Below are 68,653 nucleotides of genomic sequence, written 5' to 3' on the forward strand. Positions count from 1 at the left end.
TCATCCCTAAAGGGTAGATAAAGCTTACACCTGCCTTGCAGTTGGCTTATCCAGTGGGAAGTATTTAAGTTTAGCTCTTTGCTTGTGCCATGTAATGAAATAATGTTGGTAAGTCGACCTGACCTGACCCACAGTCAATGAGTTGCTTTATAAGTGGTGGTGGTGTTGAGTATTGATGATCCAGCAGTGTCCTGAGGGGACCTGGCCCACCTGGGAGGCCATGACTGTTGCTTTTGCAAGTAGAAACCCCAAGGGAGCAGTAGTTCTGTTAACGTTCATTTATGACCTTTGTCCCTTTGGGAGGCCTGTGAGGAGTTGGAGCAGGGGTCTGTCAGTAGGTGAGGAACCAAATTGAGGGCAGAGGTTTGACTTAACAAGAAAACATCCCCAGGCCTAGGACTGATGGAAGTGGAGCTGGTCTGGAGTCAAGAAGCCTGGTGCAGGGGAAGGCCTTGTCTACAGCCGAGGCTCTCCCTGTCATTGCCGAGTCGAGCTGGTTAAACCTGAGAGAGCCATTTCCTGGTCCAGGAGCAGTTTGGCAGAGTTTGTCCCGGGTCCCTCCTGTCTCCCTTGGCACCGACTTTCATTTGTTGATCTGTGGACCTTGGTGTCTTCTCCTGGGTCCCCCTTTGCCTTCTCTGTTTTGGGGAGTTCTGCCTCAGCTTTGCCAACACTAGAAGGTGCTGGTGGGGACAGATCCTGGCCTTGTTCCAGGGTGCTACACATAGTCTATTGCCTCATTGGACTGTGAGCTCTTTGAGGGCAGGGGCCAGATCCGAATCGCCTCTTGGCTCCCACATCCAGCATGGAGTCTGTGTCCTTGGCCCCTGACCAGAGGATCCAGCCTCTCCTGGCCTCAGTCATTGGGCTTGCCAAGAAGGAGCAGGCTGAGTTGGGCCTTCTCCCTCACAGGTGGCACGGGTGCTGAATCGGAATACATGGCTCCTTGTGTCCAGCTTCCTCTTCCCGACTGGCCCAAGGCTTGGGAACAGTGGCTGTCTTTCTGGGGCAGCCAGGGCCCCTGGCCAGAGTATGCTCTGTCGGCCCTGTCAGCTCTTCAGCGAGCCCAGGTCCTACTCTTAACCTAGAGAAAGCCCTGGGTTATTGGTGTTGTTCTTGGCGGACCACCGGGCCCCTCAGCAAACAGGGAGGCGAGTGTGCACCCGGCCTGGGCCTGTTTGTGTTGGCCTCGCAGGCGGGGGATTAGCTCAGCTGGGCTGCTAATTGCCTCCGAAGTGCCGGCCGGGATGCTGACAACGGCTGGGCCTCTAGTCCCCTCCTCCCCCAGCAGGCACTGGGCCAGCCCTGGGGGCCTGGCCCAGAAGGCCCCTTCTCTCCCCTGTCAGCGCCTGCTTTGCCTAGACCCTTGAGATGCGGGCAGGGGGTCACCAGGACTGGCGGCTCAGGAAGGAATGGGGGGAGATGTCTATGAAATCATCGCCTGGGCTGGGCCAGGCACGCTCCACAGCCGCCCCCACATCCTTAGACACCCTCACCCGCTCTGCCTCAGATGCCTCTCCTGAAGCCCAGCACTTGGTCTTACTAGTGGTCTTACTAGTGGTGGGCTCTTCACCTCAGCCACTCCCGTGGGTCCCTCCTTCTGCTCCTCATGTCTGCCCACCCATCCTCTGCCTTTTCTTACTCAGTTTCTAGCCTTTCTTAGCCCTCGTGGTTGCCCTGTGCTACCCTGTTGTCCTGTGTTCTTGCCCTTGCTGGGCACTGGCTGACCTTGGCACTGCTGTGGTCCCCCATTGTTCTCAGGAGGAGGTAGAGTAGGGGGTCCACTTTGTCCCTGCATCTTCACAACTCTCCAGAGATCTTCTAGATCTGAGCTCCGAGCACAGTGACGCAGGACGGAGTCTGGACATAGCCTTGCCACCAGCCTGCCCAGCCCGGGGACCGAAGGCCTTCCATCCTACGGTGGAGCCCTCAGGACCCACCACACACCATCCTGCAGCTCTGACCCTCCCACCTCCACTTCTGATGCTGCTCCTTGGCCTTGCCCACTTCTTGCCCACAGTGGGACCTCAGCTCATCCCATGCAGCTGGTGTCTAGGGCAGCTTTGCCCTGACCTTGCTCACTGCTATTTGGGTATCCTGGCCTCTGGGGGTCTCTGCTCTCCTACCTGGGACTCTCCACCCTGGGAGACCAATCTGCTTCTGATCTCTGGGATGGGGCCAAAGTCAGGACGCCTGCCTCAACTCCTAACCTGTTCTACATTGTTCCTGTTTTCTCCCTTTTCCAGCCCCCTTCATCTTATAACTACCTCCTATGTTTCTGGGAAAAGAGGATAATATTTATAATAAGAATTGCCATTTGTCGAGCTTGATATCTGTTAGCTTGTTCAACATTATCCCCAAGAGACAGGTTCTGTTATGTAACTCCATTTAAAGTGTGCGTGTGGAAGGAAGCTCTACGTTGCAGATGAGAAAACGAGGCCCACAGAGGACAGCGAATTATCCGAGGTTTCCCGTAGTGAAGAACTAGCAGTTCTGGGATTCAAACCTGGGCCTGTCTGACCTCAAGGCCTGTAACCTTTTCATAATTCTAGAAAATGCGAGGGCGTGGATACCGTTACCTCATTTCACCATCCTCAACCCTCTGCATTCTAGTCCTTCCCACCTTTGACTGATGTGAGAGGACGAAATGTCCTTTTCTGTCCACGTCTACCCGAGACCCTCTCCTCCTAGTCCTTCACAAATCGTGCGTACCTCTGCTGTCCTGAGAACACTTCCTTCAGCCAGACTTGACCTCACCAAGCATTTGGAAAGCCTAGCATGCAGCCTAGCTAGTCCCAGGCTGGTGTGGATTTGCTTCCGTGGATGTGAGGGACAAGCTGTGGGCTCCTTTGGTAAGGATGAGGACCTCACCAGCTGGAAGTCGGGGGTGGGTCCTGGGGAGCCACCCTGGGTCTCTAAGCAGCAGGGAATCCCCTGGGCTAAGGCCCAGAGTTACAAGTTCTCAGGGCTGGGGAGATAGCTCAGTTGGTAGAGTGCCTGCCTTGCACGCACAAGGCCCTGGGTTCGATCCCCAGCACCGCAAAAAAAAAAAAAAAAAAAGTTGTTCTCCATCCCAATCCTGACGTTTACCTCTAGCCTCGGACCTCGGATTCCTTTGTCCCTCAACAGGGACTAAGTTCTTTTCTGTCCTCCCCCGTGTCCTGTGTCAGCACCCTCTTCACACGTCTACATCATGAAAGGCCAAGATCTGACTGGCTGGTCATGGCTTGGTGAAGTGCACATAGAGCCACTGTGTGTTATGGGATGTAGGAGGCTCCCCAAACCAGTTCTTAAGAAGAATTTAGGCAAATGGGGTCTCATATCTAGAATTTGCTATTATGTATTGCTTTGCCCCTGGCCTTTGCCAAGTCCTCCTCCTCCCAGCTGTGTTAAAAGAAAGAGTCACTGCCACAGTTGCCAGATAAAGAAATAGTCATTTTATCGTGCATTAGACTATGTCATGGGGATGTCACAGTGGCAAGGAGCCTCGTATAAAAACTGAAGGAAGGGGTGGGCAGCAGAGTGGGGAAGCAGCATCCAGAGCTGGGCTTTGTCCAGCCCTAGGCCTCAGAGGACGTTGCTTTCGCCTGGTATAAGGATGGTGGCGAGTGGTTCGGGCGGGACGTGAGCCTTCTCACCACTTTCCAAGCCCCCGTGTGGCTGTCAGGCCTGTGTCCGTCCTCTTCTTTTATTTGGGACAGTTTGGAGCTGGGCGTGTCCAAGGAAGCTGCTTTTTTCTGTGGTTGTGAATTTCTTTGGCCTCGGCGGCAGTGAAGGTGGCCGTGTCAGTAGGGCTGTCCAGAGGTTCCTAGAATGTGATTGGACGGACCCAGGGCGCAGCCTTCCTAGCCCCAGGAGGATCAGCTTCCAGGCGCTCCCTGGCAGGTGGAAAGGTGAATGACGCCTGCCATTGGGCACACACCTTCTCGCTGCCTCTCGGGCGTTGCCTTCCAGTCAGCGAGCAACCTGGACCTCCTCTGTTCCCTGGGTGGAGGAGCAGGGTGGTCCCCGCTGCTTCCTTTTGTCTGGATCTGGCTCTGACAGTGAGGCATAGTATTTTCCCTGGCGCTGAGTGGGCAGCTGAACCAAGTCTGCTAGGGTGGCAGTGGGCCCAGCTGGACAGCTGTGGGGACCCTTAGTTGGCTTGGCTTTCATCCACATCAGAGCCAGGCCGCCCCAAGACTATCTCTGTATTTGAATGTGGCTCCAGCATCTCACTTGGTTTTGGCCTCCTACTTGGATGGGCATTGAGCAGAGCTTGGTTGGAAGCCAAGGGTGTTGTCCCTCTTTGCAGGGGGAGCCAACATCAGGAGGCACAAACCAAGAAGAGAGTTTCTGCAGGCTTGAGTCCAGATTCTGAATCTTGAACTTTGCTTTCAGACACTGAACCCCAAAATCAAGAGCTTGGGGTCTTGGAGCCCCAAATGGGGATCCTAGAACTCAAGACCTCAAACAGTGTTTGGGTCGATAGTGAGGTCCTCTGGTGGTTGGGAGCCCAACTGAGAAGTGGTTGGGTCTGTGCATGTCCCGTTGACAGAAGTCTGGACTGCTGGTACTCCCTTGGGAATCTTGAGTACCCATGCACCTGAGGCCTTGGAGACCTGGAGGTTGGGGGAGGGGGTCAGGGTCTGCACTGCTGAGACCTCACTGGTGAGCCTTCCATCTGTTCACTCACCTCTCTGCTCACAGCCTGCCTTCTCTCTGCAGCCATGTGGGCTCCAGCCCAGCCTGTGGTCTCTGGCTTCTGTTGCTTCTGTCCCTTTTTTTGTAGCCAGAACCCCTCTCAAGACTCAGGCCCAAGGAGACCTTCTGTGTCTGTGCCTTTGGGTGCAAGGGCCATGGAGGAGCCTGGCTGGAGAACTCTTGTGGCTCTGCCTCTGCTCAGTTTGCTGTGGACCCTCGGCTGTGAAGTGGGCATGTGCCTATCTCTCTGCCCTCAGGACTGATGTAATCATCAAGAGAGATGCCCCAGTATGGGGCCTAGGACAGTTCTTAATAAATTTAGCTAAGTGAGTGAGATAATGGGGAGGACTCTCTGCACAACCCTGTCCTGTCTCTGTGTGTGAGATTTCCATGGTCATTTTCACAAGAGGACAGCACCCTGAGAGGCGACTTACACGGGGCCTGACTGACTGACCCAGGATGGCAGCCCAGCCTGTCTAGGAGGGCCTGGGAGCAAGATGACCCCTGCAAAGGGTTATGCTGGACAGGCTGGGCGCCGGGCGGGGCTGGAGCCTTCTCTTGCCCTCACCTCACCTGCACGTCCCACTTGGAAGGTCCCACAGAGGCGGGCCAGCCAGTTCCCCATGTAAGAGCTGAAATGAACCCTTTGCCCTTGGCCTGGTTCCGCCCATTCTCTTTCCAGGGAGTTTCAGGGTCAAGGCTACCAGGGCCCAGTTGCCAGAGGCCTTGTGTATGTGTCGGGTGAAGAGTTGCCAGCTCTTTTTCCAGGAGATGTGACTTCCATCAAGATGGCACTTGTTTTCCCTGCCATGGGGCCACCTGTTTCCCTAGATGGCGGGGTTAGCAGCCATGTGGCTGTAACACTCCTTGTTACCCATCTTAAGTCTGCAAGTAGAAAAATGTGGACATAGGTAACAACTGAGTGGTCAGCAGTGGCCTTATGTGGACAGCCAGAGCCACGAGCTAGGTCCCTTTGGTCAGTGGCAACCACAAAGCCTCGGGCTTTGCGGAGGCTGCGGTCGGTGCTCGTAGGGTCGCCTGCCTGGTTTCAGCAATAAATAATATGAGGACCCAAAAACCAAACCAGAACAAAACGTACAACCAGTATCTCTTGGGGTGGGTGGTGGGAGACTTTAGATCACTGGCCTTCCCGGGCCACTCGGTCGCTGAGCACAGGCTGGGTGCCGTCACCGGCACGTGTGCAGCTCGACCAGCCGCTGGCACTGCCGGCACCTGACGAAGCAGCACCAGTGGAACTTGCAGCTGCAGCGCTCGGCCAGCTCCACCTGTGCCGTGTGGAAGCCGCGGCCGCAGCACAGCAGCTCGCAGCCGTCGATGGCCTTGGACGTCTTGTTGCACGTCCGGCCCCTCGTGCCCAGCACGCCACTGCGCATGTCCTGCTCGCAGAAGTCTGGGCTGGGCTCCAGGTACACCAGGTCCTCATCTGTGTGCGGTTTGAACTGGGCGTTGCGAGGCACCAGTGCCCGGGAGGAGCCCACGCGGCGGGGCTCCACCTCGGTGGCCCCATCGAACTTCTCCTTCAGCGCGTGGCCCACCTGGCGGAAGGGTGGCACGGCTCGCCAGCACGTCTTCACTTCGCAGGAGCCCGACACCCCGTGGCACTTGCACTCCACCCGCATGTGTGTCAGGATGGCCTGTGGGGGGGTGGGAAAGGCCGTCAGGAGATGGCAGTGGGGGCTGGGTAGGCCTGGGGGGGTGACGGGTGTGTGGAGGTGGGACGCTGCAGGATCGGGCCTTGGGGCCAACTCTCCGGGCTCATTGTCCTGCTTCCTCTGTATTAAGGACCTGCTCTCGCCCGTGCTGAGCTGGTAAGCAGATCGGGGACAGGTGAACAGGTGCTGTCCCCACATGTGGGCACTCAGAGACACTGAAGGGCGGTGGACAGTGGGGGACGGGAAGGGCACTTTGGGAGCAGGTGTGGAGAAAGCAGATGGGGCCAGAGTTGAGCGTGAGCGAGCCTGTGTCTAGGGATAGGCCGTGCACGCTGCTGTGGGCACCTGCCCCGCCTGGCCCACTCCACGTCCACGGGCCTGCTGAGGAGCCCGTGCTGGAGAGCCTGCACCTTTCCTGGGTAGCCATATGTGGTGAGTACTCGGGGCCTGCCTGTGCCGTCCCCACCCTGGTGCCAGGGCGGGCGGTGCCACACTACCTTCCTGCCGGCCTCGTTGTTGTGGAGGTTCATGAGGGCCCGGCTGGACGAGGCCCCCTTGCTTCGCTCGCGCACGTCCACAAATGACTGGGAGAAGGCCACGCCGTAGGCGATGTTGTCCGAGCATCCCGACCACTGGAAGCCTGGGGTGCGGGGGGCGTGGAGTGGCTTGGTGAGCACGGGCCAGGCTTGCAGGCCCCTGCCTCCCCCTTGCCTCCTGTGCTTACCCTGAGGGCTGACCCCGTGCACCGTCCGGTCACAGCCGCACTTCTCCAGCTCCCCACTGCTGCAGGCCCGTGTCACCGCGAAGGCTACACCTGCTGAAGAGATGGCGTACACGAAGGCCGCCTCTCGAGTCCCTGGGGGAGGTAGAGGGAGGACAGAGCTGGGTCCCAGGGCTCCTTCCCAGCACCCTCCTTGGGAAAGAGGGAGGAGCACGTGGGCCTGCTGGGAGCTATGGGCCCAGGAGGGAGCGAGGCAGGCAGAGCGCAGCATGCCAGGGCTGAGTGCGCTAACGGCGGGGCTCCTTGCTGCACCCGGGTACCGCCATGACCACCCTGGGGCCCAGCCCATCCTCTCAGCAACACAAGGTGACATCTCACAGAGAGGGTAGGTCAGGTGGCCACAGTACACGCTGAGCCAGCAGAGGGCCTGGCTGCAGGGCCATGCCTTCAGCTCCCGTGCCTCACTGTCCTCACTGCCTTCTCAGGAGTCGAGCGATTTGTCATTTAGCGGAACCAGACAGGCTGGGTGAGGTGAGCTGACCGGGTGCTGCCACCATGAAGCCCTAGGTGGCACTGCAGCCCCAGCCTACCTGTCTGCCTTGACCTGTTCCCCAGTAGACCCTGCCTGACTCTGAAGGGGCCCTCCCTCCTGGGGACCCTGCTCTGACCCTTCCCAGGCTGGGCCTGTTGCTCAAGATGCCTTGCCTTCTCATGCCTTTAAGCCAGAATGCCGTCAGCTTCTAACACGTCATACCTCTTACTGATGAGCAGGGGGCCCAAATTACACCCCCAAATTATAATATCAGAGGGGAAGGACTTGGTTCCGGTCACGCAGCCAGGAGGCAGCAGAACCAGGACTCCAGCACAGGTCTGGGCCTCTCCGCTGTCCTGGTTCTTTCCTGCCCACGACTGCTCAGTGGTTCTATTTTGGTGCCGGCCCTCCTCCCCTGCCTGAATGGATGTTTTTATCCTCCTAGGAACTGTGCCTGGGGGTGTAGCTGTTGCGGAGTCTCTTTCTGGGGGTGAGCAGAGTGCGCGTGGCTGGCTGGGTGTGTGACCAGACACAGGCCCGGCTCCTCTCTTGGGTCCTGTGAGGGCCTCTGTGTGCCCTGACTGTCCTTCTGTCTCTTGCTGGAGGGTCCCTGTCCGCAAGAGTGGTGGGGGCAGGCTTTGGCCCCGTGGTTGGCAATTACCTCTGCGACACCCAGGCCTGTGCTCCCAGCTGCCCCAGGGAGCAGTCACCGTGGTCAGACAGAAACAAGCCCTGCCTCTGTACCCGCGTCTGCGGACAGAGGCAGCAGAAGCTCAGCGCTGGGGTGGGAGGCGGCTCGGCCCCCAGCCACTCAGGACGCCCTGTTCTTGGTGTGGCCCCTGAACTGGGGATACTGCCCCACCCTCTCCACTGCCCACTCTGTGCCCTGCCTTGGCCATTTTCGGCCAGTACTGGGGGGCTGGCTGGAGCAATGCAGCCTCGATGGCTGGAGGTGGAACCTTCTCCAAGTTAATCGAGGTTAATAGCAGGATCGTGTTGGTTGGTTTTATGCTGTGGCCGCCCAAAGAGAGCCGATTTCAGTTTCTGGTATTTCTGGTATTTCCAGGCCTAGACCAGCACAAATCTTTGCCCCAAAGACTAAGGGGGAAGGGAAGTCAGAGTGGGAGATAGGGCTGATGGAACTGGTAAGTGGCCTCAGCTCTTGACCTTGCTTGGTCCTTTCTCCTCCTCTTTTCTTGGCTCTCAGGAAGTCCCCGGCCCAGCCCCAGCTCTGGGCTGACCTCTGCCCCTGAGAGCTAATGGCCCTTGGGTGCAGGCTCTTCTGTGAGGTTGGCCAGGGAGACCACTGCCTCATTCCCTAAATCAGTATCCATCTGCTGGGACTCCAGCGCCCCTTTGCCTTGGCCACGGGGGAACAAGGACATCAAAATATCCTCAGCTGGGGAGTGGCCCCAGAGGAAGAGACTCCGGAAGGAAGATAAAAAGAAAAGCTAAAGCTTAAAGAGAGCTTACGATGTGCTGAAAAGTGTCTTAGCACTGTAGGTGTGTATTAATTTGCATACTCTTCACAACCCTAGAATAGATACTTTTAACCCTCATTTTAGCTGGGTATGGGGGGGGCACGCCTGTAATTCCAGCAGTTTGGGAGCCTGAGGCAGGAGGATCACAAGTTTGAGGCCAGCTGCAGCTACTTAGTGAGATCCTATCTCAAAATAAAAAGGGCCAGGGATGGGGCTCGGTGGTAGAGCACCTCTGGGCTCTATCTCTAGTAGCACAGCGTGCGCGCATGTGCAGACAGACAGACAGACAGACACACACACACAATTCATTTTATAGATGAGCGAACAGGTGCTGAGTGGTGAAGCATCCAGCCAGGAAGTGTGGGGCTAGAATCTGAGCTCAGAAAGCTTGGCGGAGCGTCCACCAGTGTCTCGGAACGCACAGTCTCCTCCCACCTCCCAAGAGTGAAGGCAAGAAAGGCGTACCCTAGGTCTCAGGCCGCAGGATCAGCCCAGTTCTTTTGGGGGTTTTCTAGGGGATGATGCACAGTCAACCTCTGCTCAGCACAGGAGGCCCCAGAGGCCTAGAGGACGTGCAATGCTACTGTGCCCCCAAAGGCAAAGGCAGTGACTTTCAGCCTTCTCTCTCTCTCTTTCTCTGTTTTTGGTCCTGGGGATTCAACCCAGGGGTGCTTAACCACTGAGCCAAATCCCCAGCCCTTTTTTAATATTTTATTTTGGGATAGGATTTTGCTAAGTTGCTTAGGGCCTTATTAAGTTGCTGAGGCTGACCTCAAACTTGTAATTCTCCTACCTCAGCCTCCCAAACTGCTAGGATTACAGGTGTGCACCACCATGCCTAGCTTCTTCCAGCGTTCTCTAATTGGCCCTGGATTCCAGCCCTTCAACTCCATCACTGTGGCTCCATGGGGTTCCTCACCCTGCCTGGGTGACCCAGGTTGAAGTCTTGCCTACTAGTGGAGGACATAGCAGGGCCTGCTTTCCCCAGAGGCCACTCAGACATGGAAAAAGCATCCTGGTACTCAATGTTATACTGCTATGCTGGAGTATAGCAGCAGGGGGTTCCCCAACAAGATGGTGGATGCTGCGCCTGGGTCAGGGGTTTGCCTGTCCAGCTGCAGGAGGGGCAGATCCTCGCTTCATCCTTGCTGGGCTAGAGAAAGGTGGAATTCTCAGGTGCCAAGGATACTCAGAGGCTTTCTTTTCCATAAGCCACTTGCCCCTTCCCACACTCAGCTCCTTCCTGCTGTTTTTCTTCCCAGAGTCCTCAGGGTCTGGCCTCAGTACATCTTTCCCAAGACCTGGGGATTCAGAGTGATTCTGCAGATCCGGTAGTTAAGTTTTCTACCGGGGCCTTCCCTGATGCTCTCTGGGGTTCATGACTGCCTCAGCAATGAGCCTCTGCGGGAGTCCCTGGAAGCTCGGTGGCTTGCCTGGGGCTCAGCAGAGGGCTGAGTGGGACCTAGAACCAGGGGGGCCTGTTTGACTCAAGACCTGGGCTCTGCAGAGCACACCACATGTGGTGTCTCTCCAGATGTTGGAAGGAAAGACATTCCAGCAGGCAGGAATATTGGGAGAACTGAGGCTGAGTCAGGCTGGCAAGAAAGCCACGGGCCCAGTGGTGCCCTGGGCACCGGGGGCAGGGTTTGTGGTTGAGGCCAGAGAATGTCCACACTGCCAGCATTTCTTGTCAGCCCAGGGAGCTGGAGGGAAGTGAGGCTATTGGCCCTGGTCTCCAGGAAGTCTTTCTGAGTTTAAGAAGCATGGTGAGAGCCAGGTGCAGTGACACACGCCTATAATCCCAGCAGCTCGGGAGGCTGAGACTGGAGGATTTCGAGTCCAGAGCCAGCCTCAGCAGTGGTGAGGTGCTAAGCAACTCAGTGAGACCCTGTCTCTAAGCAAAATACAAAATAGGGCTGGGGATGTGGCTCAGTGGTCAAGTGCCCCTGAGTTCAATCCCCAGCACCCCCCAAAAAAAAGAGAATCATGATGAGAATGGATGGCTCTTCTGGGATCATGGCCTACAAGAAGTATCTCCTGTGCGTTATGTCACAAAGCTTGGTGACAGCCCTGTGAAAAATCACATGACCAGGGAAAGTGCAGAGCACTTGGGGCCAGACAAAGCCATGTTAGACTCATTTGCAGTGTGACCTTCTCCACAACTCAAGTGCGGGGACAAGAGGGCCAGGCCCTTGCCAGTCCCCCATGTGCCCTCCCATTGTCATGGTCTTCCTGGGACTCCAGACCCTCTCCCTGACCTGCGTGCTGTACCGTATCAGAGTCAGGCCATAGCGTTTTATTTTCCGTCATCTTGTGTGTTTGTCCTCTGTAGCCTTCGGGGGCGTCCGGCCTGGAGGTGGCTGGAGCGCATCCTCCCCAGAGCTGGGTTTTTTTGGGACTGGGGGTTGAACCCAGGAGCACTCCGCCACTGAGCTGCATCCCTAAACCGTATTTTTTTTACGATTTTTAAACAGGGTCTCGCTAAGTTGCTGAGGTCGGCCTTGAACTGTCATCCTCCTGCCTCAGCCTCCTGAGTTGCTGGGATCCAGGTGTGGGCCACCATGCCCGACTTCCCAGAGCTCTTGTAATGTATCTGATAGCATCAGAAAGTGGCCCAGAAGGGAAGAATGTCCCCTTCACTGGGTCCACCTGACGTGACACTGAGGACAAAGGCAAGAGCACCTGGGGCTGAGGAGCATTTAGTCCAGTTCAGGGCAGAGGGGACAGTCAGTAAGGGCCTCCCCCACCCGCCCCCACCCCCAGGCCTTTCCAGTCCCTTGGAACTGTCGCACTGTGCACAGCCAGGTGAGGCACAGGGATCGGGCCATGGCCAGATACAGTGTTGGCCCTTCAGGTTGGCTCAGGTGAGAACTGCCACCTTCCACGTTGCTGGCTGCCCCAGACACCATCTTCACCAAATTCCTGGTAGATTTGTCATGCTAGAACACATAGCTTGACCCTAAACCACACCCTGGCCTCATCACTTATTCTTCCTCTCTCCTGCCTCTACCGCCCTCCGTGGCTCAGGAGCGGGGAAGTATGGAATTGGGGCAGTGAGACTGGGAAGTGTTGGCCCAGCCCTGGCCCTGTGGGCATCCGGCACTGTCTGTATGAATCCCCTCCCAGGAGGCCTGAGGTTGATTCTGGGCTTGTCCCCATGTCCTAGAAAGGAGAACACCAAGTCTGGAGAGGGCATGGCCTCACCCAAGACCTCACAGTCAAGAGCAGGTCTAGGTGCGTTACCACCCTCTGCTCCCTGAGCCTCCTTCCTCACCTGTGACACAGGAACAATGTCACAAGCCCAGAGTTGTCGAGAGGACAATCTGAGGCAAGACGGCACATGATAGATAGACCTGTAACAGATGGGGCTCCTTCGCTACCCAGAGTGGGATCTGCTGGCTTTGTCCTTCCCCATCTGAGGCCGTGACCCCAGCCAAGCTGCTCATGAGTGTGGGCACCTGCCAAGTCCCCGTCCTTGGAGCTGGGGGAGGAGAGGCCTGCCCAGGCTGGCAGTTGCTGTAAAGGTAGCAGCCTCTGGGGTGGCAGCTCTTCTGGGGTGGGGGCCACACCAAGTACTTCCCGTGGTTTTTCTCCCTGAACCTTGGTGTCGGGCCTAGGAGGAGAGCATTGCTAGGCAAGGCCACCGAGGCTCCGAGGAGTGGAGTCCCCCGCCTAGGATCAGCCTGCCTGCTCACCCTCCGTCTGCCTCATCAGCAATCCCTGGGCTTCCTGGGAGCCAGTGCCGTCTCTCAGGCCCGGGGTGGATGAGTCCCTTTTCTTCTTGTTTGTGGAGAGCATTGAAGAATGTTCCAAGAAGAATTCTACTAGGGAAGGAAACCAAAAGTAGGAGGAGGAGGAGCTGGGTGGGTAGGAAGGCTCACGAGTGTCCCCTGATCACGGCTGGCCTCGCCTGCTCTGATCAAGACGAGCTCGACTGAGCCTCTTGGGCTTCGGTCTGGAGCAGCTGCCACCAGGCCTGGTAGATTCTCCCATTACCCAGAACTCATTGACCAGGGCTGGGTCCCCTCCTTGGCTTCTGTCCCCAGGCGAGGAAGGCCTTCTGGTGGGGTCCTATGACACACACTAGCTTCAGGCCAGCATTGACCCATGCCTCCTCTTTTTATGTACCTCCAGCTCCTTGTCCCCAACCTGCTGTCATCAGGTTATATCCACAGACTGGCCCCCAGGCCAGGCTGGGCCACTTGGGGGGAAATGGGCAACGAAGCCCCCCGTCGCCTGGGACGAGCTGAAGCCTCGTGATGGAGGGGTGCAGTCGGTGGGAGGCATCGCCCTTCAGGCTGGAGTGTGATGCACACTGTAAAACAGTGCTTTAGACAAAGGCGCGTGCGTCTCTGTACAGATGGAGACTAGTAAGGCAAATGGTCAAAGTACAACACTTGGTGAATCCAGTAATCGTCTAGAGGAAGACCCTCTGCTATTTTTTGCACCTTTTCTGTAAGTCTGAAATTATATCAAAACAAAAAAATTACAAAATAAGGGGAGGATCCCCATCCCCACTGAGAACAAAGAGCTTCAGAGCCCAGAGGGAAGGACTGGGAGGGCTTGGAGAGGGAACTGCCGAGCCTAGGGAGAGGGGTTTGGTGTTGGGGTACAGGACATGGCGTCTGTGAAGGCAAGGGGTCTGGCAGGCCTCGTGTACGAAACCCTGCTGACCTCTCCAAGCAGTCCATCCAGAACACACCCTCGAGTACCCACGGCGCGAGAGGGACTCCCTGCTCAAGGTCTGCTGTACCAGGCTTCTCAGCTGGACAGCCTGGGCCCTGGGCAGCACCTCGCCCTGGGAGAGTCTGCTGCCGGCTGTTGAGAGCAGCACGTTTAGCAGTGCCAAGCGTGATCACGCCTTTCTGGCCTCTGCCAGCTCCTGGGAGAACAGCTTCCAAATTTCTATCACAGTTTGTTTCCAACAACATCCACATAGTTTGCCATGAGCCCAGCAGCCCTGGCCATCCAGGCCCATAAGTGCCAAGACAAAGGTTGGCCCAGGCAACCTCTTCCTGCTGCCTGAGCAAGTCAGAGGGCCCTGTCGACTGTTGGTGGCTTATAAGTGTCAGTTTTGGCTCAGGAAGTAGAAAAAGAGGCAGTTGGGGTAGAGTGTTTCTTGGTGCCTCTCAAGGAACCTTCCAGTTCCCTAGAACTCTCTTGGGTTCTAGCCCACCTCCCTTGGGTTGAACACCTCGTGTTTCTGGACTCAGCTGAGGACTGTGTCTTTTTTTTTTTCTTTTGCGGTACTGGGGGCCTTGTGCTTGCGAGGCAAGCACTCTACCAGCTGAGCTATCTCCCCAGCCCAGAGAACTGTGTCTTTGAGAAATCCTTCCCTGAGCACCCCAGTCCTGGTCAGGGGAGATGTCAACTTCCTATCCTGTCCATCATGGTGACTTCTATCATGGGGAAGAGCACAGACCCTGCACTGGGTCCGGTCCTGGCGCTGTGCCCCGGCAGGTTGCTGAGCCTGTGTGGGTTTCAGAGTCTTCACGTGCAGGATGGAGGCTTCTGCAAAGGGCTGCCGAGCCAGTGCTGCAGCGCTACGCAGCCTCTGGCCCAGGGTGAGTGCTGTGGCTGTGCCCCGCCAGGGCGAGCCCGAGAAGACAGGAATTGGCAGTGTTCATCCCTGCACCTGAGAAAGCCATGCTGGGGGTTCCAGGGTTTGCCAGGTGTACAGATACACGAAGCAAGTGGAGCCCAGGGCTCAAGCCTGATTCTCGTCTCGCCCTCTGAAGAGCCTTGGGCAGGTCAGCTCTGTCCCCTGCCTGAACCTCGGTCACTTCCTCCTCAAGACAAGGAGGAGGCCCCCGCTCACAGTCCCTGCGGCCAGCACTGACGCTGCTGTACACTGAATTCTGCCCCAGCGCACGCTGCATCGTCCTCCGCTGACTGGCCTCCCCTGGCTGCCGCAGCCGGGTCACCCCCTGCCCAGGGCCCCTCCCGAGGGCCTCCTGCCGGTTTAGCTCCAGAAATGATTTTGGCTAGTCCGGCCACTCCTAAGTGTCATTTCCCGACCAGGGTGCACACGCCGGTCCCTGGTGCCACTGCACACACGCCCCCGCCTCACCTTGTGTCACCACCTTGCCAAAGACGGGCAGAGAGTCAAGTGTGGAGCAGTTCCAGCGCCGGTTCCGGAACTGGTACTGGCACTCCTCGATGGCCAGCTGAGCGCCCCGGCGCACCGAGTCCATCACCTCCAGGTTCCGCTTGCACATCTGCACCTGCCTCTGGATCAGGCCCTTGAGTTTCTCGCATGTCTCCTCCTCGGAGATGCTCCCCACCGAAGACAGCTTGGCCAGGTACCTGGAAGGGGGCGGAAAGTCATGCAGGACCCGTCCTGGCAGCCCGCAGGAGACCTGCGGCTGACCTGTCCCAGCGACTCCTGGTCTCAGGCTGGGGATCTGTGTGTGGAGTCTGCACAGGACCTGAGGTGATAGGGCGGGAACTCGTTTGTTTGCTGAGGAGTGAAGGAATGCGGCCCAATCAGAAGGTACATAGAGAGTCCTATTAGAGTATGGAAATTTTCATGCTGATAATTAGAATAGCTGACTTTTTTTTTTTTTTTTTTTGCGCCCGGTGCTGGGGATTGAACCCAGGGCCTTGTGCTTGTGAGGCAAACACTCTACCACCTGAGCTATCTCCCCAGCCCTAATAGCTGACCTTTATGGAACCTTGTCATGACTGGGCTGAGTACTTTAGATCCTCGCTTAATCCTCTCAGCAAGCCAGTGAACACCCATTTTAAAGATAGGGAAACTGAGGCACATATATATGTACAAAGCGACACAGCCAGTGAGGGGCAGGGCAGGCCTTGAACCTGGTTTTGTCTGACTCTGTGGCCTTCGGTAGTGACAATTCCTTTATGTGATCAGGGGCTAGAATTGACACTGCAGGTGGAAGCTGCTGGGAGCCGGGTTTGCTTAACCTAGGGATCAGGCCAGGGTGCAGCCGGGCTGCCTCTGGCGCTGGTGGTGTGCAGGCAGCAGCCAGGTCCTAGGGTCAGGCATGTGGGTCGGACAGGAGGGCTCTCGACTCTGGCCATGTGTCGGAAGCATTTACCAGGCTTGGGGAACGCTCAGGTGCCTGAGCCCCGCTTCAGGCAGGGCTTGGCGTGCATCTCAGCTTTGGACTTGTCCCCAGGCACGGCTGGGAAGCCACTGGCCTGGAAAGCAGCTTTGGGTAAGCGCTGGTGGTGTCTTCAGTCTGGGACACCACGGTCCTCCTCCCTGCAGCACCAGCCCCCAGGCAGTTTCCTTCGCCCTCTGGTGTGGGGTGGAGTCTGGCTTTCCTTGTCTGTCATGGAGTGACAGTTCCTACCCCAGAGGGCCAGGGTGAGGGATGGCATAACTGGTAATGCCCCAGGCTGTCGCAGGCACATGGTAGGAAAGGTCATTGTAATGTCTCTTTCCTTAGGCACAGTAGGAGGGGGTGGTCTCGGGCGAGGCAGTCCAGCTTCCTCTCCCGCCTGCACTCCTTGTCTCCCAGGGCCCCTCTCCTGTCCCTTTCCTGTCTGCCAGTGTCCTGACCAGGCCCAGGCAGGAGTCTGAGCCTCTTGGACGGAGGACGGTAGGAAGATGGCTGAGAAGCAGGGAGGTGCCAGCTCCAGATGCGCCAACTGGCTTCTCGGTGCTGCCTGGGTGCTCCCTTCGGCCATTGCCCAAGGAAGGGGAGCCTCCCACAGGGCCAGGCCTACCTGTGGCACTTGGCCTGCAGGGGGCGCCAAAAGCCTAGCACCTACTGGCAGTGGGCCAGGCCACGCTTTGGGGAGGCCACAGGTGTCCTTCAGTGAGGGACAGAGTTGTGCCTCCCGTTGGATCTTTTCCTGCTACCACCGAGGTTTGACTCTTGGATAAACGGTGAGAGTCCCTATGCCCCTATGACACAGAACTGGCCTGTCCCCAGCTGGGCCTTTCCTCCTTCCAGTCCAGGAGGCCATGTCTGGCTGTGCCAGGCACTGGCCCCTGGAGAGGAAAGGCATTCAAGGGCAGGGGTCCCTGGGCAGGAGAAGGAGGCTTTGGAGGCCTGACTGAGCCCCCAGCCTGCCGTGACCTGAGGCAAGTCACCTCCCGCTCAGGCCCAAAGGGCTGTTCCCACTGTCCGATCAGTGGTCTTGTTCTAACGGGCAGAGGTGGGGTGTCCAGACCTCGAAGGCCTGCTGGTCCCGTGCCGGGCTGATGGATGGAGCCCCTGCCCCACACAGGGAGAGATGGACCGGGGGCAGCGCACTCCTCCAGGCTGGGCATGCGGTGGGCGACAGGCGGAGGTGACAGCAGCAGGGATGTAGGGGAGCTGCCGGCCTGCCATGGCTGTGAGCCACGGGACTGTGTCCAGGAAGAAGCCCCTGGGGTGGGTGTGTACCCCCACCGCCCAGCACCGGCCTCGCCTGGCAGGACGCTGCCCCTTCACATGTGTGAGGCCGGCCTCGCCCAGCCCTCTCTCCTGATCCTGGAGCTCGTCTAGGTGGCAAAGGTGGGCATGAGGTACCAGAGCTGAAGGTGGGTTGGAGAGGGGCTGCTGGGTGGCCTCGGCCTGCTGCCTCTGCCTGTCTCTCCCGGTGTCCAGGGGGCGCCTGGCCTCCTTTTACAGAAGAGCAAGCCGAGCCTCTGGAAGGGAGGTGGTCCTTCCAAGGACCCACCGCTGGGGAGCAGCAGCCCTGACTCAACTCCCGCCTCTCCCCGGCTGTGGGCCTGGATGGCTGGGGTTGCCACCCAGCCCGTCTCACGCCTGGCTGACCAGCGGCTCCCTCTGCTCACCTACTGGCAGAGAGCTCAGGGCAGGGGAGAGCAGGGAGCAGGAGTGGGCCCAGCTGCTTCCCAGGGCTTCCAGAGTCCCTCCCGCTCCCCCAGAGACACGTGCCGCTTGCTGTCCCTGGCCAGCCATTTCTCAGGCAGGGGGACTGTGCGGGGCCTGATGGGTTTCGGCTGCCACCCACCCACCCGCCTGCGCGTGGAGCTGGCCACCCCGACCTCTCAGCCTGGTTGCAGTGCCCCATGCAGGCTTCTTCCTGCTGCTCCTGAGTCCAGGCTGAGCCATCTGCCACCTGCTGCCCTGGCCACCCAGGACTCCAGCCACTGCCCTGCCATCGATCAGGTTACCCCGCCAGCCCAGGCCGCCCCTGCCGGCTCGCCGCCAGCCAGCTCGTGCCCTGGTCTTCTCAAATGGGGGCTCCGGGTCCTCGAGGCCCCTCCCAGGAGGCCCTCCCCGCAAGGCCGTGCGCAGCCTGCAGGCTGGAGGGCCCTGGCCCTGCCAGGGAGATCAGATCCTCTCGGCCACCTGCTGTTTTCATTAGACACTAAAATTAGCTGGGCTTGTCCCAAGCTTTTCCAGGTTTGCTTGCTTTTTAAACAAAATATACACATTCCTCGATGAGAATCTGTACCTCTGACTCCTCCCAGCTCTCAATCTGCACACGGAGAAGAGAGTGGAAGGGAAGAACCGGAGCGCTGGGGAGGCCAAGCAGGGCCCTGTCACAGGTCCCGGCCCTGTGGGTGTCCAGGTGGGGGCTGGGACGCCAGCCCAGGCCTCTCTGCCCCTCCCTTTGGCCTCCCTGCCGCCCGGGCCACATTTAGAGCCTCCTCAGGAGTGGTGGTGCCTGCGAGGCCCGGAGGAAGGAGGCCAGGCAGGCAGGAGGGGCCGGAAGGAAATGGAGCGTACCCAGCAGAGAGCTTCCTTGGGGACAGGGGTGGGTGGGCAAGATGACCACAGACCCCACCCAGGTGGACATTCTGAAGGAGCCCCCAGGGGTACCTGGTTCCCCCAGATCCTTACCACGCCCCCAGTGCTTCTGTGGCCACAGTAGAGGAGCTGGCTGTCCTCTCCTCCATGGCGCCCAGCTCGAGAGACCCTGTCCTCTATGGCAGGCAGTGTAGGAAGGGCTGAGGGAGCCACTGAGTTGCAACTGTCACTTGAGGCGAATTGGTGGACATCTTGGAGCCTCAGTGCTCTATGAAACGGTGAGAACGGTACCCAGGGCAGGTGCTGCTTCCCACTGTAGCACCCCTGGGTCACCACCACTATCCAGATGGCCTCCCAGACACGCTGTGCTGCATCTCAGCCCAGGTGTTGGGCTCTCCTAGACCTGGTCCCAGCCTTTCTTCGGCTGAGCTCGCCCAGTGGGTGAGACACTGCCGTTGGGAACATGGTTACTGCAGACAGGATCCCAGCTGGGGTGTTTTGTGGCTGTTTGTCTGGCTTTAATGTGCTGGGGATGGAGCCCAGAGCCCTCCTCGCGCTAGGCAGGGCTCTCCCACGACTCTACATCCCCGCCCCTCACTGCAGATTTTTGGCAGAATCTCTGGAGTTTGCAGAATTAGAGGATGTGTTTCCTGGTGATTGTGACCCGTGTGGCTGGCCCTAGGACATGGACTGCAGGGAAGGTGGGCAGGGGATGGTACTGTCAGGAGAGCAAAGCTGGGACCCTGAGGTGCAAGGGCTGGGGCAGTGGCATCCAGGACAAGCCAGGGTGCCAAGGGGACATGGGAATCATTTTGGGAATAAGGGGTGACTGGAATCAGGGACCTTCCCTTCCCGTCACCTGTGCCCTCAATCAGCAGCCACATGCCTCGGCATGTCCTTATTAGAACAGTGCAGAGTGGGCCAGGAAGTCTGCTCCCTCCACTTCCCAGATGAGGAAACCGAGGCTTGAGGTGTGTCTTTAAGGTCAGGAGCTGGTCAGGGTGGTCAGGATTTCAGAACAGGTCATTCTGGCTCCTGAGCCTGGGGGCTGGATGCTCAGGCACCAAAGATGGCCTGTGGTACTGAGGTCACCAGACACTGAACTGGGCCAGGTGGTCTGATTCTTCTGTGGAGAGATCTTTCTAGAGCCCTGTGTCTTTTCTGAACACGTGAGGGTGTTGGCGTGCTTTCGAGAGAGGTGGGTGGTGGTGGGGGACACATCTCAGCAGTCATGCTTCTATCTAGACCGTGCTTTTTGGGCCTGGGGTCACTAGCCACTGGGGCCTGGAGTCCCTGGAGGGCAGCCAGTGGGGCGGGGCTGGCGTTGGAGACCTCAAGGTCGCGTGTGGGCGGTGGGCTGCCTCTGTTCCTCCTCCTTCCCTGCCCTGCGTGACCCCAGGGTTTTTGGTGCCCCGCCGAGTTCCCTGGGCCTCGGGTGCATCCCTCAGTCGGGGGAACCACGGCCCGCTGGAGTGCAAGCCGCCCGGACCCTGGCTGCCTCACCCTCGGCAGCCCCGGCACTGCCGTCCCTCCTGCCTTCCCTGTTGCCATGACCCACAGCGTCTGACCCTCAAGCCCCTGTCTTTCGCTCCTGAAGCTCCAGATCCCCCGCTTCCTAGTGGGAACCCCCCTCCCCTTTCCCATCTCACCGTATTTGTTCCCAGGAGAGCTGGTGACTGACTCAGGGCCAGGAAGCAGCCACTCAGACCTGGGTCTGCATGGCCCTGGTGCTGTGCCAGCTGGCAAGAACTTCCCTTCTCTGCCCAGGTGGGGACACTGTGGGGGTCAAGGTTAGGGCATTTCCTGACCTCACCTCGCCCTCCACTCTGGCAACAGAAAGCTCGTTTGCAGAGACCTACCCAACTCCCGCCCCTAGAGAGCCTTTTGTGCCCTGTGGCCACTGGACCATTGAAGTGTCCTCCCCCAGGTGGGGAGTGAAAGGACATTGGAAACCCCAGCTGAGCCGTTTGCAGCCAGGGTTGGCTTCCTAGAGTGAGGCTCCCAGTTTCCAGCAAGTTCCTTGGCCTTGGCAGGTACCTTGTAAAGGCCCAAACTTGGGAGAACCTCTGGCTGAAGGACCCCAGTCCCCGCAGGCTGGCTGGGTGAGCCTTGGTGCTCCTCCCCACCCGTGCAGCGAGGGCTCAGGGCTCGGGGCTGCAGGTCTGCATTGGTCAGGTGGAGGAAGCGACTGCAGGCCTGGGATGGACTTTCCCACCAACGCCGTGCGGCCCTGGCCTTGCACCATGCCTGAGGCCCGGAAGCACCTGGCGGGTCTGAAGGGGCAGACAGAGCACCCACTCCCACGCATGAAGCTGCGTCCCTGAGGACCCCCACACCCTGCCATCAACTCCGATGTCCGCTTCGTTCTTGAGGCCTTGAAGCAGAGCACCCCGACTCAGGAGGGAACACCACTGTCTCCAGCTTTGGGGGAAAATCCCTGGGACCTCATCCTGAGATTAGGCGGCTGACGCCATGAGTGGAATGACAAATGGGCCTGAAGGTCCCGTCACAGTCCCAGTGGGAAAGAGGCCCCACCAGGCCCGTCAGCAATCCCTGCTGTGCAAACAGGCCCCCAGAAGGACACCTCCCGCAGGGCGCGTCCCTGCCTCCACCACCTCCCTTCGTCCCTCTCTGCAGACCAGGTCCCCTCCACCGCAGGGCTTGGCTTGGCTCTGACTTGGCGGGAACTTAAAACGCAATTTGGTTTCAGTTTGCCAGGAGATGGGGAGGCGGAGAGGGGTTGCGTGGGGAAGGGGGAGCTGCTGGGTCAGGGTGGGGAGAGCCTTTCCCGGGTCTGGCTCATTCACAGAAGAGGCAGTTCAGGTCTCAGAGATAAAACCTGGCAACTCCTGTGGAAATCTGGAGAGCAACCACAGGTCCCAGCTCCGCCTTCCAGCTGGGTTTACAGCAAACCAGCCGTGGCTCTCGCAAGCTCCCTTGCGAGGGTGCGGAGGGTGACTGACTGCCCGGGCCAATGGCAGGCGCTGTCACCCCCAGCTCCTGGCCTGCCTGTGCCCCGTTGGCTGGCCTGAGGCCTTCCTCCCAGAGGGAGGGACTGGAGGCGGAGGCTTGCGACCAGCACTCATCTTCCAAGCGCACCCACAGGGCCGAGCTGGGCGAGTTTCAACAGGTTTGGGGAGCGCTGTCTTGTCGGAGGCTTGCTGAGTTGCTCAACTGCTAATCCAGGGTTGAGGGGAGAGAGTGGAACCAGGCAGAAACTGGGCTGGCTGCTGCTGAGCACACCCCTCGGGCAGGGCCTGGTCCTGGGCCCCGCGGTAGAGGGGCGAGAAGAGGGGCAGGGCTGCAGATCTGCGGGTGCCAGCCGCCCTTCCTGACACCCACGGGACACGTGCTGGTATCACCTAGCCCTGGGGCAGTGGAGTGAAGCCTTCCTCCTACTCGAGGTCTTTGAAGATGGGCCCCACTTGACAAGAACGGCCTCTGCAAGGACTCCTTCCTTCCTGGTCCATCCACTGGGGCGGGAGGGGGGGACATGCCAGGCTCGGGTGTCAGGGCCACTCTGTCACTGCCCCGCCTTCCGCAGCAGCGGCCTCAGTGCTGGACTCATATTTGATACGAGATGGTTCTGCATGCGCGGGAAGAAAACCGGGAGCCTTGGACGTGTGAGAGCAAGTCAAGTTCAAGTCCCGATCCTTGGGGAAGTCGCTGCCCTCTGGGGCTCTGGGCGGGGCTCCTCTCCTCTGGGTGGGGAGACAGAGGTGCTGTGGCTCAGGTCTGGTGGTGGGTATGACGGTGCTTTGTGAACGAACAGTTCTTTCTCAGTGTGGGGGTATGATTTTGCCCCTAGGGGACATTTGGCCATGTATGCAGACATTTTTGGTTGTCACCTGGTGGGGTTGTCATCAGTGTGTGTTCTCCTGGCATCCAGCAGGAAGGGGCCTGGGATACTGCTGAACACCTTGCAGTGCAAAGGACAAAGAATTATCTGGCCCAAAATATTAATGGTACCAAGGTCGGGAGAAATCCTGATGTAAACTGTACAGCTCTGTGGGTGTGTCAGTGACTGTAATTCACTGCCCGGGAGCCACGGAGGGGCTCCCAGGAGAGGGACTCTTACTCTTTGGAAGGAAGGGAGAGCGTCTCTTAAGCTGGGGAACCATGAAACATTTTCTGGGGGAGACAGGCTGCGTCTTTGCTGGTGGGGCCGGCTCTCCCCGACACTTGGACTGGGGAGTCGCTTCCTGCGGCCAAGAGTCACACATCCCCACCGGGTAAGCAGGCCCACGGGAGCTCAGCCCCGAGAGGCACACCTGTGGACTTGCACCCTGAGGTGTGCCAGGGCCCCTTCGCCTCTCCCAGGGGCACCCAGGGCTGTTTCCAGTGACAGCCCCTCTGGCCTGGCTGGATCTCCTTGGCTCTCCGAGGCTCCTGTGGGGACTCTTGTTGAGGAGGAGGAAGGTGGCGGTTGAGTCTCCTGCTTGTGTAAAGATCATGGACTTGGTACAAACAGTGCTTGAGGACAACCTGAAGACCACTCCCCCCATCATCCCGTAGACAGACGGGACTCGAGCTCGCTGACAGCAGCCCCTGGGGCCACCATTTCTCTTGGTGCCTGGCACTGTGCCCAGCACGCCACATGCACGGGCTCGCTCTTCCTCCCAACCACCCGTGTGCACCACTTGCACCAATGGGTACCATTTTACAGAGGAGGCACCTGAGGCTCCAAGACGTTAAGTAACCTGCCTGAGGTCACCGGGCTGAGCAGTCTCCAGGCTGTGTCCCAAGACTCGCTCAGCCACTCCGCTGGCCTGTCTTTGAGTGCACAGGGACGCCCTCCCTTGGCCTACTGGGTTCCCGGTAGGGCTCTGCCCAGCACATGATCGCCTTCCCCCAGAAACCCATGGCGACGAAGCTGTGGCTTATCGATTCCCTCGCTCTCGCCAGTGCTTCCATTTGGGTTGAGAACGAGCTGCTGAGGACAGTGGCCCAGAGGGAAGAAGAGGCCACTCAGGGCCACCCCGCACTGGCAGAGAGCTGGGATTGGAACGTGTCTTCAAGTCCCAGTGCAGTCTCAGCGCCAGGGGGACCATTCGGAAACACTGCTGATCCCGGGTCCGAGGTAGGGCAGCCCCCTGGAGAGCTGGTCCAGGCCTTCCACCAGAGGACCATGCACATCCCCCACTCGGAGCGAGAGCTGCCACAAGCTGTCAACTGCTTCGGGTGCCAGAGGCAAGCCAATCAACAGCTTCCAGCCTCTCTGGGCTTGCCCAGGCCTCCGGCTGCAGGGTCCTCCCAGCTCCAGACTCCATCCTGCCCAACAGCTGCACACAGCGGGACACCTGGCCTCCCCACTGGGCCACCTGCCCCTGAGATGACAACAGACAGCACCGGCTCTGCAACTGGCCAGTTGACCAACCCTGGATGGAAGCCTGTCTCTAAGTGCTGGGCCAGGACGGGACACCCAGGTCCTATCCCTTGGTGTGTGCTGCCAGCCATCAGGCCTCCAGCTTGGCTCACCCTTGAAAAGATACGGTGCCACCACCTCGCCTGAATGGACAGCTGCCCGACTGGAGCTTTTTCTTCTAGAGGCAGCTTTGGGCCACACACCTCTGCCATTTGCTAGCTAGGTGGCTTTGCAAAACTGCCTTTGGGATCCCAGCTATTCTCATCTGTAAATCGGGATTTGAATACAGTCTGAACTACAGGGCGTTACTGACCCTGGCAATCGCTGTCAGGATTCCACAGCCTGCAGGCCACGTCCCCCTGTGATTGCTCCTATTCAGGGCTCTTTGCCCTGACGGCTATGTGGCACGTGCACTGTCCCACCCGTTCGTGGCTTTGCATTTATGGGTCCTTCTATTTGGACCCCAAGCCATGGCCTGGCTGTGATACCTATTCCTCCCAGAGTTGGTCCAGTCCCTGGCCTGGGGACAGAGGTGATACACACAAGGCAGTGATGCTGGCTCAGGGGGCTCTGCCCTGGGTCTCTTCCGATCCTCCCGGTTCCACAGGGTCCTGGGAAGCCCCTGTTCCTCTTGCCTTGTGCTGAGCAGAGAGACCCTTGGCTTGATGCCCTGGTGCAGCAGGAGCAAGCTGGGTCCTCCAGAGCCCTGCTGCATGGCAACCTGAACCATCACAGTCACCCAGAACAGGTTTGCCAACTCCCTTGTCCCTCCAGGCTGCCCCTCCTCACCCACCCCCCACGGCCGCACAGGCTCCAGAAGGGAGCTGCTGGAATTCCCCGGGGGTTTGCATGACCTAAAGCCAGGGCTGTGTCCCTGCCTGAGATCCTGGGTGTGGACGTGGCTGAAGGTGGGTGGTAATGTCACCTGGGCCACACTGGCTCAGCTTGGGATAGTCTTAGGGGAGGGGCTGGGAGTCTGAGTGCCCGGGTTCCCTTCTCAACTCTGAGTTTGGCAAGTAACTTCTGCTCCCTGGTCTCAGTTTCCTCATCTGTAAAGGGAGCCAAAAGGCCATGATGCTCCTTAAGGTCTGTCTCTCCACTGCCCACATCCCCCTATTCCCTGAAGGCCTGGGTCACACGCTCAAATTGCCTTTTTCCTTTGCCTTTTTGCTACCCTCGGTGCCAGGCGGTGCAAACCCAGTTCTTGTTCTTCCTGATCCTCAGACCTGTTTTGGAGACCCCAGCTCTGAGCCCATGCATTTGAGAGCCAGCTCCAGGGCCCCCAAGTCCAAACCAGCTCCCCTCCTCAGCTCTGTGACCCAGGCTCCACTCAGGGGGGTGGTCTGCAGGGGGCAGAGGGACGAGGTGGTGGTGCCCTGGTTTCTGTACACTCTGCCACTGCTCCCGAAGTGTTAATCAAATTAAGTCTCCAAGAAAAACAAAAACCCCACAGCCACTTTGGGCTGCCTCGGAGTCGCTCACTCTCCGAACAGCTGGGAGAATTCCACATCACCTCGGTCCCCCAAAGCCCTGGGTGGCTCTGACCCCGACAAACACACTCCTTCCAGCCTGCGGGGCCCGGCTGGCCACAATGACCTCATAGCAACAGCCATTGGACACTCGGGGCAATTTCATGGGAGATATTTGTTCTTTGGTCTTGATGCAGAGAGAATTTTTTCCTCTCCCGCTGTCTCCATGGAAACCCCAGCTACACTGTTGGCTATTCCCCTTCCTACCTCTTGCTTTTCAGATCAATATTGGAGCTTGGCTCCCCACTGGCTGCCCACAGCGGATGGGGGAAGAGCGCTGGGCAGGAGAGCCGGGGCCAGGGTTAAGCCTGGGGCATGGGGAAGTGTCACTCGGAGGGATGAAGGAGCCCAGCGTCCTGGTCTTGCTTCCTGCTCACGCTCAGGGCAGCTCATCCTCTGAGCTCTCTTCCCCCAGCAAACATCCTGCCCCTTTCCCAGGGAACCTTCTGAGCAGACCCAGCCGAGGAGAGAGACAGGTCACCAGCGGCTACCTCCCACTTCTCCTTAGGCAAGACCCGGGGAGGTGGGGCTGTTGTCCTCTTTAAGGGCTGGAAGGAGTTTCTTCCTGCCCCAGGGAAAACCAAGGTCCAACCAGAGCCGGCAGCGGGCTCTCAGAGGCTCGGTGTCCCGGTCCCTGTCCTCCTCCTGAGCCTGGCTCCCTCCCTCCAAGCAGAAACAGGTCCCTGCACGCCTCCAGCCCAGCCCGCAGCGCGGCGCAGCTTCGCGCGGGGAGCTCGCTCCCAGACTTCTCGGGATTAACCTGCTATTATGTCCCGGAGCCCTTCCCTGTAATGGGCTTCCTCAGTGACCTGTCAGTCCCGCTGGGCTGCGCCCTGCGCCGGGTATCCCATCCGGGCCGCCGCCCGGGTGCTCGCACCCCTTGCGCCCTGGGGCGCCCAGGGCCGCCTATGGGTGCGGACACCGCCGCCATCCCTGCCGCCTTTGGGCAGGAAGCGGGACCCGGGAAGAAGGGGGCCCCAGGGTCTCCAGATGGAGGCCCGGCGGCGGCGGCGGCGGCCGCGGAGAGAGCGAGCGAGCCTCTGTCCGGCGGCCGAGACACCTGCCGGCGCCCCCGCGCCCGCTGCCCCGCGCCGCCTGGCACCGGCCGCTGCCCCCGGGGCCTGCCCCGCCCCGCCCCGTCCGGCCCGGCGCTGCCGGTCCCGGCCCGACTTACAGCCAGTTGCTCGCGGCGGCCGAGAAGACGGCGAAGACCAGGAGGCGCAGCGAACGCAGGCACGAGCGGGGACTCATGGTGCCGCCGCGGGCGCTCGGCCCCGGGCAGCGCTGCGGCCGCGGGAGGCCCCCAGTCCGGGCGGCAGGTGGGCGCTCCGCGGGTGGGCTGGGGCGCGGCGCCGGGCGCGGGCCGGGGCGCGCGCGGCGGGCTCTGCCTCCGTGCCTGCCGGCCGCCCTGCCCGCTGCTGCGCCCGCTGCCCGGCGCGGACCAGACTGTCAGCGCCGCCCCAGAGCCGGGATGCCGCGGCGGCGGCGGCGGCGGCGGAGGCGGGCGGGCGGCCGGGGGGGCGGGCCGGGGGCGGGCCGAGGATGGGGTTACCTGGGCGGGCCCAGCGGCCCGGGACACCCCCCGGGGGCGGGACGCGGCGGCGGCGGCCGCGGCCACCCTCGCCCGCGGGACTGGGCTCCTCCCGGGGCCTCCCCGGCTGGGCGCCCAGGAAGACTTGGGGCCCAAGCTCGCTGGGGCACGCCTGGCTGCGCGCCGCCTCGTCCGGCCGCGCTAGAGGCGCGGCGACCCAGCTGCCTGGTCCCCACCCGGGCCTTAGGGACGGGCGGGCACAGCTCCCCCAGCCCGCGGCTGCGGGCACTGCAGCGCCGCCCGCGCCGCGCCCCCCGCCCCCAGCCGGCGCTGAAGGAGCCTAGATCCCGGCCCGAGCGTGGCGGACCGACCGAGAGCTGAGGCCACTCGCGCGCACCCAGGAGCCTGCGCTCGGGACGCCCGGGACTGCAGAGCGGGCGCTGGGTGCCGCCCGGCCGCCCCCGCCAGGCCCCTCCCAGCCTCCCGGCCCGCGCGTCCTGCGGCCCAGCCCCTCCCTGGCGCTCACCTCCCTCCAGCCTTCCGGGAGCTGGACGGGGCCTCCCAGCTTCGGGCAGCTTGGGACAGTGGCCTGGGACTTCGGGAATCTGAAACCTCGCTTCTGGCTAGCCACAAGTTCTGGGCGCGCCCGAAGCAGCAAGGTCTTGCCGAAGCTCCTCACCTATCTGAGCCTCGGCGTCGGAGAAGTAGACGCACCAGCGTGGGGTGGGGAGGATGGAAGAGCTCAGCGAGGGTCTCCTCTCGGCACACTCACCCCGGCTTGCTTTGCGCTTGGGCTTTCCGCGTGCCTGTTTTATTTATCCTCCCACACCAGGCAGATTCAACCCCGGTTGGTTTGCGAACTCAGCCCCCAGCGCAGTGTGGGCGGCTGCCGTGTTTGTGGAGTGAATGAATGACACGCACTAGGCTGGTCCGGAGAGCTCGATGCCACCCCATAATAGCCCATAATAATTATCTGCTCGTGGCCAGGCCACACCCTCTCCAGGTCACCGAGCCCATTCCAGTTCCTTCTCATCCCTGCCTTCCCCTGCACACCACAGCGCTCAGCGCTAGAGGAACCTCTTGTCCAAGTGAGGAAAGTAAAGTCTAGAGAGGAGCAGGGGCTCACCCCACCTCACTAGGGGCTGGGGACAGAGGCAGGATCAGGTCCCCACTGTTTTCTAAGCAGTGAGGCCGCCACAGCCGTGCTGGGTGCTGGCTTGGTGTTCTTCATTCCGTGGAGCAGCCGGGCTCAGCACAGAGGAGGGGCTCTGTAAACATTTGGCATTGAGACTGGGCAGAAGGTGGCAGGGATTTGTGGAGCCCAGCAAGAGCACAGATGAAGTTCACGTACCATGTGTCTAAATATTTGCAGGTTATAAATCAAGCTAACAAAATGTGAAATAAAATATGTTCTAGTCTTCTACTTTAACAAATAGACTTTCATGGAAGGCCTGCTTTGAATGTAGACTCCTCAGGCTCTTTGGACCCTTTGGAGCATGGGTGTGCAGAGAGAGGGGGCCCTGGTCCCTGGCCTGTGTCCCCTACCCTTCCCACCTCTGCCTCTATCCTGTCCTTCAAGAGAGTCTGTGAATATGTGTGAACATCTCAGCCTGCATATGCAAGGTCTGTCGGCCCTGCCAGCCCTCCATCCACCTGAGAGCTGCCCTTGGCCACCCCTCAGCCTTAGGACTGGGCAGACGGGTGGTACAGTCTGTCCTCAGGGTCTGGACCTGGGAAATAGAAGTCCTTGTCCTGTAAGTGGGCTGAGAATCACAGGTATCGGAAATCCCAGGGCTTGGATACCCAGACTTGACCCAGTAGAGGGAATACTTTCTCTTAGCCCCACGGTCTCCTTTCCTTGTGATGAGAAGGTAGCTGGAGAAGGGCCGGAGGGCGGAACCCCCAGGGTAGGATCCACTTGCACTTCGGTCTGAGGGTGGTACTGAATTACTGAGCACTTTTGTAGGCAACCCATGTACTTCCTGGAGACTCAGTATGTTATGGTGGGAAATAATAATAATTTAAACAGCAGCAAGCAAGTACATTAGGGTGGTCATATAATTTTCTTCAACATCAGGATATTTTTAAGCGTGAAGGGGGTACCTAATTGGAGGTTTTCTGGGGGCGGGGCGTCAGGCATACACCAGGACTATGCCATACAACCTGGGATGGGAGGTTCTGGTTATATATTAGGCCTGTGTGTCAGGTGCTGTTCCAGGAGCTTCACATGACTTCCGACCTGCAAGCCTTGCAATAAATCTAGGAAGTAGGTAGGGTCATCCCCATGCTGGAGATGAAGAAGGAAGAGAAATTCATGGTTTGCCAACAGTGATGGTCTGGGATCAGGAGTTCAGCTTGAGCCCCTGTCCTGAAGCATGTGCCCCGGACCTTTGGGAAGCTGCACGACCTTTAGTGTCTTCGCATCAGTGGGACAATGTTCACTGACTCGGCTCCTCCTCCTGGGATGCTTGGTGGCACTTGGGAAGCAGGGGTGTGTGAGTCCTGTGAGCGGGGGGGGGGGGGGGGGGGGTGCCAGACTCAGCTGAGCTGCAGAGGGAGGGCCCTAGGCCTGGGCAGAGAGGCTCGCCCTGATCTATGATAAGGGACAGGAGGGGCCCTGGTCTGAGTCAGTGGAAAGTCTTCATGGGAAAGTCTCTTTGAGGAAATGTGCTCTTCTCACTTTCAAGGACAGTCCATGAAGATAAAAATACAAATTAATTAAAAAGCTCAATTGCCACTAGGTCTTGTATTAGTGGTGAGGTGTATTGGGGGCCTCCTATGTGCCAAATGCTTTGCCTCCATTAATTCTTTCTTTCTTTGTTTCTGTTGTAGTGCTGGGGATCAGAGCCAGGGCCTGTGCATGCTAGGCAAGTGCTGTGTCACTGAGCTGCCTCCCGAGTCCTCTATTAACTCTTTAATCCTGGCCTGGGAAGTAGTTACTGTTGTGAGTTCCCTTGGCAAGTGCTAGGACAGGTGCTATTCTAACGTGCTCTAAATATACCCACAAACCTATGACGTAGCTACTGTTGCTCTTTCCCTTTTGCATATAGAGACACTGAGGCACAGAGGACTGAATGGATTGTTCAAGTCACACAGTTAGTAAGTGGCCCGGTCAGGGTTCAGCTGTAGCCCTGGACCTGACTGTCCTCATCAGTAGATGAGAGGAGTGATATCTAGGTCCAGAGCGGGGTGGCTCATGGGCTTTCTCCAGGCTGCTTCTGGAAGTTACTGTGAGTCCTGAAGGTCTGAGGTGGGGCTGCTCCATGCTGAGCTTGTCGGCTTACTCTGTGGTTAAACCAGAAGTTGCCCATGCCTGATCTGCAGGGCTGTTTTGCTTGGCCTGCTCCGTGTTTTTAAATGTATGGATTTGTTGATAACATTTCAAGATTGGGAGATTTCAGATAAGAAGCGGGAACCCCAGTTTCTCTTGAAAAGTGTGGAGATTAAGCACCAAGGGACCCGCCTTCTCTGGTGAAGAGCAACGGGGTCTCCAACAGCTCACTCCTGTGCCTTCTGCCCCTGACAGAACTCCCTGGGGCCCTATTTCCTGAGCATCCTACTGTGTGCATCAGAGGCCGTGACAGGGGCTGCACCTACACATTGTATTCGATCCTCCTCAGAAATTATTAGTACCACTCTCTTGCCTACCAGGAAATAGAGGCTCAGAGAGTTAAAATAAGCTGCCCAAGATCACCCTGTTAGCAGATGGCACGGCCAGGACTTCCACTCAGGAACCGCGTCCCTGCTGCCGCGGGGGACTCTTTCCACCCGCGGTCTCTCCAGGCACACCAGCGCAGTATCTGTGGAGGAACCGTGGGGCGAACTGTGGAGGACTGGCGGATGAACGCACGCCCCGGATGGCAGTGCCTGTGGTCCTGTCCTCGGCTTTCTGACGGCGGGAGGTTATGGACTGGGGGGGGTCCCGCAGTCAAGGTGCGCGCCTAGACCTCTTTCTCTCCCATGTATATGAGATGATCCTAGCTTCAATTTTAAATTATGATCACGTTCAGATACACACAATAGAAGGGAGTAGTAGGATAATGACCCCTATACGCATCACCTGAACTCCAAATATACACAATAGAAGGGAGTAACAGTAACCCCGTATACGCATCACCTGAACCCACAATGATCAGCATTTTACCCCTTTTGCTTCCTCTAGTTAAAAAGATCCTTACTGGATTATTTCAAAATGTATCTTTTGGTCCCCTGACCCCCCCCCCCCCCAGACTGGGGTGTGCATCTGCAGGACCAGGGGTACATGAGAACCAGCTGGTTCTGGCTTCTACAGGTCTCTTTCCAAATCTGTGTTTGGTGACACCATGCTGGTAGCTTGGAATGGGCCACGGTGGGGTGTTTACACCATGTAAATTGGCAGACATGACAAACCAGAGCCGTGCCCCACCTCCACCTCGCCCCTCTAGGGAGCCTGATGTTAGACATTTGCCAGCACACCACGGCCTAAGACACACAGGCAGTCCCTACCTAAAAAAATGATCACCGACATCCTAATCAAACATCCCCAGTAGCTGGAAAAACATGTCTATTTATAGACGGACTGTCTAATCAGGACTCAAGCAAAGTCTACCCATGACATCTTGTTATGGGTCTTAATTTTTCCTAATCTGGAACAATGCCCCTTGAAACTTTTATAAAGGCCCTTAATCACTGCAGATAGAAAGCGGGTCGATCTGAGAGTCCCCCATCAACCACACGGTCAATGTGTCCCTCTGTCCCTGTACTTCCGGTATGGGCTCTGATGTCTGAGTAGATTAACATTTTGTCTTCTTCAGATAATTTGTAGATGGTGCTGAGCTGCATGATTTTTTTCAATGCTTGTAGATGATTTTGTGATAAATGAAATATAAATTCATTGAAAAGTATTTTTAAATTTAAGTTTTCTTTTTTTTCCTTTTCTTTTTAACTGTCACCATACAGTTAAAGTACACCCGTCCTAGACTCTTTTGCTGTTCAGGAGGGGTCGACCAGACTCGGGAAGACCAGGCTCTCCTGATTGGACCTCACTAGTCAGGGCAAGTCTTTCTGCATTCCGGTCTCTCCGGGGATGAAGAAGCTGCAGCTGCCTCCTGGAGTTCATCCCAGGATGCTGTCATTTGGACTGTCAGGTATTCCCACCTCGTGTCTAACTGTAGTCTCTTCTGCTTTTAATGAAGCCCATTTTCTCTACCTGGATTGCTGGAATTTCTCAACCTCTTTTCTTTCTTTCTTTCTGCAAGTCTATCTTTATTTGTAAAAAATAATATACAACTAAAGCTAATTTGATTTTTTAAAATCAAAGTTTCAAACAAGTCTTTTTCCAGTGCTGAGGAACAAAACAATCCCAAACACGCAGTGGATCCAGGACCCTAAGTCCTGCACCTGACGTGATGGTCATGTATGTAATCCTGCTGGGCCCCCAGCCACCTGCCCAGGAGCTGGGTTAACTTTTCCACCCACCTGAAGGATGGGGCTTCGCACAGATCAGAGCAGGGACGTTTTGCCTTTGCCTGGTGGCTCCCTGCGCAGCCTGGTCCCGAGGCTGCTGGCCCCTTCAGGAAGCGGAACCGGGTCCAGCTGGAGCTCAGGGGGGGTGTTTGCGCCATGGAAATGGGCGGCTGGCCTTGCCCCAGAAGTTGAATTGGAGCCTGTGTTGAAGCTGCGGCTGGGACAGTCTGTGTCCAGCAGGACTTAGCCCAGGACACAGACCTTCGGGGACCCTTCAGACGCCCCTCATTCACACCGCTTGCTGCCCGGATGGCAGCGTGAACTTCACTTTTTCTTAAAGCTGATTCATTTCACCTTCAAGGGAAGAAATCGGAGGAACTGGAGGAACCAAAAGCCAGCCCTGTGGCAACGGCGAAGAGGGAAGCAGACAGCTTAGAAATCCTCAGGGACCTGCGATCCTGGAGTCTCAGAAAGAGCTGTGACTTATAAAGAAAAACTCGAGGTAGGTCAGAAGAGGCGTCCCGTCAAGTTCACGGTGAAAGGGATGCAGCTTGGGATTACCGCAGGAGGGCCAAGCTGCTCTTGGACATTTATTTTCTTGACTTGTTTTTATTAGAGGCTTAAAAAAGTGGGTTGCTCAGGTGTTTTAGTGGAGGTCTTCATTGTCCTAACGTTCCCAGGTGGAGCATTTGTCACGCTCCTTCGGAGAGCCGACTTTCTGGATGGGAGCCGGTAAGGGGTGCTCTCAGGGTGCTCTCCCGTGCTGGGGCCCTGGTCTGTCTCCCACTGGCTGTGTGCGTGGTGAGTCGTGGATTCCGTCCCTCCTCTGCCCACCAGGCCCTTGCCTGCACTGTTCCTCTGCCAAGAGTGTCCAGCGACCAGCTGACCACTGTGCTCATTCCCTAAGGTCTCAGCTGGCGCCGCAGGTCTGGGCAGGCACCTTGGGCTCCCGGTCATGTATTCTCTTGATGCCTCCTGAACTCTTCCTTTGAAACGCTATCCACCTAACAAAAATGCTTATTAAATGGTTATCAATAAAACCATCTGTTTAATGCGACTCTTCTGATGGATTCTGACCTCAGAGCGGGCCGGGAAGATGCCTGCCTTGCTCACTGCTGTGACGCCGTGGTGCCCCTGTGCCCCTCGCCCAGAGCAGGAGTCCTGGAGGTGAGGAAGGGGCGAGGGAGGTCAGCTACCCTCGCCACCGTTTCCTCATCCGAAAAAAAGGGGCCTAAGAGCCTTTTCCTTTGTAAGGGGACCAGGCATTCCTGACAGACGCGGGTGCCGTGTTCTCATTGCTACAGAAAATGCGGAAGAAATAAATGGCTCTCGAATTGCTCGTCAAACCCCACAACCCAAGTCGTCCGACGTGAGGTTGGAGCTGTGATTCTGGAGGGATCGCAGGGTCCTTGGCTTCTGTAATGGGGGTGGACTAAGTGACCCTCTGAGACCGAGGTGAAGGAGTCCTCTCTCCCGGGGCGAGGCGGCTGGCCTGCTGGTGTGTGCGGGGACCCTGGCCGGGCCGAGGGGCCCGTGGAGAACTACTGTGACTCCATTCCACCCTGGCTGTGGCTCCTCGTGGCCTTCGAGTGGAAGGGGGGTGGCTTGGAACACCTGCTCCCCTGGTCAGGGGCACTTCCTGGAAGAGGGATTGCCGAGGCCCGAGCCAGGGTAGCTTGGCAAGTGTGAGGAGCAGACTTCTGGCTCAGGGGAGAGCCCGTGCCCAGGCCCGCGCCGTGCCCTGCATGGTATCTGGGGAATGGGAGAAGCTGGGGCAAATGAGGAGTGAGTGGGTCATGTGACGAAGCTGGCCGAGGGCGGCAGGTGCCAGGGCAGGAGCCCAGAGAAGGCCATCGGATGTGGGAGGAGGCTGAGGCTCTTGGGGCGTGTGGTCAGGTGGAGAGTTAGGGACCAGCATCCTCAGCCTGCAGCCAGGATCCGTGCACGCAGATGCCAGCTGGCGTCCCCACCGATGCAGACACCCCGGCACTGGAGTGTCAGGAACCCGCCGGGGCGGGAGCAGCTGCTTCTAAATCAAGGCCAAAAGCAGCCAAGAGGCCAGGCTGGGTTTGGTGGCTCTGCACGGGCTGGCGTGGGGGCAGGGGCTGGAGGGGCTCTCGGCAGGCATCCTGGGCCCGAAGGAGCTTGGCTGGTTTGGGGAAGTTTATTTTGGAAGCTGGGATGATGCAAAATTAAGTGGGGAGGAAAAAATAGATGAGGCGGCCGCGAGGGTCTGTCTGTGGCCGGCGGGGCTCTCAGCGGCCAGGAGAGCCGCGCTCTTGGGTAAACAGATGGGGGTGGCAGCTTTTCTGCATGTCCGCTATAAATATCCCGCAGCTCTCCGCCCCTGCGGGCTTTCCTGGCACCGTGGGTGTGGAGATCAAGGTGCAGACACAGGGCACTTCCGGAGCAGCGGAGGGTGGCCAGGCCCCTGCTGCCATCCCAGTCCCCAGGGTGGGCACTAGGCCGAGGTCCCAGGCGGGGCAGGAGGTGCTTAGTCCCTGGGTGACTGTGGCTCTCAGGTCAGTCCCCCCCCCGTGTGGGCCTCGATCCCTCACCTGTAAGGTGGGTGTTGCTCAGGGTGCAGGGACAAGCCTCAGAGATCTCAGGAGGGGCCCCCATCATCAAATCTCAGGGGCTGTGTGAGCTGGGGAGTCCTCGCCTACCTCTCGGTTTTGATTTTGACATCTGAAAAGCAGGAAGAAAAGCCGCTGTCCAGAGGCGGAATTGGAAGGGTGGGCCAGCCGTGGGCTCCACGGGGGACACTGCCAGCTGCAGCCTCCCCAGCCCTCCGCAGCCCAGGGGCCTCTCCATCTCTGCAGTTTCTAGCACTTGATAATGAGTCGCCCGGTCATTATCACAGCCCCTGCTGGCCTTTGGAGCCAGGGGCTCGGCACACGAGTCTTCCCAGGTCCTTGTTCCCTTGGTCAGTTTGCCCGACCTCCCCATTGCAGACAAGACGCAGACTCAAGCGAAGGGGCTGCCTGAAGGACCAGGGTGGGGACCCCCGAGCCTCTGTTCATTAGTGAATATCCATTGATGCTCTGGCCCTGGCCAAGGCACTGGAGACCTCACTGGACAGACCCAGTCCCTCTGTCCCTGGAGCTTGGGACCTGGTGGGAGAGACAGACTGTGAACCAGTGAACAGGGAAATCCCCAGACAAGCGTCCAGCACGCAGCACAGCCGAGGACCCTCTTTCCGCCTCTCTGAGCAGTGGTTCGGGCTCCTCCTACGACCAGGGAACTTCGTAATCCAGTCACCCAGCAGCTGCTGGGGTTGGCTGGTTCCTGTGGAAGTGGTCTAAGAACATGGCGCCCTCGTGATCCAGGTTGGGTGGGCCTCACTGTGGCACCTCTGTGGGGCTCCGCCACAATGGGAGACGCGTCTGCACACATCCAAGAGCCCAGTGAAGCAGGCCAGGTGGGGTCATTGTCCCAGAGTTACAGACTGGGAAGCCAAGGTCAAGAGAGGTCAGCCGGTTAGGACACTCGGCGGTGATGGGCAGGGTGGTGTGGCCACACGGGACTGTCTGACTTCAAGCCCAGGGCTCCACGGGTGGGACCCTGGTCACTGGGAGAGGCACCGAGGACCCTACAGCTGCCACCCAGGACCACATTTGTGAGCCAAGCTCAGCAGGAAGCCCCACCAGGCGAAGGCGAGACTGTTCAGGGACAGATTCATGCTCCGGCCCTGGGGATGTGGGCTCATGGCTGGCCGCTGGGTCTCCACCCAGCAGTTGGCCGTGGGCTCAACCTCCTCGCACCTCCTTGAGCCCTGGGGTCCCTGGAATGAGGAGATGGCACAAGGGCTTCATTCTGTTCCCTGCCCTGCCTGTTCCCCGCATGGCTGACTTGGGGACAGTGCCCCCAGGCAGCGGGCCTGTGACGGCCTGTATGGCAGCCTGAGGACTGTTCTCAGATGTCCAGGTTTTCCTCTTTCCAGATCCACTGTAGGGCGTGTCTACCACCCTCTTGAAGTTAGGGGTGACCACGTGACTAGCTTTGGCCAACGAAAGGTGACAATAACTAGCACCTCGGAAGGTGGAGGCTACTTGGGTCCTGAGTCCTAAGAGAGCACGATCTGGAGCAAAGCCCTCGCCAACCACAGACAATCCTGTGTGAACGAGGGCCAGACCTCCCTGCCTCCAGGACTGAGGCTTGGGAGTTGTTTGGTGGCATAACCAGCATGTCCTCCTATGGGCTCTGGACGAGGGAGCAGATGGGAGCAGCCAGTGACATGCAGGGACAAACCAGTCCTCCCTCCCTCGCTTCACTCTTTCATCTATTTGTCCACCAATCCATCCATCCATCCATCCATCATCCATCCATCATCCAACTATCCATCCACTATCCATCCGTCCATCCATCCACTATCCACTCACCATCCATCCATCCATCATCCAACTATCCACCCAGCTACCATCCATCCACTATCCATCCACCATCCATCTGTCCATCCATCCGCCCATCTGTCCATCCAGTCATCCATCCTTCCAGGGATGAAACCCCACGTCTGCGTGATTGTGACCATGTTCTCAGCAGACGTCATGCATGTACTTCCGGGTCGTATCACTCTAGAAATGCATCCCAGCATCACAACACCACTCTTGGCCCCTCCAGAGTGCAGAGCAGCCTTGGGGTCCACCCCGAAGCCTGGGTTTTGTTGTGGAAGAAGGGGGACCCTTGATGTGAGGAACTGGGGTCAGTGGGACTGCCGGGTGCTGGTGTTGAGGGGAGCCGCTTAGGCCTCTGTTCTCCCCCAGCGTCTCCCCAGCAGTACCCCCTGGAGAACCCAGAGAGCAGGGGGTCCCTCAGCCTTGAGCGGCAGGGCAGCCGTGGCCAGTGCGCAGGCTCTGCAGTGGTGGGACCCCGTATGGTCCCTGGACCTCAGTTTTCACATCTGTCAGACGGGGGTTCCCTGGGTTTGAAGTCCGGTGGGACGGGGCTGGGGTGGTGGGCGTTCACAGTGCCCAGCACGTCTCAGGGCTGCAGACCCTCGTGGTCACACTGTTTGCGACAGACAGAGATTTGGCGGCGGGAGTTGGGGCGAAGGCGGGATTGCATCTGGAGACTGAGAAGGCGGGATTGCATCTGGTGGAGGAGGCCGAGTCCTGGTGTGGCATCCGACCAGGATCTATGCCCAGTGGGAAGGGATTTCTCTTTTCAGGAACTCCCGCGAGGCCTCTTGGGAGCCTGGCGGGGGCTCTCGGGGATCATCCGCCCTGCGCTGTGGGTGGTGTCGCCGGGGACTGCCTGGTCGTGGTCACCCAGCGAATAAAAGATGGAGTGCAGTCCCAGCCAGGGCCCCTGCCCCCCGACTGCTCCCACCTCACTGTGTGGACAGAGCTCGGACCTCTGTGCTGGTCGCTGCCTCTACGGCCAGCCGGGGTCCGGAGTGACAGTCCCAGCCGCCTGGTCGTGGGTCCTGGCTTTGGCTGCCGCCCAGCCTGAGTGTGGGCTCAGGTCTCCTCCGGGACCACTGGGTGTAGCTCCCTGGGGGCCCCGGGCGGCAGGTGGCGGTGGCACCGGGGCCTGTGGGTAGCGTCCCAGGGTCTCCCTCTTCCCTAGGGTGCTCCTCTTCCCACCCCTCAGTCTGGAGCCCGTACCCTCCTCTTGGCAGGGCGCCTGATGCCTCCCCATTACCCAAGGCCCCAGGACAGGAGGGAGGGAAACTGGTCCAAGCAGCGCGGCCAGAACCAAGGACTCCAGCCCCCGCCGTGGCTCTTGTCAAGCTGACTGCTGGATGCTTTTTCCTGGATACTAGGGATTGAACCCAGGGGCGCTTTACCACAGAGCTACATCACCAGCACCCGCCCCACCTTGTTTTTTTAAACTTGATCCAGGGTCTCACTAAGTTGCTGAGGCTGACCTCCAACTTGTGATCCTCCTGCCTCAGCCTCCCAAGGTGCTGGGATCACAGGCCTGTGCCATCATGCCTGGCTCGGATGTGCTCATTTCCCCCTAAGACACCAGTTGATTCCCGTGGGAATGGGTTCAGGCGATCCGAAATCAGAGCTGCCAGGAAACTTCAAGGCGCACAGTCAGCCCTGCTCCAGGTGCAGGCTGCCCTCTTCCCTCCCGAGCTGTGTTGGGACGGAACGTCCTTCTTCCCCCGGGGGAGGGGCAGGGCAAAGCTTGACTGCACCCCAGTTCCATGGCGAGGTCTTGGGCACCGTGGCCCCTAGAGATCTGGGAGCCGGGGACACTCCTGGCTTCCCTCCAGCCCTACTCCGTGATGGCCTTCGGGAAGGCTGGCTGGAGCCCTTGGCCAGGCTGGCCCGCCTCCGGGCCTGTTTCTGGGCCTTCCTGTTGCGGTTTTGACTTTGGAGAAATGCTCCGGCCTTGAACTCCTCGCGGGCCGGCCCCATGTGAAGCTCGAAGTTTGTTCAGCCGTTCCGGGCTCCTGGTGGCCGGAGCTTAGCCTTAAGCAAAGGCCAAGCTGACCGCAGGTTTCCAGGGCGACTCTGGGGCGGAAGGGCCTATTTACATGTGGCGGGTCCCCGTCACCACTTCCGTCCACGCTTAGTTCACGAAGGGTTCTCTCCAGGGGAGGAGGCCTGCCCTGTCTCCATCTCGTCCTCACTTTCCCTGGCCCCCTGAGCTCGGGGCAGGCCATAGGGCGAAGGTGGGCTCGCTGCCGAAGGGGACGGGTGGGGACAGTGGACCTGCCTGGGATTCTGCGAGGCCAGCTCAAAGTTTCCCCCTCTGGCAGGCTTCTCTGATCTCGGGTCTGTCTTCCTGTCCTGAGGTCTGTCCTCAGATGCATCTTCAGGGCCCATGTGATCCAGGCACACAGTAGGTGCTCAATAAAAAGAGGCGAATAAACACATGAAGCAGGCTGAATTTTGCAGCCATCAGGATGCCCAGGAACACCCACTCAGGAGGCTAGGGTGGATCCCGTGCTGGAGAACCACACTCACCGAGCCTGGGGTGGGCAGGAGTCTGCAGCTGGGCGGGGGACCGTCCCCGGAGGCGCTGCAGCCGCAGGTCCTGGCCTCCCTGGGCCCCTGGGTGTGGCAGCGCTCCTTGTCCTTTGTGTCCTCAGCAAGCGGTGAGGCAGGGCCAGGACCCGCCTCCCTGCGTGGTGCTTGGAGAGCCAGCGAGGACGGGCTGGCACCAGGGCCGCCTTCCCGCCCAGCGTCTTCCTGCGTTTGCGCTACTGCAGCGTCATGGCTCTGGCTGGGCTATTTGCGAGGAGCGGAGACTGTCCCTGGGCCTCTGCGGGGGCCGCATGCCGCGGGAGCACTGGAGGACGAAGGCCGGAGCGAGTGGACTCGCGTCTGCGCGGCCCCTAGATAATGTCACGGTGTCGTGAGGACCCATGCCCCTTCCAGACTCTGCGCGGGGCATTCAGTGTCCGGCACCGGAGTTTTCAGAGGGATGAAGGTGTTTGTCACTCAACGGGGCCTGCGGCTGCGAGCTCCTCAGCTCCGTCTGGTCCTCGATGCCCTCCTGTCCCAGGACACTCAGGGCAGGGAGGCGGCTGACCCAGGGCCCCAGGGCCAGGAGGCGGCCTGTGCTGTGCTGGGCAGGGCTCCCAGGGCAGGGACTCATTTCCCAGCAGACGGCAGGTGGGCAGGGGCAGGGCCAGCCAGGTGACCAGGGAAGGTGTCCAGGAGGGTGAGGGAAGGCAGCCCAGGGGACGTTGGCCTCAGGGCAGCAGCGCTGTCCACGGTGCCTGGGGAGCTCATCGGGGCCACAACCACCGGCAGCCATCCCAGGCCGCACCAGCGACCACGGGTCAGCGAACACGGGAGCTGGCCGCGTGGCCTCAAAGCCTGTGCGTCCGTCCAGCCAGGGGCTCCCCAGAAAGTACCCCAGGGCTGGGTGAGGCAGGATCTCCCAGCCCGGGGACCTCAGGACAGGCGCGGCCCCCGGCCCGGCCCCCTGCGCCGGATCAGGTGCTCCTCCGCGTCTCGGTCATGACCGTCCCAGGGGTCACCGTCACTCCCTTGCTACCTGTGGAGTAAGCAGGCTCAGAGAGGCGCAGCGACCTGTCTGAGGAGGTGCAAGAAGCGGGTCAGGATCTGGCCCCAGGGCTTGTTCCCCACTGGGCTCCGCGTGTTTGCTGGGCCTCGGGCAGTGTGGCCGGAGGAGCAGAGGGAGGTGGGCACCCACCAACGCCAAGGTGAGTGCAGCTACGGGGAGCCAGGTGGGCGGTGGGCAGGGAGGGCACACAGGGTGCGGGAAGCCCTGCCTGGCAGCGCCAACCCCAGGCAGGAAGCACCTTGGCTTGTTTGGCCAGGCTGTGGGCAGAGGGTAGCTGTGTGGGGCGACTGTGCCACCAGCCAGAGATGGTTTCTAAGGGCAGAGGGTAAACAGTCACCTTGGCGATTTGGGTGTGCCCGGGGATGATGGGTCAGCTCTGGAACATTCTGGGAAGCCAGGAAGGAAACTGGAGGCCTTGGGGTCTGAGAGCAGGTGGGGGGCGGAGCTGCTCACTCCCAGGAGCTGCCCCAGGAGGGCTGGGCTGACCCGAGGGAGCCCTGGGTGGGCCCGGGGGTGGTGCTCGGCCAGAGGCGGTGTCGCGGGTGCTGGAGACAGGCACCCAGGGGCCAACGTCCCCGCTCCTGCCCACCCCAAGCATGGGCACCCACTTCCCACTCCACGTGTTCATGAACAGCCCCCAGGTGGGCTCTGTGCCGGGCCAGGGTGCAGCAGTGGGGATAGCCCGCCCTGTCCTCATGGGGCCTCTGGTGCAGGAAGGTTGAACTGGGTCCTGCTCACGATGCTGGGGATGGAACTCCGGCCTCCCTGTGCTGGGCAGGTGCTGCACACTGAACCTCGCCCACGTTTTGTTTGAGTGGTGAAATGAGCTTAAGCAAAGCCAAACAGGGCAGGGTGGTGGACATCAGGTCCCAGGATGGCTTTCAGGCATGGCTGGCTCCAGGCACAGGAGCCCTTTGGGGTTCAGCTGCTCTGCCTTCTGGTTCTACTTTTTATCTGGGGCTTCGGTCTCACCCGGGTATTCTCTGTGGGCTGGGACAACTACAGCCTTAATCCACATCTCTGCCGCTCTGCCATCCACTAACACGCAAGTTCCAGTCATTTTTTTGGTACTAGGGATTGAACCCAGGGGTGCTTAACCACTGAGCCACATCCCCAGTGTTTTTAAAATATTTTCTTTAGGGACAGCATCTTGCTGAGTTGCTCAGGGCCTTGCTAAGTTGCCGAGGCTGGCTTTGAACTCACGATCCTCCTGCCTCAGCCTCCTGAGCTGCTGGATTACAGGTGTGTGCCACCATGCCAGGCACATATTCCAGTCTTACTCCAGGGCCACCTCTGGAACCATTGGGAGAAGTCACTCTCCTGAGGAGGAGACAAAAACAGCATGTCTACACTGGGAAGACAGCTGTTCACGGGCGTTCGCCAGCACTTCCTTGTCTCTGTGACCTGCGTGACGAAGTCCGGGGGAGATCAGCAAGGGGATCTGATCTGAGTCAGAATGACTTCACGGGGACTCTGGACAGAGGCGTGAAGGCTGAGCACAGCTCACAGGCCTGGTCAGGGAAGAGCATTCCAAGCCAGGGGAATGGAGTGGAGCCAGGAGAGGGCCAGGCGAACAGGAGGGGGCAGGGTGGCAGCCGGTCAGCCCGTGGGCCCCTCTGTGGAGGTAAGGGTGAGATTCTGGAGTTTCTCTGAGGGTTTCAACCTGACCAGGGATGGCCGAGGTCTCTGGCTGCAGTCCGGGCTTTCGTGGGAAACGGTCAGTGTGGTCAGCCCAGGCAGGAGACAACTTGAATAAGGGAAGCGGCCGAGCAGACAGGAGGTAGACAGATTCGAAGGACCCGTGGGAGGTGAAGTCCTGAGACCCGCTGCCTGAGGAGCTGGCGAGACCGACACTTGAGGGCAGTTTCTAGATTCCTAGCTTGCAGGCGATCCTGTGGATGGGGCTAGAGGTTCTCATTTAACTGCACTAAAACAACTGAGGCTCAGAGACCTGAAATTACTTGCCCAAGGTCACACAGCATGTGAGCAGCTCGGTGGATCAGAACTCGATCCGCCTGTCCCTGAAACAGGTTCTCCAGGTGCTTTCTTCCCTTTGGTCTCCTTTCCTCCATGAGGCTGCTGGGAACTGAGTGGCAGGTTTGGAGAGGCCTGGGGGCTCCAGGCTCCTGCTGAGGCAAGTGAGTTGCCTAGGGCTCCAGAAGGTTTGCAGCCCGGGGCCCGGGTCAGACGGCTGGTCAGAGCAAAGACTGAGGGAGGTGGCCCTGAAGGACACTCACATCCAGGAGTACGTGCGTGCGCTCACACACGTCCTGGGGCCGTGTCTGGGGACCTGCGGGGACTGGGACTCTGGGGTCAGGAAAGGTGGTGGAGTCCTGGTTCTGTGACCTCTGAACTTTGTCACAGACCCCTCTCTTCACTGTGTGGCAATGACTCTAATCCCCATCTGTGATGGCCTGCGGTGGGGACGCAGCCTGGGTCCTGCCGAGAGGCCGGTGGGTGGGAGCTGTTGCCTCTGACACCGGCCTGGGGTCCGAGTGACTCCAAGTCAGGCCAGTTTGCCTGCTGGAGATTCTGAGATGGAAATTCCCAGACGTTGGCAAAGGCCTGAGCGCTTGCAGAGGTGGTGGGCCCTGCCCCGGCCCTGCCCCGGCCCCCGGCACCTTGAACCTTGAGCCCCAAGCCTTCGCAGCTCGGCACGCTGGCCTTCTCCAGGAAGCTGCCTGGGCCCCCATCCGCCCGCCCGAGGCCGAGGCCTGGGCTCTGCCCCCTTGCTGGCCGAGCCTTCCGGAACGGTCCCTCGGCCCCCAGAAAGTGACGGGGTGGGGCTTCCCAACCCGCCGGGGCACCTGGAGTCCCTCAGCCTCGCTGTCAGCGGTTAACGCAGGATCCAGAAGAGATAAGACCCCTCCCCAGAGCTGGTCCCGGACCCCACGAGCTGGCGACGTGGAGCCCAGCCACACGCAGGCTTCCTGCTGGGGTGTTGCTGTGGCTGTGCCCGTCTCCTGCCGACCCCCAGGCCCCTGGCTACCTGGAGTGGCGCAGGAGACCCTGGCCTCAGCGGGCTCAGGTAAGGTCTGTAGAGTAAACGTGCCCCTCTCCTGCTGTCCCCGCAGGCTCTGGCCTGGGACTGAGGGCAGGCGGGGACCAGCCTGGGAATCTGGGTTTGGGTTCTGGGTTTGGGGCTGGCCCCAGCTGTGGTGCCTCAAGTCAGTTCCTCAGCCTCCTTTCTTATCCACAGAGGAGGATCGACAGGCCTCCTCCCAGGGTGCCGTGACAGTCAAGGTCACAGAGCCCGGCGTGTGAGACACCTAACGCAGGAGGTAACAGGAGCCACCATCGCCACCGGCTATTTGTCTCTAGTCTTGAGGGCCCAAGGCAGTGGGCCGGGGTGGCTTTCCCAGTATGTCCCCACCCCTCCCGGTAGACGTGGATTTGGCTTGGGAATCCATGGAGTTCCAGGGCGAACTGTTTCTGATGTCAGGTGCGGGCAGGACTAGGTCCATAGGTACATGTCAACCCTTTGTCCTAGTAATTGGTTTAGGGTTGGGCATATGACTCAAATCTGTCATTCAGCAGGAAGTTCAAGACTTTTCCTGGGAATTCTAGAGCAATGATGCTCCTCTTAGGAGAAATCTTTGTCCTGGGAACTCCTGGCAGGTATCTTGGAACTAGAAGGAGATCCAGTTTTAAAAAAGGCCAGTCTGGTGAGAGAGGAAAAAAACTGGGCCCTTGCTATCACTATTAAAACTGCTGGATCAAGCCTTTCCTGAAGGACTTTTCAATAACATGTACCCGTAAATCACCTTTACTGTTTAAGGCTGTCTGAATTGGCTTTTCTGTTCCTTGTAACCAAAATCATCCTTATGGGTACAGCCCATACATTTCTCCACCTTATGTAGCTGTCACTTCCTTTCCGTGGGTGGGGTGACATCGGCTCAGGCCACATTTCCTCCGTGAGCACATGGACTCTGTGAGAACCAGCTGACGCTGCTGCCTGTCGGAAACCAGACCACCCAGGAGCCGCAAGATTATGGAAACATAAAGAAAGCCAGAGCAGGGAAAGTCCAAGTGAGCGCTTCCAGAATAACCAGAAAGGGGAAAAGAGCACTGGTAACTCTAAGAGCAAAACAGTGACCCCCACACTCCAAGTGGGAAGGCTGATGGAGGACAGCACGCCCCTGGGAACGGCCCGATGGCTGTGTCCCCCTCAGAGAAGGTCCTTTGCTCCTGACTCCCGGCATCTGCTCCCTGGAAGGCGACCCCGCGGGTTCCCTCTCCTGGAACTCCCCTCTCCTGGGTCCCACCTTTCCTTACCTCAAGGTGGGCTAGACAGAAGGTCCTCGCTGCCACTGAGTCCCACGCGGAGATGGGTCCGTCCGTCCTGAGGCGGTATCCACGCGGCACTGCTTCAGCTGCGAGACGGACCTACCTTCACTTTCTCATCTCCGGGGGCTCCCTGGGTCCCACGCCTGGAGCACCAGCCCCTGGGGGCCGAGCGAGTGCTAGCAGCCTTCCAAGGCAGTTCTGTTCACCGAAGTTAGCAGGGGTCATTTCTGCCGCTTGCCACCGGGGTCCTCATAGCTGAAAGGGGTGGGACGCGGTGGGACAGGGTCTGCCCGTCATTGAGAAGCCTCGTCAGCATAGGCCGGGTGATGTTTGCACACGGCACTGGCTGTGCCCTCTGCCAGTGTCCTTCAAGTCATGTTCAAAGGGTTGGGCATGGTCTGCAGCCAAAAATCTCTCTCGCACACACACGCGCACACACGTGCGCACACATATGCACACACACGCATGCACACGTGCACACACATGCACACATGCATGCACACACGCGCACACACGCATATGCATGCACACGCGCATGCTGAAATGATGAATAAAATACAAATCAAGTTCAAGGAATTCCTGAATCCAGGAAGTTTTGAAAGAACTTCATCCGATGCTCACTTAGTCCAGACTCACTGGAGCCTCTGGGGAGCAGCCACGTGGAGCAGGCTGCGCCTCCTGACCGCCCGGGGCTGCAGCTGGGCACCAGCAGAGGCCGTCTTGCAAGACCGCGGTGCTTATCCGTCCTCATCTGCCGGGACCCGCTCCCCCCCTCCAGGACCCACCCTGATGGTGACTCGGGTCATTGGATCTTTCTGGCCACGGCGATTGGTCCAGGGATGGAGATGACCCACCAGAGCCGATGAGAAGCCGAGGAACGACACGGGCCTGGCCCTTCATGGAGCTCTCGGGCGCCTTCGAGGTCTGAGCCCGGGGAATTCCTCCCTAGTTTCTGCCTTTCCTTCTCCATATTTTTACTGGCGCATCCTAGCTGTGCCCAGTGCGGGAGGTGCCACACATCTGCCCGCGCACAGGACGTGACAGCGCGCTCCGTCCCGCGGCCCTGTGGGAGGTGGCCTGGCAGGCCGCGAGGAGGCTTAGCTCCTGCCGTAGCCGGTCCCAGACTGGCGTCGGGCTCAGCGGTGGCCCCACTGAAGCAGCTCCCAGTCCCGTGGGAGCCGAGTCTTGGTGCCAGGAGAGGGACAGGCGGGCTGCTGGGACGGACGTTAAGGAGGAAGATGCCCCCTCTGGCCCTGGCCCAGCCCTGGGTGGCCTGCGGCAGGACAGGGCAGGAAGAGTGGCCGAGGTGCGGGGCTCTCGGGAAGGAGTGGCAGGGCAGGCCGGCCGGGCACCACGGTGGCTGCCATCAGACCCTGGATGAAGGAAGGAGTCGCCCATCCGTGCTGATGTCCCCTCACAGCCCTGGGCTCCAGGATGGGCCGGAAGCTTCTGGTCCCACAAGGCTGGTGTAGTGCCTGGTGAGCCTCTCCCGCCGGGGCTGTCTTCCCGTGATGGGGGGGCGGCCTGGCACAGTGGCTAGGGGAGGGGGAGGACTGTGTTCTGCGAGCCCACTGTGCGCACTGCCCGGTACTCTGTGCCTTTGACCTTTCTCAGTGGTCACCCAGTGAGTGGGCTCAGCGATACTTTCCGTCTCACAGACGAGGGGTGGAGGCTCAGAGGGACAAAGGGACCTGGACAAGCTAGGAGATGCCACTCACCACTCTGGGTATGTGCCTGGCCACTTGCTGCATCAGGGCTGCGCATGCCTTGGCCGCCGATGTACAGGTCACTGGGCGCCCCAGGTGGTTCTGACCAGGAGCCCGTGAGGGCGCCGGGACCTGTGGGCCTGGGCACAGAGGAGCTGCAGCAATCGGCTCATCCAACCGTGTGCGGAGCCTGTGGCCTCCAGAATCATTCGGACTGAATTAAGGATAGGCACGATGTTACCTGTGCTTTTATCTAACCAAGAACCAGAGCTGGTTCTGTTTTCCAGTCCATTCTGAGCTCTGCAGCAGTGGTTCTAAGTCCACATTGCTGTCCTTGGCCTCTGCGGCCAGCCCTTGCCTTCCGTCCCAGACAGGCCGGCCAGCGGCACCCGGGCCTGCGGCTCCTGCTGCTTGACTCCCCTGCCAGCAAAGGCCTGTGGGCCGGGCCCAGGCGAAGGCCCTGAGGAAGGGAGGGTCTGAACTCAGGGGGCCTGGAAGGTTCCTGGGAGCCCCTGGGCCCTGGCAGGGGCCCAGGAAGGTCCCAGGGTGCACTGGGAGCCATGGCAGGACCCTGGGCTCCCAGGAGGGAGGAGGCCAGGCCAAGCCCAGTGCTGTCCAGGCTTCAGCCAGTGCCCAGCCTTGGCCGACCATTGCAGGCCCTTCCCGCCAGCCATTTTGACCCTCCCTGGGCCTCCTCCTCGCAGCCTCTAGCCAGAGCCACAGTCCTGGCTGCACCCCTTTGTGGGGCCGCTGGCTCCAGGCGACCTCTCCTACGGGCGGGCAGTCTGTGGGCTCCCTGTGCTGGGCTAAGTGCACCATCTCCTAAAAGGGTCACTGGCTCCCTGTCTGGGACGTGGCGGCCTCCCAGGTCCGGGGGATGTGATGGAAGAAGCAGCGCCAACCCAGAGGAGCCGCCAGCCTCCATGGGTGCCAGCAACGCCCAGCCCGCTGCAGAGGCAGGTGGCTGGGTTTGGGCTGTCCCACGTTCAGGACCAAAGGACCCTCCTGGTCACTCTTGTGCCATCAGCTTTGGCTGAAGCTCCTCCTGAGCAGTGCGACATGTGACCTGCTAAGGCTGGTCAACCTCATCCACAGGGACTGGCTGAGTTGGAGCTAAAGGGACACGAGGAGCTGTCACCAGGCCGAAGGGACAGCCGGCCTCCTCCTGACGGCCGCTGACCCGGGTCTCCCCGCCACTCCCCCATTCCCTGTGGCTGCTGGCAAAGCCCCCGAGTGTGGAGAAGCCCAGCTGGAGCTGGAGGGAGATGCTCCCAAACCTACAAAGGTCCATCCCAGCCCAGGAGGGAGGCGCCTGGCCTCCAGCTGCACCTGGCTGGAGCTGAGCACCAGGGCCAGCCGGATGGGGCAGAGGGGTGGTGCTGGAGGGAGCTGAGCCCCGTTCCGGCCTGATGGCCCCGTCAGCTGGCTCTGCCCTGGGGCCTGTCCAGTGTCCAGCTCCAGCAGTGCCCTCTACCTAGCCAATCTTCTGTGGAGGCCTGGGAGCAGGAGAAGGGAGCAGTGGCCCTGGCGCCATGACCAGGGCTGCCCTCCAAGCTGAAGGGTCCAGGTGCCCAGAAGGGATCATGAGTGGGGAGACCCTGAGCCGTGGGAACCAGAGGGAGGGGCAGACGTGGGCACGGGGCCCCGCAGCCACCCCTGTCCTTCCCTAGCAGAAAGCGGGCAGGGGACCTGGGGTGCGAGGAGTGGGAAGAGCCTCGCTTCACCCTGAGGATCTGCCCATCCTCTGCACTCGTGGGGCGGGGGGAGTAGGTGCAGGTTGCCTCTGGGAGCCTCAGTCTCCTCCTCTGTAAAAGCGACTAATCCTCCCTGCTTCCTGGGATTGTGGCAAAGGTTAAATGAGACAAAAGGCGTAGCTTGAGCTCGTCTGACCCCGTGAGGGCAGGGGCTTGCTGTACTGTCATGAAGGGGAGGACCCTGCTTCGGAGCAGCTGGGCTCATTCCCTAAGGAGCCTGCCTTGGTGGCCGTTCCAGCTGGGAGTTGGGGGACCTCAGGCAACTGACCACAGGCCTCCTCTTGGGTGTCCGTTTGTTCGTCTGTGAAATGGGCCTGCAGGGCTGATGCAGGGGTGCACTCAGCACCAGGCCTGTGCCGGTGGGTGCCGGTCAGCGTCCCTTCTCCTCCTGCCTCCCTTGTGCTGGACGAGGAGCAGGAGCCCCAGGCCTGGCAGGAGATGGGGCTCTGCCCCAGGCGCGGTGCCCAGTTGCTGGGCTTCCTTGGTGGGACCCTGACCGCCTGGTCCCCAGTGACCTCTTAGGTGACTCTAGTTCCACACGGTCAAGGGGAAGCCCCCAAACCCCAGGGCTGCTTAAATACAGGAGTCCTGCGGCCGCCACGCGGCTTAGAGACCCCTAGGGAGGCTCTCCACAGTGGAGGACAAGGCTGGGCTGGAGGGGGCTTGGGAGCCATTTCCGGGCAGCTGGGGGCATGGCTTTGGCAGGCCCTGGGTTTCAGCAGGGCAGCGCAAGCTGGGCGTCCCTCGCTCCTTGGCAGAGGGGGACTCGGGGGGAAAGGGGCGCCCGAGTCTGGGGGTGGGGGGTCAGCCGGGCTGGGGACCCAGGGAGCCCCAAGCACAAGAGAAACGTCCAGGTTTGCGTCGCTGCCTGGCGGGTCCTGAAGTCTCCTTTCCCCCAAATTGCCACAGGGTCCGGTGCCCGCTCGGGCTTGTGTCTGCGGTGTGCCTGGGATCCTGGGGCCGGGGGCAGGCAACGGCAGGCGGGCGGAGATGGGTCTCAGGCCAACGGCGGGTGGAGGCGTGACAGGAGACGGGACACCCGTCCTGGGAGGTCTCGGAAATACTGAGCAAACCCAGAGGACCGGGGATTTGGGGTTCTGGCTTTATATTTGTGTGATTGAGGCTGGCAGAGGAAAGGACATTACCCAGTGGATGAACGGACTTGAATTCTTCTACAGGCCATGAGGAGCCACAGAAGACTTCGGAGCAGGAGCGGGACAAGGGGAGAGCTGGTGCAGGAAGATGTCTCCAGCAGCGCGTGGGGGAAGGCTGGTGGTGAGGAGGACAGCTCTCTGCACAGGTCTGTGGTGACGGTCCACACAGACAGGTCACCAGGGGCGGCGTGGGCAGAGGCCCAGGAGTGGTCCTGGCGGCAGCCTGCCTCACCTGCGCCGACCGCGCCTCGCCCAGACTCCGCTTTCCCTGTGACTCAGCCCCCAGCCAACACGGGCCTCGGGGGATGTGGAGTGACTCAGTGGAAAGGGCGGGGCGGGGAGCGGTGCCAAGGACTCACCCCAAGAACTTTTATGTCGTCCCCAAATCTCCCTGGGTCACAGCCAAGGCCGGCCACCTCGCCCAGAGATCCCAGGTTACAGACGAGACACCGAGGCCCGGAGCAGAGGGGCCGGCGCAGCCAGGCAGGGCGCAGTCCTGGCCAGGGTCAGCGGCCCCTCTCTTCCCTCCACCTGGGTGACTTTCGTGACCTTGTGGATGGCCCATCCTGCGCCCTGGCCACCTGCTTCCTGGGCCTTCTCACCTCTGACTCCACGGCCTTCCCCTGTCCACCACCATGGCCACCCTGGGCCCAGTCACTCCCCAGGAACGCCCCTCTCTGAAGCCTGTGCTGTGTGCTCCCCCAGGTGGCCGCCTCCCCTCTTCCCGCTTTCCCAGCCTCCCTGGGCTCCCCCGCTGCCCAGCCCTCCTCCGCTGGCCCTCTGCCCCCACCTACCTGCTGGCCACGGCTGCCACAGACCCAGGGTTCCGCCTGGCCTGGGCTCCTGCTCAGGTCCTCTTCCCATCCCGACCGCCGACCCTCCGCAGGTCCCGCTGCCCCCACCCGCCCCACAGAGTGGAGACCTGCCACCGCATCAGGACACCAGGCCTGGTGGGAACACCACCACCCACTGCTGCCCTGGACCCCGGGCCTCGCTCGGGCAGCCACCCCGCTCGCCCGCCCTGCTCAGTCGCGCCTCTCAAAGCCCAGGACCCAGCTCCTCCCAAGTGTGGCAGCCACCATGTCCTCGTTCCCATGCTCAGGCCAGGGCCAGGGGCCTCCGCTCACTGCTGCGGGGTCCAGCACCCCAGCCCAGGCAGCCACCGCTCCTGTCCCTCTGGTGAGCTCCTCTCCTTTTGCGGGCCCGTGGGCTCCCACTCAGCCCTCCTCCTGGCTCTTCACCTCCAGGCTTCCTCTTGTTCAGGAGAGCTGGGGTGTCCGTGAGGGGTAAGTGGACGGCACGGGCGTGGCAGGGCAGGGCTTCTAGGAGCACTCCTTCTGAAAGTGCCTGGGCAGGAAACAAACAGAAGTGCCGGGGCAGTTCTAACCAGAGGCAAGTCTTCTGCTCTCGCTTCTTCCTCCTTGCTGCTGGAATAGAATCATGATGGCTAGAGCTGCAGCAGCCATCTTGTGACCACGAAATGACCCTGAAGGTAGAAATCAGGGCTAAGAATATCAGGGCAAGAAAGAAGGAGCCCCCTCTGAGGATGGCAGAAGACCTCCTTCCCTGTTTCTTCACAGAGTGGAGAACCGACCCTGGATCTGCACTAAGCCTGCTTATGGTGAAATCTGATCCTAGATACGCCATGTTGGAACTGTGTCTCCTGCCTCCCTCCTGCCTCTTGGGATACTCTTCCTGTCTCCCTTCATGCACCTCTTCATTGTCCCATGCCTAAAACCCGGGGACCCTAAGGTTCTGGTCCAGGTCCCCTTTCCTCTGCATCCCGTAATTTCTAAGCAATCTCCTTCTTGCTCGTAGCTTCATATCAGATGCTGGCGACTTTCAACCTGCAGATTCTCCCAGACCCCCAGATCTGCTTTGCCTAGGGACATGCTTCAGAGCCCCCAAACTCAGGGACCCCAGATCCTTCCTCCTGCATTTCCCCTCCCAGTCCCCCACGTGGGGCCCCGTGCAGAGCCAGGGACACTCGCTCTCACCCCTCCCACCCTCGACTCCTTGGGGCCACCATTCCGTGAGATCCTGCAATCGGCTGCGGGGTACCCAGGAGGACGACTGTTAGAAAACACCGGAGGAGTGGCAAGGTCGGGAGGACCGGGAGCTGGGACCCGTGCCCCTCTGGGGAGGGCAGCCGGAAGGCCCCTGGGGCACTGACTCAGCCATGGGAGGCCCCGCGGTTCCCCCAGAGTCCACATCCCAAAGAAGTGACAGCAGGGATCCAAATACGGGCACATCTACATTCACAGAAGCCAAAAGGTGGAAGCAGCCAGGTGGCCATGGCGGAGGGACAGACAGACAACTACTTCCACAACTACCTCCACACCGCGGATGGGGACTCGGCCTTAGCAAGGGCCGAGGTTCTGACACGGGCCTCCACCCGGTGACCTTGAGGAGCAATGAGCCCAGCGAACGGGCAGATACCGCAGGGATCCACTGGGCCAGGCACCTGGAGTGACAGGGCTGCCGGGGCGGCCGGGGTCCCGGCAGTCCTGGCCTCAGTGGCGGCGGGGAGGAGGTTCCGGAGGGGAAGGCTGGCCGGGGCCCTCGATGGGCTCGGCGGAGGAAGCCGCACGGCAACGCGGCTGGTGGCGGACCGTGCGCACGCGAATCTGCTGGGACGCGCTGGGCGGGCGGGTGCCCTGGGTTCAGCCCCCCAGGGATAAACCTCAACTCTGCTCCGGTCTCATGGGACCCTCATGGCTCCCGGGCCCCGGGTCTGACTCTACGCCCCTGGTCGGGCCCGGGGCCTCCCTGACCACCCGTCTCCCATGCACAAGCGCTCCGCCCGCTAGGCCGTCACTCCCGGGCGCTGGGCTGGGCCGCGGTCTCCTGCAGGGGCTGTTCCCCTGGCTGCCCAGCCAGTGGCCCCTCCGCCTTCTCTCCTGTGCATGGCTGGCCGTGCCTGGCCCAGGGTCCTGCTCTGGGGACCCTCCTCCGCGACGCCTTCGCCGATGCCGCCCTCCACGCGCCCCTCCGCGGTGCACCGTCGCCCACACGCTGGCCAGCTGCTCACATGGCTCCGGGGATGCCTCCAGCTTCCTCTCCTTCCCCGGGAAGCCCACAGGGACATCTGTCTCCTGGGACCGCCAGGTCCCGTGGCAGGGTGGGGTCACCTGTTCTCAGTGCTCCGGTGAAGGCTGGTCTGGTTCTCCAGAGCGCAGGTGAAAAGCTGCTGGGTCTCGGGGCGTGGCCTCGCTCTCCCGTCCCCTAGCAGGGTCAGTGGACATTTGGGGCTGCGGTGCTGGGTGCCCTGGGCCCTGCCATGCGCCTGCTCTTCCCGCTGCAGGTGAGCTCCCTGGCTCCCACTGCGGGCAGGAGCCGTGGCTGGACCCCAGATGGGGCAGAGGCTGTTGGCGTGAGCCCAGGCTGGTCAGGAGCCCGAGGCTGGGCTCGCCCCCGGAGACTGCAGGGCGGGATGGCTGGTCCCACTGGTGGCAGGCGTGGGTTTTCCCAGCGAGCTCCAGGACACTGGAGCGGGGCTGCCCGAGGGACGAGTTCGTGTTGGTCCTGGCTGCGGGTCTGGGGAAGTGTCCAGGGCTGTGGGGCCTGGCAGGGAGCTGGCAGCAGCAGGGCAGGGGGCCAGGCTCCCTGGTCATCCCAGAAGCCCGCAGCTGTGACCTGTGACGGTCGCCCTAGGGCACAGCCTTCCGGATTTGTCAGTGCGTGTGTGTGTGCGTGAGTGCGTGCTGGGAGGACTGGGTGCCACTCACTTGTGGAGATCCCGGGCTCCTGCTGTCCCCGCCCTGCTCCTCCTCTTCCTCACCTACTCCACGGAATCCGCAGAGTTGCCTCCCTCAGGTGTCTTTTGGACAGAGGTGCAAGGACGGCTTGTCAGTGACAGGCTTGACGGGACCCAAATGCCAGGCCCTTCTGAGAGGCTGTGGCTGCCCAGAGCCTCAAGGCATGCAGCGGGGGGAAGCTGGCCAGTCCCATCCGGGCGAAGATGGACCTCCGGGTTTTCTCTTCACATAGTTGGCACGCAGGGAGCTGGGACCCCGGGCATTCTGAGGTCTGGAACCACGTTTAGAAGCTCTTCTCCCTCTTCCTCCTGCTCCTCCTCGTTTGGGGTATTGCAGGGGATTTAACTCTGGGTCTTGTATGGGACAGGCAGAGGCTCTAACAGAGCCACATCCCCAGCCCCATTTATTTTTTTATTTTGAGACAAGGTCTCACTAGAGTGCTCAGACTGGCCTCTAACTTGTGATCCTCCTGCCTCAGCCTCCCAAGATGCTGGATTACAGGTGTGCACCATCCTACCCAGCTCAAGCAACCCTTCTAGATGGAAGCCATCAGACAAGAAGCTAAATAATAGGGACGGAGAGTTCACCGACGAGGAAGTGGGCACTGGCAAAGGGTCACCATTACTAGTGAGAGGACCAGAGAGGGAAAGTCAGTTGCCCAAAGTCACAAAACAAGAACTTATCTATAAAGACAGGGCAATGGGAAAAGAGACAGAAGGAGGAGGAGAAGCAAGAGGGGGAGGAGGGGAGGAGGAAGAAAAGACGCTGTCCCCTTCTGCATGTGGGCTATAATAGGTGCTGCATATGCACTAACAGTTAATCCTCCGGCCCCTGGAAGAGGCCAGGACCCGGCTGCTATCAATGGAAGCTCAGCGAGGTGGCCCCACCTGTCCAGAACTCACACTTGGTTAGCGGGAAGCCAGCATCAGGCCCCAGGCCCCTTGCCAAGGGGTGTTCTCGCCCCCGCCCCCCGCACACTGAGTGGGTGTGAGTTTGTAGAAGCAGCAAATCGACCAGGGCAGCAGTGCCTTGGAAGCCCCAGCAGGCCGGTGGGGACAGATGGCCAGGCTGGTTGCTGGGTGCCAGGTGTTGGACGCGCAGCTCCTGTGCAGCCAGGTGTGCAGAGGCCCCTGAGAAGGCCGTGTGGGCTTAGGGTGCTTGGGGCTCAGGAGGTGCCTGCCCACCACCCAGACCATGGTTTCCAGAGGCGCTGGTGGATCCTGAGAGCTGCCCACCCACCTCATGGCCTCACCGCTCAAGGGGGCTCTGGGCTGAGGTTCGGTGGGGGGAGGGGGCCGGGCCCCTCCCTCTCCCCCAAGGTGTGAGCCACCCAGGGAACGTGGGGCCAGCTGTCATGGTAACCCTGTGTTGCGGAATGACGTAATTGGAGTTCCAAACGTGTGAAATCAAATACAACATCCGCAAACACAGCCTGGGGGTCGGCATGGCAACCGCAGGGCACTGGGACAGGCATGCAGTGCGCCTGCAGCAGCCAGCCTGGCTGGGCCACCTGGGTGGGCACAGAGGGCACCCTGCCCCGTCCACCCTCTCCCAGGGCCTCTGCACTAGCTCTACTGTGGCCCTGGGCGGCCCTGCCTCTGGCCTCCTCCCCTGCTTCTCTGGGAGGCAGTGTGCCCGGTCCAGCTCGGCTCTAGCATCAGGCCGGCAGCGGGCCCGACCTGTCACATGTGAATGGCCAGTTCTCCCTGGTGGCTTCACCTCTTGACCCTCACGGACTCACCTGTGAAATGGATGGATCAGAGCCCTCCCCAGGTTCCTCGGCAGGCCGGGGGAGGCGCGCGGTTCCACTGAGCTGTTCTGCTTTCTTCCCTCTGCCTGCCCTCGACCCGCCCTCGTGGCAGGACCAGGAGGAGGCCCTGGGGCCTGGACGCCCTGGTGATCGCAGGCCTGCCAGGGCTTTGCCGTGTCATTTCGGAGAGGTCTCCTCCCTAAAACCAGGGCGGACCCACGGCCCGCAGCAGCATCACGGGGAGCACAGTTAGAAGCCAGGGTCCCCGACTGTCCTGCTTGGGTTTTGGGTCAGTAGTCCTGGGTGGGGCCCGGGAATCTGAGTTTCAGCGCGTTCTCCAGGGGGGCACGTGCCTGGCTCTGATTGGCCCCACGCCTGCATGAGGGGCTCTGATTGGCTACCAAGACCCAAGGCCTGGCTCTGATTGGCCACCTTCTGGCCGGGTGGGCAGCCTTCCCCGCTGGCCTCCTCTCTACTGCTCATCGGTCGGGGCGCCAGATCCTGTGCCTGGTGCAGCCCCGCCGGCACCAGGGCAGCGCTGCCGCCTCGCGAGTGGCCAGCAGGTCTGAGAGCGTCGCCGGAACGGCACGCGCCTCCCGTGACTCAGTTGCTTCATGTAATGACGAGCTGGAGACGCGAGTGTCCTTCCCCTCCTGGGCTGGCGTGGTGCCCCCCTGGGAGATGACAGGACACCTCGTCCCAGCTCCCCGCTAGCTGCTGCCCTCCCTGCTTCCCGCCTGCCCAGTCGGAAGGCCTGGAGGGCCCTTCGCACTTGCCCGACTCCTCTTTGTTTCCCCTCAGTCACTCCTTCCTTGCGCCTCGGTCCCCCGGGGGCCCTCCAAGGCTGCCTCGGACCTTCCTGGGCAGAACTGCTTCTGACCTTGAGGCTACAGGCAACTCCTGGCCGCTTCTCCACCCTCCTCCCCGGCTTTGCTCCCCTGCCCTCTCCTGGGTCTCCTTCATCTTTAGATGTGAAGTTTACAAAACCCCAAACCCTAGTTGAACACCTACTGTGGGCCGGGCTGGGTGAGGCTCTGCTCCGGGGGCCTCTTCCACCAGCTTCAGCCAGAGGGTCCCCAGCCTCCAGTCTAGCACATTCCGTAGCGAGCTTCAGCCCAGGTGAGCACAGGCTAGCTGGACCCGGCTGCTGCCTCTAGCTGTCCCGGGACTCCCGGTGCCCCTGCAGACCCTTCTCCACGTTTTCCATGGTGCCTCTCTAAGTCACATGGATCCACCAGGGCTGCTCAGGGCCACAAGGTGGAATCCTCAGTTTTCGCTTGTTGATTTCTCCTCATCCTGAGACTCAGCCCAGGCACCACCTCCTCCAGCAAGTCCTCCAGAATTGATCCAGAGACCGCTCTGGTGGCCCCACAGGGGCTCCCCTCCAGCATTACGGGATGGAGCCTGGGGCCTGGGCCCTGGCACAGAGCATGGCACCTGTGACTGTGCTTTGAATGAAGTCCAAGTGCTCGGAAGAGCTCACAGACTTCCTGGTTTCCCACAGGGACCCACAGGCCTGCGTCTCAAAGGAGTTAGCAGAAGAGCCAAGACTCAGTCCCAGGTGCCTGGATCCCGTTTCAGTCTGTCCCATCAGGGCGCGTGGCCGGGTGATGAGCGCAGCTGGGGAGAGGCCCCAGGGCATGGCGGGCTTGCTGAATTCTCCTGGGCACCCATCCTGTTCCGGAACGGTTCTCTCTGGTCAGACACAGTCAGTTCTTTGCTCACGTCCAGCAGGATGCTCCTCATAGTAAATGGATGAGCCTTTACAAACTGCCACTGGGCACCCAGCGGGGCCTGGCACCTGGGCACATGTGTCTAGCTTCCCTGGTGCTGAGGACATGGTGTACAGGAGTTCCTCATGGGAGGGACCTGGCATGGCCTCCAGACCCTTCCCTGAATCTGGCCACAAGCAGGGCCTGAGGAGGCTCCCGGCCCAGAGGAGCCGGCAGGGCTGAGCCTGCTTAGAGGGCAGTGGAGCCCCGGACTCGCTCCACCCCAGACCCCAGCTTCCTTGTCACGGAGCCTGCTGTGCAGTGGCCCCAGATCCCCCAAGGGCTCAGGAGCCGACTCCGCCTGAATTCCACCTGGCCAAGCACGGTGGTGCCCCAAGGACCCAGTGCACAGGCTCTGGCGCCCAAGGCCCTGTGCGTGGTTAAGAGACCGACGCGCCTGTGCGTCCTTAGAGGGAGGCAGGTCCCCTGCACCACCACGTCTCCTAGAGGCAAAAAGTCGATCCTTCTCTTCCTAGTAGATAAGACCTAGACCCCTTAAGGGTGAGCATTTAAAGGACACTCACTGTATACCAGGCCCTGTTCTAACATGTCACGCCTGAGCTTAGAGACCCCACAACTACCTCAAGGTTGGCACTGTTTCAAGCCCCATTTTACAGATGAGGAGATTGAGGCCCAGAGGGTTTCAGTAGCTCACCCCAGATCCTGAGCGTGTGGGCGTGGAGCCAGGACTTGAACTAGGCCACCTGACTGCACGGCCCGTGCTGCTGGCTGCCAGCCCTGTGCCCTCTGTGGCCAGTTTCCATGGCTGTGGGGCAGAATCCCCCTTCCTTGCTGTGGCTCGTGGGGTCTCATGTGATCTGGACCCTGGGTGTCTGCGTTGGCCTCCCTGTTCTGCCCCCTACACTGTCCCTATAAACCTGTCATCAGATGCCATTTGTTGGATGAATTAATGAAGCATCCAAATGATTTGAAGAAATTCATTTCAAAAATCATGTCAGATTTCTACCATGCCTGTTTCCAAAAGATTTGGGGCTTGCTGGCGAAACGGACCAGGGTGAAAGTAGACCAAGGGGGAGCCTGAGGCCAAGTCCTGGCAGGGAGCAGTGTTTCCCCTGTGGCAGGACTCCGGCCGCTGCTGAGCATGACTCAGGCACAGGGAGCTCAAGGACTGTGTCTTCTCACTGTGTCTGTTTCCTCGTCTGTAAAGTGGGTGCATAGCAATCTTGATCTTATAGGGTTGTTGGGCGGATCAGATGACTAATTGTATATAAAGCACCCTAAACAGCACCTGTTGTGACATAAGAGGAAGCTGCTGCAGATATGACTGGAGGTCGGTGTGGCTTGATTCAAGGAAGCCTGTCCAAAGAAGGCCTGGAAGGGTCTTGGTTTGGCCAAGGACTTGCAAAAGGCAGCTCAGCGTACAACACAAAACGGTTCCTTTGATTAGCGTTGTGCCAATACCAATCAGGTTGGTTCGTGAGGGCCACATGGTAGAGGAGAGAGCAGCTATGGACGTAGCCGTGGAATCCATTGATTCATGTGACCGTTTGAAAGGAATCACTGAGCCTGGCGTGGTGGCTCCACGGGGGGGGGGCGGGGGGGGGTGCCCATGATCGGGCCCCAGGGCCTTAAACTGCTCATACCTCTGACAGTTCATTCCTGGGACTCTCTCCTAATCAGGGTCCAGATGAGGATTCCTGTGCCAAGATGTCACCACTGTGCCATTCGTAAAGCAAACGTTTGGAAAAAACCCGAGTGTCCAACAACACCGAAGCGGCTGGGTGAACTGGGGAATTTCAGTTTATAAGTGACCTAGCTGCTGAAATGCACTTATGGGGTTTGAAATGACACGAAAAAACTCTCAAATTAAGGATGGTTGGGGTTAGCTCAGTGGTAAAGTGCGTGCTTAGCACAACTGACGAGGCCCTGGGACCCATCGCCAGCACCACAGAGCAATATAAAATCAATCAGTCAACCAATCAGATTAAGCACAACCGCCCCGTCAATATGAGCCCAGCTGTATTTAACAAAATGTGTAGAAAAAAGAGTGGGAAGACACAAGCCTCATGCTGGATTGGACGAGGGGATCAGATGGTGCCAGAAGAAAAAATTTGTTCACATTTCTGCATTTCCAATTCATCCTCCTTATTGCTTCTATAAAGGAAATGGGAACATCAACTTTATTTTTGAAAAAAAAACGGTGAGATGGATCAGAAGATTCGATGTCGTAAGGATACCAACTCTCCTCAAAGAGTTGTGGAAATACCACGAAATCACGATTTTTAGAGTCTCAGCTGGGCTCAGGGGCGCACGCCTCTCGTCCCAGCTGCATGGGAGACTGAGGCAGGAGGATGGCAAGGTCGAGGCCAGCGTCGGCAACTTAATGAGACTCTGTCTCAAAATAAAAGATCCAAAGGGCTGGGGATGTGACTCAGGGGTAGAGTGTCCCCCCTCCCAGGTTCAGTCCCCAATACCCCAAAAAAGAAAAGAAGAAATAAAACAGGACTGAGAGAGCACCTGCTGTACACAGGTGCCCGGCAGGTGCGACCAGGTCCCTGTCCCCACGGAACTCCCCCGAAGAGGCGCAGACACCAGGCGCTCTTGGGGAGGAGGGCGGAGGCCGGGGGCTGGGAAGGGCTTCAGGGCAGAAGCCCTATTTAAGATGAGGTGGGAGGGAGGGGAGAGGGGTCAGCGCAGAGGAGATGAGATGCCTCCCTCCTGTGGGGGGAGAGCCAGGGGGCAGGAGCCCGCAAGGGGCTGGAGACAGGGGAGGCTTTAGAGAGAGGATGGACGCGGGAGTGGGGACCATGAAGGGGAGAAGGCCAGGGCGCCACCGAGGGCTGCAGGGGTGTTGGGTGGCCTTTAACTGGAGAGAGTTGTCTGACAGCCTTGACGTGGAGGCTGGAGGCTGGGTGGGACTCTTCCAGTAGCCCAGGGAGAGGGCGCTGGCTTTGTGGGTGGGTGGGGCGTGGAGGCCCAGTGAGGAGGACAGCGACCTGGTGTCTGCAGAGCCTCCGCCCTACGCGCTTGCAGACTCCTGGTTCCCTGGCAGGGTGGCGTGGGTATGACCGCACACCAGCTGTCTCTCCAGTCTGTTAATGGACGTGTGGCTTGTTTCCAGCTTTTGCTGTTCAAGTAATGCTGCTAAGAATGTACCCATACGTGCCTTTGGGGCACAGGGTCGCTCATTTCTGTTGGGTTTAAACGTATAGCTGGGGGTTCTCAGTCGCGGAGGGTGTGCCTGTCATGAATCCCCGTGGACAGTTAACCAGGGGCTTGTACGTTTTATACTCCACCAGCAGGGAGAGCGATCTTGTTGCTCCAGTTCTACCGGCACCTTGTCAGCCTTCTCGAACTTCTAGTTATTCTTACAGGCTTGGCAGCGTTCCACTCTGTCTCTGTGTGTGTGTGTTGTACTGGGATTGAACCCAGGGGTGTTGTACCACTGAGCTACATCCCCAGTCCTTTTTAAAATTTTTTATTTTGAGACAGAGTCTCAATATGTTGCTAAGGCTGACCTTGAACTTGGGATCCTCCTGCCTCAGCCTCCTGAGTCCCTGGTATTACAGGCGTGTGCCATGGTGCCTGGCTTGTGTGACCTTTTTTTTTTTTTTTTAACTTTTGAAATTCTTTAAAACTTTATTTCTTCTTTTTAAATACATGTGACAGTGGAGTGTATTTTGACATATTTGTACCAACATGGACTGTATCTTATTCTAATTAGGACCCAGTCTGTGGATGTGCATGATGGTTGAGTTCACTGTGGTGTGTTCACATATGAGCACAGGAAAGTTCTCTCCGGTTCATTCTACTGTCTCTCCGCCTCCCTTCTCTTCATTTTCCTTTGGCTAAGCCACTGAACTTGTTTTTCCCTCCCCTGGGTTGTGAGTTAACATCTGCATATCAAAGAGAACATTAAACCTATGATTTGGGGATTGGCTTATTCCACTTGGCATGATGATCTCCAGATCCATCTATTAACTGGTAACTATCATGAAGTCATGACAGCCTTCTTTAAGGCTGAGTAATATTCCATTGTGCATAGATATACCACCATTCCTTTACCCATTCATCTGTTGAAGGGCAGCTCAGTTGGTTCCATAGCTTAGCTATCGTGAGCTGAGCTGCTATACACATTGATGTGGCCATGTCACTATAGTATGCTGACTTTAACTCCTTTGGATATATACCAAGGACATGGTATAACCAGGTTAAATGGTGGCTCCATTCCTCGTGTTTTGAGCAATCTCTACACTGCTTTCCAGAGTGACTTTAATATGGCCATCGATAGCCTGTTTGGCAAAGTACTAGTCCATTTCTTCCTCCATTTTTATATTGGATTGTCTTATTGATTTGTGGAGTTCTTTATATATTCTGGGTACGAGTCCTCTGTCAGTCGTATGTGTTACAAATACTTTTCCTGTCCATCTACCGGCCTGTCTGCCTGCTCAGGAGTGTTGTTCCGTGAATGGAAGTCCTAAATCTTTGTGCACACAGATGTACCAGTTGTTTCCTTTGTGGCTGGTGCTTTCCGTTGTCTGCTAAAGACATTCTTGTCAGGCGGGAGGCCATGAACATGTTTCCTTTGGAAGTTTGTTGCTTTACTTTCTCGTTCAGATCCACACGTACCTGGAATGATTTTGTCCGTGGTGCGTGAAGTGGGAGTCCAGGCTCATCCTCACCTGGATGCACACTGCTCCATTGATTGGAAAGGGGTCCCCTCCCCGGCCGCTCTGCGGTCTCCCCTTGGTTGTGCGTCCAGTGAGGCGTGTGAGGGTCAGCTCCCGGACACACCACGCTGTTCCTCTGGGTTGCTTTCCTTACCCCAGTGCCACACTGTCCTGATCGCTGTGGCTTTGCGACTGTCTAGCTACCTGGACAGGTGAGTCCTCTAGCTTGCTCTTCAGTTTTGACATGGCTAGTCTCAGTTCCTCGCATTTCCAAAGAAACTCTGGAATCATTTCTTCGGCTCTCGCGCATGCGTGAACACACTCGTGCACAACCTTCTAAGATTTTTATTTTTTTATTTTCTGTGGCACTGGGAATGTGACCCGGGGTGCTGTACCTTTTTATTATTATTATTTTTAAATTTAGAGACAGGGTCTCATTAAGTTGCCCAGGTTGGCCTCAGACTTTCGATCCTCCTGTCTCAGCCTCCTGAATCGCTGGGATGACAGGCGTGTGCCACGGAGCCTGGCTGGGATTTTCCAGTTGTGATTTCATTGAACTTCCACATCAATTTGAGGAGGACTGCTGTCGTTAGGATAGTGGATCTTCTGACCCATCTTGTATTTTGTTTAAAAAAAAAAAACTTGATGTTTCTGCTTTCCTTCACAGGAGTAATAAGGAAGGCACATTGGAAATGCAGATGTGAACATTTTCTTCTTTTCGAATCCTTTAATTCTACGCCCCCCACTCCCAACGCTGTCTTGTCTCTTTTCTACATTTTTGAAAACATAGTTGGGGTCATACATACTTGCTGGACTATCGTGCAGTCCATTTTGCACTTGACTTTATTTATTGATGCTTCCATGTCGTTTCTGTGGTGCTGGGACTGAACCCAGGGCCTGTTCGTTCGTGCCAAACACACACTTTACACGGAGCCACCCGCCCGACCCTAAGGTTTTCTCATGTTGCTTCAAACTCTGTAGAAACATAAATGTCAACGACCGGGTCACTTATGAGCTGATATTCCACACGCAGTTCGCTCAGCTGCTTCTGTGTTACTGGACACGGGTTAGTTCCCAATGTTTGCTTTACAAATGACACAGTGGTGACATCTTGGCACAGGATTAGGAGAGACTCCCAGAAATGAAATGACTGTCAAAAGTAAGAGCAGTTTAAGGCCCTGGGTCCTCCGCATGCGGCCCTCTGGGGGCAGAGCTGGGGCCCCGAGCTGGGCTTTCCAGCCCCTGGCCTCGGGGCTTCCTGCCTGGGGGAGACACCGAGCTCAGGCTGGAGCTCTGGGGTAACCATGGCAACCGAGGGGGCTGAGACCCGGGTGGAGTGGCCGAGCTCACTGATCTGGATCACGAGAGCGAAGCGCCCTGGCGTGCGGGCGGCTTGGCGGCGGGTGGGAGTGGAGGGGCTGGCGCCCAGGCCTGGGGAAGAGTTCCGGCCCGCAGGTCCTCGTGGCTGCTCTCGAGGCGGCTGCGGTTCCGTGAGCCTCGGTGGCCTCCACGGTTAGCGCAGGACCCGGACACCCATCTTTCAGGGTTGCTGGGGGTTCAGACGAGATCAAGCGAAGACAGACCTTCGCTAAGGGCCGGGCAGACGCAGAGCCTGGTGTTCAGGGACAGACGCTTCTGGGAGGCACCTTGGACGCTGCCGTCCTTCGTCTTCCCTCTCCCGCCCGCCCGCCGGGGTCTACCCAGGGCCTGCCGTCCTGGTTTCCTTCGCCTCGGGATTCCCCGTGGCTCTCTGAGTAGGAATCAGATGGACTCCTGTCCTCCCGCCCTGGTGGCTCTCAGGCTCTTGGCAAGAGGCGTGGGACCGGGTCGGCATCGGGGACTGTCCTGCCGTCTTCTCCGAGATCAGCTTCCTGGTTAGTCCTCAGGGACACCCCTTTGGCTGCAGGACTGGCTTCCGTGGTGAATGTCGCCTCTCCGGGAGCTGAGCTGGGTCCTGGTCACCATGCAAGGTGGGGGTGGCCGGATCGCGGCCCGGTTCCCATGCTGGAGGACATGCTCACGACTCTGGTCTACTTGGTGCCAGGGCCACTGGGCAGCGGTCACCTCTGTCCCCCTCACCTGGCTTTTGGTTCTGTGCATTGACTCTCCTCTTGGGACAGAGCCAACTGGGCCGGGTGGCTTCTGCAGCCACCTCCTGGTCTCCTCGGGTGGAGGGCGAGGAATCGTGAGCCAGAGCGCGTCTGCGGGAAGGACCCGTGCAGGGACGGGTCGGGCAGCGGAGCAGGGACACAGACGTCTGTGTCTGTCACGCAGGGTGTTCTGGCCACCTGTCCTCTCAGCGAAGCTTGACCTTGTCCCTTGGCAGCTGTGGGACCTCGGACAACCAGGCAACTTCTTAAGCTCTCGTTTCCTCTTCTCCCAAAGGGGCATGTGGAAGGGCCCCCGGAAAGGAGGCGGCGGTGATCTCTGCACAGTGAGTGGCCACGCGCTGTCCAGGTGGTCAGGGTTTCTCTCTGGAATTAATAGGCGTTCCTCTTTGGAAGAGTTTTAGGGTTATAGGAAAATGGAGCAATAGTGCAGAGAGTTCACACTCACACACACACGGGCACACACACTTTCCTCTTACTAATATTGTGCTCCAGCGTGGTCGGCTTGTGAGCGTTGATGACCTTGTGGACCTTGCCTAGTGCCCATTAGGTTCTGCTCCTCGTGCCACACGGCTCGATGGGTTTGATGACAGGCCATGCGGCCTCCAGCAGCAATGGACACAGAACAGGCTCACCACCTGCCCGGGCCCGTCCTCCTCCTCCACCCCCACCCCGGGAGCCCCTCCCAGCACGGTCCCCCACTGTGCTGGGGGTGGGACTCGGGACCTTGCCAGTGCCAGGCAAGCCTTCCTCCACCGAGCTACAGCCCAGCCTGCAACTGCTGATCTTTTTGTTGTTCTGGTAGTTTTGCCTTTTCCAGGAACTATATGATAGATTTAATTTTTTTTTTTTTTTTTGGCACTAGAGATTGAACCCAGGGGCACTTCATCCCTGAGCCACATCCCTAGCCCTTCTTATTTTTTATGTTGAGACAGGTTCTCTCTCAATTGTCTAGGTACTCACTAAGTTACCGAGGCGGCTTTGAACGTGCAATCCTCCTGCCTCAGCCTCCTGAGTTGCTGGGATTACAGGCATGTGCCACTGTGGCCCGGCACACTTGAGATTCTTTAGTGGCCCGATCGCATTTCTTTTCACTGCTGAATGATATTCCACTGATGGATGTAGCACTGTGTGTTTATCTGTTCACCTTTTGAGCGACATCTTGTTCGTTTCAGTTTTTGAAAACTGTGAAAGATGAAGCTGCTATAAACATTTGTGCCAGGTTTTCCTGGACCATGCTTTCCGTGTGTTCGGGTAAATCACGGGGAGCACGCTTGATAGATGGTATGGGAGACTATGTTTAGTTTTGGAAGAAACTGCCAGGCGTTCTTCTGAAGCGTCTCTACCATTTAACGTTGCCAAGCGTGAGGGTGAGCCTTCCCCTGGTCTGCATCCTCACCAGCATTTAGTATTGTCGGACTTTGGGATTTTAGAGGTTCCAGTGGGTATACAGTGGTATCTCATTGTTGTTTGAATTTGCAGTTGCCTGGTGGCTTATGTCGTGGAACATCTTTTCACGTGCTTCTTTGCATCTGTGATCTTCTTTGATGAGATGTCTGTTCAGGTCTTTCTTCTGTTTTGTTTTTTTGATTCTTTGTATGTTTTGGATAAAAGTTCATTGTCAGAAATTTGTTTTGCAAGTATTTTCTCCAGTCTTGGCTCGGTTTTTGTTTTGTTTTGTTTTTTTTTTTGGTCCTTCTTAATGATGTCTTTCATGGCACAGAGATGTTTCTTTTGATGACATCTGGCTTGTCGATTTCTTCATGAAGAGGTCATGCTTCTGGTGTTGTATCTAAAGACTCATCACCAAGTTCAAGGTCACTGTTAAGTGCAGAAAAGCATTTGACAAAATCTAAAAACAATTCATGGAAGAAAAAAATCTGAGCAAACCCAAAACAGAGGGAAATTTCCTCAGTTTGATAAAGCCTCCAAGCAACATCACACTGAACAGTGCGAAACTAGATGTTCCCAGTCCCACTTAGGACTGGGAACAGGCAGGAACAGCCTCTCAGGCAACCCCTGTAGGGTCCCCTCACCCTGCGGGAGTGTGGTGTCTATGCACACTTGAATAAGTCCTACTCTTAACTCACTCATCCTGGTTTCTGGGGGAAAAAAAAAGAATGTCCTGTCTTATAACTCCTACTTATCATGATATTGTAGTTCCTAGATTATTTAATAAGACAAGAAAAGGAAATAAAAAGTATACAATTGAGAAGGAAGAAAGAAAACCTATGTTTGTTGACAAATGAACTTGACTGTCTATGTAGGAAACCCCAAAGAACAGATGTAAAGAACTCCTGGGACCAATTACAGTAAGCTATTAGAGGACAATTGCAGGATACAGAGTTATATAAAAGTCAATATGTAAAAGTCAATTGTCCTCCTAAATACCAGTGAATAATTGGAATTTGAAATGAAAACACAGTATTCTTTATATTTGCACCAAAAAATGAGATACCTAGGTTCAAATCTAACAAAATATGCACAAAATCTATATGAGGGAAACTATAAAACTCTGATGAAAGACATCTGAGAAGATCTAAATAAACAGAGTCCACATTTATGAATAGGAATATGTAACATTAAGGGATCAGGTTTTTTCAAACTTATTGTATGAATTCAATGGAATCCCAATTAAAATCTTAGCATATTATTTTGTGACTATCAACAAAACGATTATAAAGTTCATATGGAAAGATCTAGAATAGCCAACATGGTGCTGAGTGAGAAAGCAAAATCAGCCAATGGACACTTCCCACCTTCAAGATGAAGCAAAGTGGCGATAATCAAGACAGCAGGGGGTTGGCAGGAAAAAGCAGGTCACTTGAACCAGACAGGGAGTCCATAAATTAACCCATGGAATAGAGGTAACTGATTTTCGACAGAGGCTGAGGCGACTCGGTAGAGAGAGTCGTTTCTTCCACGTGAATCACAGACCTGAGTGTAACACACAGACCTTCCAAGCTCCAGCCGCCAGGCCTTCTCTCTTGCTCTTTGCCCCCTGGCCATGGGGTGAGCAACTTTGCCCTACCACATGCTGACATCATGATGTGCTGCTGCCTCACCACAGGACTCAGATCACGGGGCCAAGTGATGGTGGGCTGGGAGCTCTTGAACTGCAAACCAAAATGAACCTTTTCTCTTTATAAGTGGATTGTCTCAGGTATTTCATTATAGTGATGCAGAGTGGACTAACACAGAAGCTGTTGGAGTGCCCAGGGGCTGGGGACGGGGCTGGCCCAGGCATCAGCTGTGGCGAGGGGAGGAGGGGACAAAGAAGAGCAGATAGGACTTGGGGATCCATCCAGTGAAGGGGTGACGAGGAAGAATCAAGGACACTGGCAAGGTTATTGACTGTTCAACTAGAAGGGTTGGCCAAATCTGGCCCATAACCTGCTTTGCAAATAAAGTTTTATTGGAAGACTCACATGGATTCATTTATGTATTATCCTGGCTGGTTTAAAATGACAACCGCAGCTCAGTAGCTGTGACAGGAACTGTAGAACTCCAAGTGCCTAAAATACCACTCTCCTGTCCTCTACGTGGGTTTCCGACCTCTGAGCCAAGTAGTTGCTTGTTTGAGTAAAATTTTTAAAAATCACTTAAAATCCCACAGTGAAGTCGGCCGTCAGCCTCACCCGCTCGTGCGTTGATTTGGTTCCTATCCCCTACCCGAGGATCCCCACCTGCCTGCCGTGTCCAAGTCACTTGTCGGGGGTCGTTCTGGTTGCAGCTGGGGAGACAGGTGGCTGCTCCCACACATCAGGACACTGAGACTGCAGGGGTCAGCGGTACATCGGGCTGGTGGCATTGCTGGCCCAGATGTGGGGCCGCCCAAGCCAGGCTGGCCTCTGGACCTGGGCCGGCCAGCTGACGACCCTTCTGGGGCAATCACATTCACACGAAGAGCCTCTCAGACATGGTGTCATTTGCTCCAAATGACAATCCCTGGAGCTCAACCTCGGCGCATCTCCAGTGCGAGGCGAGAGGCCAGGGCTGGAGAAGCGGCGAGGAGGCCAGGAAGGAGGCCGCAGACCTCCCTGGGGCAGCCGAAGCTCCGGCAGAGGCGACTGAGCTCCCCTGAGGACCCAGGCAGCAGGACAGCAGCGGCCACAGGGCCGGAACCTCCCCTGTGGTCCAGGCCGGGCTCGCAAATGCGCGCTGGCCGAGCGGGAACGCAGCGTGCAGCGGTAATTAGTTTATTCCTGAGGTCAGCAGTATAAATAGTAGAAAAATGTATTTCCTGTTCCAAGCCAAATAAGCGAGTGGCAGCCGGTTGGCCAGGGGCCAGGGAGGGCCTTCAGCCATGCGTGTGCCTGCCTTTGGCCGAGAGTCTGGGCAGCAGGAGGGATGGGCCCGCGCAGGCCCCGTCTTGTCGTGGACGGAGGCTCCGAGGGAAGGCTCCAGCGGCCCAGTGTCCACCCAGGAGACTCCTGCTGTGGTCACAGCCACAGAGGTGGCCAGGCACAGCAAGAGGGGCGGCATGTGCTGGCTTCTGCCTGGGTCACCTCCTGGTGTCGGCCGCGGTACCTGGCGCGTGTGGGTGGTAAGAGATGCGCAGGATGCGTGGAGGGAGGGGACGCGCCGGCCTTCTGAGGGGAAGACCTCCGGTGAGGAGCGGGGGTCACATGGGTGGGCACAGGGCAGAACCGTTGTGCCCCTTCTGGGGTTAGCGGAAGCCACCAGAAGCCAGAGCCACGTGGTGCTGCAGGGCCAGGGGCTGGGTCGCCTGGGAAGGCTGCTTGCTGCCCACGGGGCCCCTGCAGGCGTGAGGACGCTTTCTGTCCCCGCCTGGTTTGCTCGGGGGTCGTTTGTCTGTTCGCTTGTTTTGCAGAGGTGCCGCGTGCTGTCTGCACGGGGGTTGAGTGGGAGGGAGGCTGGGAGGAAGACCCGCCATGCCTTTCGAATGTCAGCGCCACCCCACGTCCCTCCTGCCCACTCCCACGTGGCTTGGCCACCTGTCCCTCGCCTGTCCAGCAGTAACTTAGAGGCCTGTTACATGTCCGCCCAGAATCGCCCCTTTCTCTGCACTTTCCAGACCCCCGTGGGGCCTCTGGCGGAGCCTCCCCACCCTGGAGGGTCCCTGTCACTTGTCTGAATCCCTGAG

At 58.8% G+C, this 68,653-nt stretch overlaps 1 protein-coding gene and 1 long non-coding RNA gene across 4 annotated transcripts; one reads left to right on the forward strand and one right to left on the reverse strand.

Moving 5' to 3' along the window:
- Positions 1–4,342: 4,342 nt before the first annotated feature.
- WNT4 (Wnt family member 4) lies at positions 4,343–28,022 on the reverse strand. 3 transcript variants are annotated; one of them, XM_079126503.1, is made up of 5 exons: positions 27,872–28,022; positions 15,161–15,396; positions 7,081–7,212; positions 6,854–6,996; positions 4,343–6,338 (listed from the first exon to the last, which is right to left on the reverse strand). In XM_079126503.1, exons 2-5 carry the CDS (start codon positions 15,306–15,308, stop codon positions 5,871–5,873), a joined length of 891 nt encoding a protein of 296 aa, XP_078982629.1. In that variant the 5' UTR covers positions 15,309–15,396; positions 27,872–28,022; the 3' UTR covers positions 4,343–5,870. The 3 variants fall into 3 exon arrangements, with proteins under 3 accessions (XP_078982629.1, XP_078982628.1, XP_078982627.1); XM_079126502.1 differs by lacking the exon at positions 27,872–28,022 and adding an exon at positions 26,836–27,596 and having other exon boundaries at positions 4,343–6,239; XM_079126501.1 differs by lacking the exon at positions 27,872–28,022 and adding an exon at positions 26,836–27,585.
- Positions 27,728–33,672, forward strand: LOC306654883. The gene is made up of 5 exons (XR_013762118.1): positions 27,728–27,851; positions 30,844–31,125; positions 32,131–32,331; positions 33,013–33,139; positions 33,318–33,672. It is a non-coding gene; the product is annotated as an uncharacterized lncRNA (long non-coding RNA).
- The last annotated feature ends 34,981 nt before the right edge of the window (positions 33,673–68,653 follow it).

Source organism: Sciurus vulgaris (genome assembly GCF_902686455.1).
Source record: "Sciurus vulgaris genome assembly, chromosome: 1".
In the NCBI taxonomy this organism is placed as follows: Eukaryota; Metazoa; Chordata; class Mammalia; order Rodentia; family Sciuridae; genus Sciurus; species Sciurus vulgaris.

Bases quoted from the DNA above. Each gene is read 5' to 3' on its own strand.
- WNT4 (XM_079126501.1), bottom strand. From the start codon at position 26,912: ATGAGTCCCCGCTCGTGCCTGCGTTCGCTGCGCCTCCTGGTCTTCGCC. The intron at 7,213-15,160 runs GTGAGGCGGGGG...TACCTCCCCCAG, and splicing joins TGGCAAGGTGGTGACACAAG to GGACTCGAGAGGCGGCCTTC. The intron at 6,339-6,853 runs GTAGTGTGGCAC...ACCCCCCCACAG, and splicing joins ACAACGAGGCCGGCAGGAAG to GCCATCCTGACACACATGCG.